Source organism: Mauremys reevesii, linkage group 21, assembly GCF_016161935.1.
Source record: "Mauremys reevesii isolate NIE-2019 linkage group 21, ASM1616193v1, whole genome shotgun sequence".
Lineage (NCBI taxonomy): Eukaryota > Metazoa > Chordata > Testudines > Geoemydidae > Mauremys > Mauremys reevesii.
This window is the reverse complement of record NC_052643.1, coordinates 24,388,466-24,451,404: the sequence shown is the minus strand read 5'-3', so window position 1 is coordinate 24,451,404 and position 62,939 is coordinate 24,388,466. Positions and strand designations below refer to the sequence as shown.

Genomic DNA, 62,939 nt, shown 5'->3' with positions numbered 1-62,939 from the left:
AGCGACATTCGCCCAACATTATGCCATCTTGCAGGATTCTCCGATGGACATCATTCTCGGCCGTACGGTCTTATCCTTGGCGATACTGGCAGCTCCGAAGCCCCAACCTTCCAATTAGGGGCACTGTTTTGGAGCACCCATAGGGACATCACTCGATGAAGAAAAGAGGGTTACTCACCTTGCACTGTAACTGAGGTTCTTCGAGATGTGTGTCCCCATGGGTGCGCCACTAACCACCCTCCTCCTTTGGAGCATAACATTTGTGCTCTGTGGCAGAGAAGGAACTGAGGGTGGTCAGACCTCACAGTGCTATTTATATTACCCACACACACCATAGGGCGGGGGGAGATGTACATGGATGGTCCGATGGGCACTGCTATTGAAGATCTCCGACTCCAGACACAAAGGTGCTGCTGCACCTACAGTGGAGCACCCATGGGGATACATATCTCGAAGAACCTCAGTTACTGTACAAGGGGAATAGCCCTCTCTTTTCAGAACTCCTTGTTTCGGCTTAAGAAATGTGATCTTTTATTCTGTCAGGTTGAAAAATGTTACTGTGTTATCCCAGATTAACCTTTTGTGGGCCTGGCACTGAACATACTTGTGGGCCCCCATGTAGTCATTATGGGCCCCTTCCAAGTGTGGGCCTGGCACCATGGTGCCACTGGTGCCATTGTAAACCTGGTACTGTGTGTAATAATTGACCTCTTTCCCCTTCCTCTCCTCCTTTTTCCTGTGTTGTGTTTTCATCTTCCTTCCCTTACGTTTGCAGTCTCTTCCCTCTCTCTCGTTCCCCATTCCCATCTTCCCATCTTTTCTCCTCCTTCATCTCCTCTCACACATTCTCCTGTTCCGGTGCCTGGACTTGATGACTTCTTGAGCTCCTTTTCCAGTGCTACATTTCTGTGAGTCTACATTTCTAAGATTCCCCCAATGCAAACTCATGCACACTCTTCTTCCACACCCATAAAAATCACACATGGATCCACACAACCTGCTGTCATGACTCTCCCTGCTGCTCACAAAATCACACACACAAACCCTCCTGCCACTTCTCCCCATAACACGAGATCTCTTTCATACATGGACAGTAGGACAGAGTCTCAGCTGGTGGACCTGGTCGTCACTCCATTGAGTTTCAGAGTCTGGTTCAACGGTTCAGGGTCTGCCCCAGAGGCATGCCTGATATTTATTTTATTTATTTATTTATTATTTTGTTATTTATAACAAACTTAAGCATTTAAATAATTCAGAGCCATTGAGTTTTGTGCCCAGCGAGTCTATTGAAAGGCACATGCTACACCTGTCACTCTATTGTCTCCTCTTTCCTCTTAGTGTTAGTTACACTCACCATCGCCTCTTACATTAGCTAGTGAGCTCTTCAGGACAGGGATCATATCTTGGGTTTGTACAAAGCAGAGTCCAGGTGTACACATACAGACTCCCCTCACCCCAATCTGCATCCGTGATTCCATGTATGTTACACACAGATTTCTCCCTCCCCAGTCCGTATATACTAGTCATGCTCACCTCCCTAATGCAAGTAGCTTCCCCTCCTCTACTCTTATAGACTTTAAGGTCAGAAGGGACCATCTTGATCATCTAGTCTGACCTGCACATTACAGGTCACAGAATCTCACCCACCCACTCCTGTAATAGACCCATAACCTCTGGCTGAGTAACTGGAGTTCTCAAATCATGATTTAAAGACTTCAAGTTACAGAGAATCCACCATTTATACTACAGACGCCCCCTGGGTTATGCAAACCTGACTTATGCAAATCTGCACTTACGGGAAAAGTTCTGTAAGCTAGAAATAGTTTTGTTTGTTTGTTTGTTTTGTTTTTTGCGTAACAGTTGGGTATACATTTCCGACTTATGCAAAATTCGAGTTACACAAGGCGTTCTGGAATGGAACGCTTGCGTAAGTGGGGAGCATCTGTAGTTTAAACCAGCAATTGACCCATGACTCATGCTACAGAGGAAGGGGGGAAAAACGGTCTCTGCCAGTCTGTCCCAGGAAAATTCTTTCCCTATCCCAAATATGTTGACAAGTTAGCCCCTGAGCATGTGGGCAAGACCCACCAGCCAGACACCTGGGAAAGAATTCTCTATAGAACTCAGAGCCCTCCCCACCTAGTGTCCCATCACCAGCCATTGGAGATATTTGCTGCTAGCAGTCGCCGATGGACTACATGCCATTCTAGACAGTCTCATCATACCATCCCCTCCATAAATTTATCAAGCTCAGTCTTGAAGCCAGTTAGGTTTTTTGCTCCCACTGCTTCCCTTGGGAGGCTGCTCCAAAACTTCACTCCTCTGATGGTTAGAGATCTTTGTCTAATTTCAAGGCTAATCTTGTTGATGCCCAGTTTTTATCCATTTGTTCTGGCATCCACATTGGTATTTAACTTAAATAACGTTCCCTCTCCCTGGTATTTATCCCTCTGATGTATTTATAGAGAGAGAGCAATCATATCTCCCCTCAGCCATTGTTTGGTTAGGCTAAACAGGCCAAGCTCTTTGAGTCTCCTCTCATAAGGTCGGTTTCTCCATTCCTCAGATCATCCTAGTAGCTACGGGTAGCATAAAATCCCTCCTTTACCTGTAAAGGGTTAAGAAGCTCAAATAACTGGTTGACACCTGACCAAAAGGACCAATAAGGGGAGAAGATACTTTCAAATCTGTGATGGAAGGTTTTTGCTTTAAAGAAAAGAAAGGTAAAAGAAAAAAAACTTCTGGGAAAGCCTACCGGGAAAGTGCTGCCGAAGACCTAGAGCGAGTGAAGGACCCGCCGCCGAAGACTCGGTGCACCGCCCAGTGAGTACAAGCCCCATGTGGTTTTTTACATTTTTTTTTTAGTCATCCCTGCTGGGGCCCCGTCAAAACTTCGAATTGGGCCCCGCACTTCCTAAAGCCGGCCCTGTTTGTGATGCTTGCTCATCCAGCTTGGTCTGCAACCCTTCCCTATGCATTTATTCCCCTTGCTTGGGATGCAGGCTTCAGATAATTTCTGCAACTTTGACTTAAAGTAATTCCCAGTCTCCTCCACATTAAGATCCTTGAGTTCTTCAGTCCAGTCCACGTCCCTCACCAATTCCCTTCTTTTTTTCAAGTTTTCCCTTTTGAAATCAAGGACCCTAATTGCAGATCTATTTTTGTTTGTCCTTCCATTTAGTTTAAACTGAATTAACTCATGATCACTCGAACCAAGGTCGCCCCCTACAACCAGTGATGAGCTTCTAAAATCTTAACAACCGGTTCCCTATAAAAAGTTCTGATTTAAGGGATGTGCCACAGCATGTATTTTTTGTACCAATAAGGTTACCATACGTCCGTATTTTCCTGGGAGGAATTTTTAAGAACTGAAAAGTGATTTAAGAACTGAAAAGCCTGACATGTCTAGGAAAATACAGATGTATGTTAACCCTACCTAAAGTTCTTTTTTAAAAAGATGGGGCTGAACTAGAAATGAGCTCCTTTTCACATGTGTGGGTCCCCGCTACTCCCTGGGGGTCTGCTAGGGTGACCAGATGTCCCAATTTTATAGGGACAGTCTCAATTTTTGGGTCTTTTTCTTATATAGGCTCCTATTCCCCCTCACCCCCGTCCCGATTTTTCACACTTGCTGTCTGGTCACCCTCGGGTGTGCACGTGTGGGTCCCAGCTGCTCCCTGCCCCCCCTCATTGAAACAGGTGTGCAGGGTTACTGCCCTGAGAACTGCAGGGCACCAGTAGACATGGGGCTGGCTGCAGACAGGGGCATGGGGCAGGGCTAGCTGGAGGCAGGGAGTGTGACACGGGCTGGCTGCAACAGGGGCTGGCTGTGGGCAGGTGATGCAGATGGGCTGGCTGCGGGTGACTGAGGGCAGGGGGTGGCTGCTGGCGGCTGTGGGCAGGGGGTGGTTGCGGGTGGCGGCCGCCGGGGTGGCTGCGGGCAGGGGCTGTGGGCAGGGGGTGGCTGCGGGCAGGGGCTGCGGGCAGGGGGTGTGGGCAGGGGCTGGCTGTGGGCAGGTGATGCAGATGGGCTGGCTGCGGGTGACTGAGGGCAGGGGGTGGCTGCGGGCGGCTGTGGGCAGGGGGTGGCTGCGGGCGGCTGTGGGCAGGGGGTGGCTGTGGGCAGGGGGTGTGGGCAGGGGTGGCTGCGGGCAGGAGCTGTGGGCAGGGGCTGCAGGCAGGGGCTGGCTGTGGGCAGGTGATGCAGATGGGCTGGCTGCGGGGGCCTGTGGGCAGGGGGTGGCTGCGGGCGGCTGCGGGCAGGGGGTGGCTGCAGGCAGGGGCTGTGGGCCGGGGGTGGCTGCGGGCAGGGGGTGTGGGCAGGGGGTGGCGGCAGGCAGGGGCTGTGGGCAGGGGGTGGCTGCGGGCAGGGGCTGTGGGCAGAGGGTGGCTGCGGGCAGGGGCTGTGGGCAGGGGGTGGCTGCAGGCAGGGGCTGTGGGCAGGGGGTGGCTGCGGGCAGGGGCTGTGGGCAGGGGGTGGCTGCGGGCAGGGGCTGTCTGTCTGTCTGTCTCCCCTTCTGCCTGCTGAGCTTGCCCCTGGCTCCTGCCTCAGTCTTGGGACCAACTCTGCCCCCAACCCCACTGTGCTCTCGCTGCCAGCTCCTGCCTTGCTTCGGGGACCGATCCGGGCAGCCCCCGGCTAGCCCAGTCCTGCCAGTGCCCCTCATTCCTGACCTGCAGCCCCCTGCCAGCCCAGCCATGTGTCCCTCCTCCCCCCCCAGAAATTAAGGACTAGTGATAGATGAAGGCAACCCCCCCTACAAAAAAACCCACCCAAACAAAAAAAACCCATCCTCCTCAGCGCAGTGAGAAGAGCATTAGACATTACTTTTCTATTGTAACTGGAAGTTTGTGATTTTATCCTCTGTGCACATATTGAAATTTCAAGGATTTTAATTCTAATCCTATTCTGGTAGATATATATAATATAGAGTTTTGTTGTATAATGTTACTATTATGTAGAGCTTGTTACCATGACCAGAAATCTTCGATTTTTGGATGTCAAAGAAATTAAACACTAGTCTTATTTATCAGATTAAGACATTATTTAATAATAAATGTACTTAAGGTCTGGCTTTAGAAAGAGCCATGCACTGAGTGATCAAAAATTGTATAGGGTTATGAAAGACCAAACTACACTCATTTATGGGGGAAAGTTTCATGTAAGTTTCTGCTTGTATTTCTTGGAAGTGGATAGCTGGTCCACAGGATTAAGTTTTCTTGTTTGTCAGAAAGGAAGTATATGGACATACAAAGGCAAAGCACACGGTGACTTCATTCACTTTGCTTAAATCCCTGGCTGGGGGGAAGGTGGAAAGATAAAGCGGATCAAGTGATGGGGAAGGGGGACCAGGGAGAGCAGCAAGCGGCGGGATGGGGGGTGTTTCCAGCACTCCTGCTGTAGTGTCTCATGGGGCCCACAAATAAATTTGGCACCGGGTGCACAAAAGGTTAATCTGGCCCTGATTAGGTACAGTCATTCTACTGCCAGTATTGCCTACCTGACTTCTAGCTTCATTGGTATCAGCACTATCTTTCCTCTTACTGTCCATTCTCCTATCCACTGCTGTTCCTTTCTCCATTGCTGTGTCCTTTCTTACTTGATTTTCTTCCCAGTCAATGTTAGAATCAGGTGTGGAGATTACATGAGCATCTCCCAATCGTCCCCCCAAATTCCTAGTTCAAAGCTCTTTTAACCAGTTGTGCCAACCCTCATGGCAGAAGTCTATTTCCCTCCCTCCTCGGGTAGAGTCCATCCCATGAGAACAGTTCTGTGTCCATCAATGCCTCCCAGTGGTCAAACATCCCAAAGCTGCCCTCATAGCACCACTGCTTGGGCCATCTGTTGATCATCATAATCATACTTCATCTTTGTTCTCCTTTTCTAGGGATCTCCCACTGAAGATCACCTGAGCTGCCATTTTTTTAAGCATCTTCCCTGGCCTGCCATAGTCTCGCTTGACACATTCCAGTGAGAATCTAGCTGTATCATTTCTTCCCACATCATAGGCGCCAACTTCTACAGGCGCCAGTGGATGCTCGACCCCCCTCTGCCCTAGCCCTGCCCTGACTCCACCCCTGCCCCACCCCCTCCCAACCCCATTCCAACCCCTTCCCCAAAGTCCCCGCCCCAACTCTGCCCCCTCCCTGCCCCTATTCGACTCCTTCCCCAAATCTCTGCCCCGGCCCCACTTCTTCCCCGCCTTCTCCCCTGAGCGTGCCACGTTCCCGCTCCTCCCGCCTCCCTCCCAGAACTTGCTACAGCTGTTTGGCGGCAGCAAGTCCTGGGAGGAAGAGAACAGCAGAAACGCGGCGCACTCGGGAGGAGGCAGAGGAGGAAGTGAAGTGAGGCGGGGGGGGGGGCAGGGCGGGAAGCTTGGCTGCCGGTGGGTGCAGAGCACCCACTAATTTTTCCTCATGGGAACTCCAGCCCCAGAGCACCCACAGAGTCAGTGCCTGTGTCCCAAATGAAGGACAATTAGTGGATTCTTTCCTGCTCCCATTAAGCTCCTCTTCAGCCTCAGGTCCACAGACAAGGTCAAGATTCTCCTTCTTCCCTTTTTTAAAGATGGGCACTACATTAGCCTTTTTCCAATCATCCAGGACCTCCCCTGATCACCACGAGTTTTCAAAGATAATGGCTCTGCAATCACATCAGCCAACTCCCTCAGATGCCCAGTGCAGCACAGTATGGGGAGGAGGTGAGCAGCCCTCAGTGGTGAAAGAACAGGTAAAGAACTATTTAGAAAAGCTGGACATTGGTCCAGATCTTAGTTGGCTGATGTGATTGCAGAGCCATTATCTTTGAAAACTCATGGTGATCAGGGGAGGTCCTGGATGATTGGAAAAAGGCTAATGTAGTGCCCATCTTTAAAAAAGGGAAGAAGGAGAATCTGGAGAGCTACAGACCTTACCTCAGTCCCCAGAAAAATCAAGGAGCAGGTCCTCAAGGAATCCATTTTGAAGCACTTGAAGGAGAGGAAGTTGATCAGGAACAGTCAACATGGATTCATCAAGGGCAAGTCATGCCTGACCAACCTGATTGCCAGGGGCAGCGCTAGGTATTTTGCCGCCCCAAGCATGGCAGGCAGGCTGCTTTCGGTGGCTTGCGGGAGGTGGCTTGCGGGAGGTCCCCGGTCCCGCGGATTCAGCAGCATGCCTGCGGGAGGTCTGCCGAAGCCACAGGACCAGCGGACCCTCCGCAGGCATACCGCCGAAGGCAACCTGCCTGCCGCCCTTGTGGCGACCGGCAGAGTGCCCCCCGTGGCTTGCCGCCCCAGGCACACACTTGGTGTGCTGGTGCCTGGAGCTGCCCCTGCTGATTGCCTTCTATGGCTCTGTGGATATGGGGAAAGTGGTGGACGTGATATACCTTGACTTTAGCAAAGCTTTTGATACAGTCTCCCACAGTATTCTTGCCAGCAAGTTAAAGAAGTATGGATTGGATGAATGGATTATAAGGTGGATACAAAGCTGGCTAGATCGTCAAGCGTAATGGGTAGTGATCAACAGCTCGATGTCTAGTTGGCAGCCGGTATCAAGCGGAATACCCCAGCGGTCAGCCCTGGGTCTGGTTTAGTTCAATGTCTTCATTAATGATCTGGATAATGGGATGAATTGCACCCTCAGCAAGTTCGCGGATGACACTAAGCTGGGGGAAGAGGTAGATAAGCTGGACAGTAGGGATAGGGTCCAGAGTAACCTACACAAATTGGAGGATTGGGCCAAAAGAAATCTGATGAGGTTCAACAAGGACAAGTGCAGAGTCTTGCACTTAGGACGGAATAATCCCATTCACTGCTACAGTCTGGGGATTGACTGGCTAAGCAGCAGTTCCACAGAAAAGGACCTGGGGATTCCAGTGGATGAAAAGCTGGATATGAGTCAGCAGTGTGCCCTTGTTGCCAAGGGTAAAGGCATATTGGGCTGCATTAGTAGGAGCATTGCCAGCAGATCGAGGGAAGTGATTATTCCTCTATTTGGCACTGGTGAGGCCACATCTGGAGTATTGCATCCAGTTTTGGGCCCCCCACTATGGAAAGGATGTGAACAAATTGGAGAGAGTCCAGCGGAGGGCAACAAAAATGATTAGGGGGCTGGAGCACATGACTTACGAGGAGAAGCTGAGGGAACTGGGCTTATTTAGTCTGCAGAAGAGAAGAGTGAGGGGGGATTTGATAACAGCCTTCAAAAACCTGAAAGGGGGCGGGGGGTTCCAAAGAGGATGGAGCTCGGCTGTTCTCAGTGGTGGCAGATGACAGAACAAGGAGTAATGGTCTCAAGTTGCAACGGGGGAGGTCTAGGTTGGATATTAGGAAAACCTAAAAGGATTGGTGAAGCACTGGAATGGGTTCCCTAGGGAGGTGGTGGAATCTCCTTCCTTAGAGGTTTTTAAGGTCAGGCTTGACAAAGCCCTGGCTGGGATGATTTAGTTGGGGATTGGTCCTGCTTTGAGCAGGGGGTTGGACTAGATACCTCCTGAGGTCCCTTCCAACCCTGAGATTCTATGATTCTATGATCCCATATCTTCACTCCTGGCAGACAACACACCCGTCTGTTCTCCAGATCAGCTGTCGCCCACTTGCCCTTGAATCCCTTCCCTTTACTTTCTCTCCCCATTCCCCATTGTGCTCTCTGCGCTTCTCCTCTGCCAACCCTCCATTACCCTCAGTGCTGCTCTTGTGGAACTCACTGCTGCAGGAATGGGCAAGACAGGTTCAGAAAGCATTAGGTGTTTGTACAACTAAGACTAGCATCAGCACTCGCTGGGAAGAAATACAAGGGCTTTCAGGTCTTGCGCGATACAGCGTGAACAAAGTGCTGATCAGGGACAGGGAGAAATCACTCACACACCCCCACACCCAAGTAGCAGTAGACCAGATGTATTTTGGGGATTTTTCACATTTTTCTTAAATATCCAATATGTGCCCCTGTGGGAGGCTGGGTATTGGAGTAGATAGAACATTGATTTGTCCCAGTGAAAGAGGAGGAGGGAATAGCAGGATAACCAAACCCCTGAGCAGGAAGTGGGGACAGCAGACTAGCTGAGCCATCGGTTCTTTCCAATAGGACAATTTCTATTATTAGAGCTGCTGTGTTCACAGGGATTCGTATAGAGTCTGAGTGCAGAATTTCAGCAGCCAGCAGGTGGCAGCAAGGTTTAACGCCGCATGAGACATTGTTTAGGAAGAGATGTTGTTAATAATGAGGTTGTTTTTCTTAGGCATGAAGAGCTTCAAGGAAAGCGATTTGTTGATTAGATGGAGGACTTGCTAATCTGACCTTTTGCTGAGAGGATCATGTTAAAATAGGGTTAGGAATCTCCTTAGCTAAAGTCCTTAATTGGAACCAGCACTGATTTCCTTCCCTGTGGGACAAGGCACAAACAGGGGCAAGATGGCAGCATGGTGTATGGGTTGGGGCCTGGCTTGGAAAATCAAATTGCTCAGGGTGAGTAGGAGTCTTTCCCAGGTGGGAACCAGCAACTGCTGCTTAATATGATCTCTAATTAAAACCAAGTTTTTGCCCCTTGTGATCGCAAGGAAAAACATCTACATGTGAATTGACTGTATCCAATTCCCCTGATTTGCCTGAGTCTGCAGACAGACACATCAGCAGCTGCTCAGGTACCTCTATTGCTGCTCAGAACTTTGCCAAGCTACAGCAAAATAAAAACTGTCAGTTTCACTGTTGCTCTTCAGAACCCTGTAGACTGAAGAACTCAAAAACTGAGAGGCTGGGGAGGAAGGGGTGGTAAAATAGGAGAGACACCTACACACATTTTTGGCAGCCAAACAGTGGCAGGAGGGTTAGAATACCAGATACCCACCACCCATCCAAAAGTGTTGCAACCTTCACCAGACATGGATGGAAATGAACCATCCTGAACGTTGTTCCTGTCTGAGTATTTCTATTTCCAGCTCAGCCACTGGCTATGGGGTGACCTTGGACAAGTCACTGCCTGTGATGCACCTCAGGGTAACCAGACTAACCACCACCTGCCCTTAGCATGAGGCAGTATGGTCTGTGCCTCCTGGGAGCAGCTGCCTGAAACCGCCAGTCTCTGCAGCACCAGCACTGGCTTCCAGGCCTCTGCAGGCCTTGTTCGGTCTGCACAAGTAGTGACTGGCACCCACCATCCCCTGAGTCCTCGGAGCATTCCCTACAGTGTCCAGACCCTTATCCACTGAACACTCCCAGAATTACCAGGCCTGGCTGTTCCCAAGGGAGCAGCTTGTGAGATTCAGCTCAGGCCCAGCACTTTGCTTAACACCACAGTACTGAGACATATTTGTAGTCAAAACAAGGATATGCTAATTACCAAAGAGTAGAGCTATAAGTGAGCGAATGAAAATATTGGAAACAAATGGTTACATACAAAACAAAATCATTACATGCGTTCTAGAGACTAAACTTAACAGGCTGATTTTCTGTCTAGAGAAGTTTCTCACCCAGAATTCTGTTCAGAACTTTCAAACAAGCCCGACTGAGACCCCCTTTGTCATGAAGCATAGCCTCAGTGATCTTCTCTGCTCCCCCCTTCAAATATAGTCAGGCAAACTAGGATCTTCCATCTCAGTTCTCGCAGATTGTCTTCCCCCCACTGTTTTGCTCTCTCTGTTAGTTCCTCTCTCCGAAGTTTTTATCATCCTTCATTTGCATTCCGTTCACACTGGTGATGAGAAACCTATTGTGAATTAGACAATACTCAATTTACATGTCAACAGATAGATGAAGAAACATCTCCTGTCTGACAGAAAACCTAGTTTTCACCTCTACTGGTGCCCACTCCCTACAGACTTTAAAAACATATGACACAGGATTGTTACATACCTCTCACAATGATTTTGATGACCAGAGGGACACAGGTTTTATTCAAGACTTCACATGATACTCTTTAGTGAACTAGAAGCAACACACCAAACTCATGCGATGTCTGTGTCCCCGCTGCACTCTCTTGCCAGCTGGCATTAAGAGGTTCTTGGGTCTCACGTCCCTTCACTGTGCCTCAGTGTCCCCATCTGTGAAATGGGGCTGATGCTACTGACTCCCTTTGTAACACACTTTGAGAGCTCCTGGTGAAAAGAGCTGTGTAAGAGCTGGGTGTTTTTATTATTATGAAATCAATTCTGCTTCTGTTCAGTGGAAGCAACTAGACCACCCTCAAGAGATCCCCCTACATCCCATTACGTTCACAAGCCCTTTGAACTAGACACCTTGCCTCACTAAGGAGAGAAGGGAAACCTGGAAGTATGGGAACTGCGTCTCTGAGCCATGAGGCAAGGCCGAGTGAATGAGGCACAGCCGGTATCACTGAGCCCTAAGCACCCAACAAAAACATAAATCACACAAAAAAACTAAAAGTGATGTCTTCAGAGTGGGAGGGTTCAGCCATGCTGGCTGTCTTCATTCTGGGTCTAATATTGCAGCATCCTGGATCCTCGTTTGCTCCTGACTCACAAACCCCAATTCTGTTGTAACGTCCAGTGGCCACATTCCCCTGAGGCACTCCAGAGCCCAGGGCTGTAACGGGGAGAAGAAAATGGTGTGGCTGGGCTGGGAAAGCAGATTCAGGAAAGCTGCAGAGAAGTGGCTGGGCTCTTCTAGCTCAGTTCTCCCAGATCTTTGAGGCTTGCCAGCCTTACAAGAGACAGAGGGGAATTTCCTTGAACATGCTTAGATCACATGTAGAATCCCAGACACAGATTGCAAACTCCCTGGCAACTGAGCTGTGAGGGTCTCTAGTGGGAAAGCAGGACAGTGCCCAAGGCAGCCCCACATTGTGAAGGTCAGGTGAGATGAGTCCAAGCACCAAGAGCAAACAGTATTTAGATTCCCTTTCCTTTCCCCATTCTCACAGTCATAGCAATGGGGGACTGGGCAGGACCTCGAGAGAGGTCATCTAGTCCAGTCCCCTGCACTGAGGCAGGACTAAGTATTATCTAGACCATCCCAGACAGGTGTTTGTCTAACCTGCTCTTAAAAAGCTCCAGTGACAGATTCCACAACCTCCCTAGGTATTTATTCCATTGCCCAACTACCCATATAGTTTAACCTAAATCTCCCTTGCTGCAAGTTAAGACCATGACTTTTTGTCTTGACCTCTGTGGATTAGGAAAACAATTTATCCCCCTCCTCTTTATACCAACCTGTTACATGGTGACTGGTATGTGCCCCTCAATCTTCCCTTCTCCAGTCCAAACAAATCCAATTTTTCAATCTTTTCTTGTAGGTCATGTTTTCTAGACCTCTACTCATTTTTGTTGCTCTCCTCTGGACTGTCTCCAATTTGTCCATGTCTTTCCTGAAGTGTAGTGCCCAGAACTGGACCCAATACTCCACTTGAGGCCTTTTCAGTCCTGAGTAGCGTAGAAGAATTACGTCTCGTGTCTTGCTTACAACACTTCTGCTAATACAATCCAGAATGCTGTTCGCTTTTTTGCAAGAGTGTTACATTGTCAACTCATTTAGTTTGTGATCCACTATAACCCCTGGAGCCTTTTCTGAAGTACTCCCTCCTAGGCAGTCATTGCCCATTTTGTATTTGTGCAATTGATTGTTCCTTCCTAAGTGTAGTATATTGCATTTCTCCTTATTGAATTTCATCCTATTTATTTCTGACCATTTTGCCAGTTTGTCAAGATCATTTTGAATTCTAATCCTGTTGTCCAAAGCTAGGAAACTTGCAACCCCTCCCAGCTTGCTAGTATTTGCAAAATTTATGAGTGTCCATGCTCTGCCATTATCCCATTCTATATGCCATTCCAGCTTAACTGTGAAACATTGATAACTAGTCTCTGAGTAACATTTTCCAGACATTTGTGCACCCAGCTTCTAGTAGGTTCATCTAGGTTGTATTGCCCTAGTTTGTTTATGAGACGGTCATGTAAGGCAGTATCAAAAGCCGTACTAAAGTTGAGCTAACGCACATCTACTGCTTCCCTCCATCCGCAAGGCTTGTTACCCTGTCAAAAAGGGCTACTGGATTGGTTTGACATGATTTATTTCTGACAACTCCATGCTGACTGTTACTTAGCAACTTATTATCTTCTAGGTGCTTACAAATTGATTGTTTGATAATTTGCTCCATTAGCTTTCTGGGTACCAAAGAGAAGTCAACTGTCTATAATTCCCTGAGTTGTCCTTTTTATAGCTAGGTCCGCTATTTGCCCTTTTCCAGTCCTCCCAGCCACCATGAGTTCTGAAAGATAAGTGCTGACAGCTCAGAGAGCTCTTCAGCCAGTTCCTTAAGTATTTTAGGATGTTATTTCATCAGGCCCTGCCAATGTGAAGACATCTAACTTGTCTAAGTAACTTTTTACTTGTTCTTTCCCTATTTTAGCCTCAGATCTTACCCCATTTACACTGACGTTCACTATGTTAGTCATTTGATCACAGCTCTCCTTTTTGGTGAAAACTGAAACAAAAAAGGCATTAAACACTGCAGCCATTGTTGGGTTTTCTGTTATTGTCTTTCCTTCTGTTAGGATATAGGTATTCAGGCCTGTCTGCAAAGGCCTATACTTTAAGAAGGTAGGTGTATTCTTATCACTTAGCTAGTTATAGAGGTATAGAGAATCAAAATCACTGTCTGTGTAATGGCCTTCTCTTACTGTGACAGTCTGAGGCCCTGTTCTTAGGCTGAGGACTTCAGCTAAGCAGCAGGGGCAGCCATAAGTTGGGAAGTGTATGGTCACATCCTCACATCCCAAACCAGTCACACTGAAATAAGGTGCTACTGGGCTGTTAGGAATACAACCCTGTCCTGATATTCCTGTCACCTCCAGAGAAAGGGAAGAGCCTAGAAGATGTAAAAGGAAACTTAGTTTGATAGCATCCTGTCTGGCAAGAACTCACTTATCAATAGCTGGGATGTGAAATCCTGTGATTGTTTCTGGCTGCTGTATAATTAATTTTGTTGGGTGTAAACCAATTAAGGTGGTGGGATATAATTGGTTAAATAACCATGTTACAATATGTTAGGATTGGTTAGTTAAATTTCAGTAAAATGATTGGTTAAGGTATAGCTACAGTGGCAAAGTTCCTCCTCTCCTCTCGTAGGTCCTGCGCTTATTGGCGGATTTCTTCCCTCAGTGGTTTTCCCCTTGGATGAAACCCATAGACTGGATCAACTACTCCTATGTCTGATTAGGAGTAGCAGGGCTAGGGGGGAACCCGGGCCCACCCTCTACTCCAGGTTCCAGCCCAGGGCCCTGTGAATTGCAGCAGTCTCTATAGTGCTACTTGTAACCGCTGCTTGACTGCTACAGCTCCCTGGGCTACTTCCCCATAGCCTCCTTCAAACACCTTCTTTATCCTCACCACAGGATCCTCCTGGTGTCTGATGCTGCTTGATTGTATGGTGTTTTCCTCAATCCTCCAGTAGTACCCCCACTCACTTCTTAGTTCCTTGTGTCTCATGCTCCCAGCTCCTCATGCACACTTCTTTCCTCTGGCAGCTCCTCCTCCCTAGACTGGAGTGAGCTCCCCTTTTTATACCAGGTGCCTTAATTAGCCTGTCCTGATTGGCTGCAGGTGCTCCAATCAATGTAGCGCTCTCCGGTACCTTCTAGAAAGTTCTTAATTGGCCCCAGGTGCCTTGATTAGCCTGTTCTGATTGGCTGCAGGTGCTCCAATCAATGTAGCTCTCTCCGGTGCCTTCTAGAAAGTTCTTAATTGGCCCCAGATGCCTTGATTAGCCTGGAGCAACTGCCATTTTGGTTCCTATGGTACTAGGGATTTGCTTAGCCTGGAGCTAACATACCTGCTCCTCAATACTTTCCTGTAGCCATCCGGCCTTGCTCCATCACAGTACGCAAAACTCAAGTTTTACTATATAGTCTGCAGTCAATCAGGAAGTAACGGGGGGCGGAATGGGAACAGGGACTGGGGTGGGGGAATTGGGATCATGTTTTGCTAAGGGGGCAATGGGAACAGGAACAGGGACACAGGCGAGGCTCTGTGGTGTCAGAGCTGGGAAGGGGGACACTGAGGAAGGAAACTGGAATCATGCTTGCTGGAAGTTCACCCCAATAAACATTGAATTGTTTGCATCTTTGGACTTTGGGTATTGTTGCTCTCTGTTCATTCGAGAAGGACCAGGGAAGTGAGCGGGTGAAGGAATAAGCCCCCTAACACCCTCCTTGTTGAGTAATGGGCCTGCCCTGTCCTGGGCCTTCCTCTGGCTTCGAATGTATTTGTAAAATGTTTTCCTGTTAGCCTGTATGTCCCTACCTAGTTTAATCTCATTTTTGTGGCTTGGCCTTTCTACTTTTGTCCCTACATGTGTATGGTGTTGTTTTTTAACATTCTTATATATAATTTGACTTAGGTTCCACTTTTTGTATGACTCTTTTTTTTTTTTTAGATTCAGGTGACTGAAGATCTCCTGGTTAAACCAGGGTGGTCTCTTACCATGCTTCCTTTCTTATGCATTGGGATCATTTGCTCTTGTGCCCTTAGTGCTGTCTCTCTAAAATACTGCCAATAACCAACCAACCAAACAAACAAAAAAGAAACCTGCCAATGGCCAATAACATTGCACCATTTCCAGAGAAGTAAAATGAAAATCAAATCACACTTGCTGTCCCTTATTTCCCCTCTTATCTGCCAGCCACGCCTCTTCCACTGAGCTGAAAGAATGTAACATTGGCCTGCAAGGTCAAACTGTCCTGGGAAGCGGGGCACTGAGAGCTGGGCTAGGTCCAGGCCAGGGGCGTGTGCTCAGCATAGCTGGTGAGTGACAGGCTGAGTTCTTTCTTACAGCCTGAAAGGCTGTGACTGAGGATGCGGGCCAGTGAGAGGCAGGCCCTTGGATTACAGAAATAGGCAAAGATCAGAGCGGTGTATGATTGTGCTATGGAAACAATGTGCCCTGAGTCGCAAGGGCTGGCATGAAAGCTATAAACACAGCTCCAGTGCTGCCAACCCCAAGCATTCAAAGAGTGGTGTGTCAGGCCCCCAAAAACATAGCTAGGACTAGAAAGCACAAGGTTTTTTTTTAAATAATAAATGTGTGGGTCTTTTTAATGACTGCTGTGTTCTGAGCTCCCATGCTCCATTCAGGTCATGTTTTCAGGCTTTTTTTTCCAGCACCACGAGGGCTAGAAACTTACCATTAAAAAAAAAAAAAAGAGCTGAGATTCTCACCTAATCCCGTGACTCCAAGAGCTGGGGCTTTAATATAAACGCACAAGAACTGACAATGCTGCAACTGTTAGGAAAGCTCCTGAGAAGTGGGTTTTGCGGTGTGGAGCAACGTGGTAATGTCTCCCACTGCCTGGTTGCCTGTTTGCTGCTAGCTGGCTCCTGTGTTTCCGTCAGATGGTGACTGGTCACCCCATTCTATCAATACATCCAGCACGAAAGAGCGCTCAATAGCACGAGATGAGGGAGGGGGATGTACAACATTCTGGGGCCCTGCAGCCTTGTTTAACGTGCCAATGCCTGAATGGTGAGACTCCTGGCTGATGAAACTGTGTGAGCTGCAGATCTTTTTCAGAAGCTTCCGCAAGGCTGTTGGCCTGTCCCGACAGCAGAGGGGATTCAGCATTAACCTGCTCACAGGTAATTAGCATTCAGGCCTGTAGGGGATCCAGAAATGTAACTGTCCAAGGCTGTCAAATGCCTAGTGTGGGGCATGGTGCTGTGCTACTGTTCTCTCAGTCTGCACCTTTAAATGTGAGCTGTGTGCCTGCCTGCAGGCCAGGGCTGGGAGGATTTTTTACAGTGCAAGCGATGCACTGTACATCTGTCTCAGGGAGAGTTTATATTTGTTCTTTGTTTTTCCTCACTCTCACCTGGGGTGGCAGGTGTTTGGCTGGTTGTAGCTGATAGACACAGCACCTACCACAATGAGGCCCTAGCTTCAGAGGCGGATTTAACATGAAACAAATGACAGGGAGGCCCCCCAAAATGCCGGACAAATCTCATCTGACAACAGCAGGGCTCAGGCAGGCAGGCTGCCTGCATGCTGTGGCCAGTGGCCGCATGCCACTCCAGGAAGTGGCTGGCTGCTGGCACGCCTTCGGAAGAGAGAGAGTGTGTGTGTCGCCCCCCGTCCATCCACGTGTTGCTCCCGCCCCGAGCGCCAACTCCGCAGCTCCCATTGGCTGGCAACTGCAGCCAATGGGAGCTGTGGTGGCAGCATCTGTGGGTAGTGGTGCGCAGAGATCCCCTGCCCGTGCCCCTGCCTAGGAGCTGCTGCCAGAGGGGTGTGCTGGTCATTTTGGGAGCCGCACTGCCCAAGTTAAGCGCCAACCCTGACTCCCTCCCACACTCCAACCCCATGGCCCAGCCCAGAACCCAAACCCTGCACCCAAACTCCCACCCAGAGCCTGCACCCCTCACCCCCTCCCACACCCCAATCCCCTGCCCCAGCCCAGAGCCTGCACCCAAACTCCATTCCAGAGCCTGCAACCCTCGCCCCCTCTCACACCCCAATCCCCTGCCCCAGCCCAGAGCCTGCACCCATCCCCATACCCCAACCTCCTGCCGCAGCCCGGCGCCTGCACTCAAAACTCCCTCCCAGAGCCTGCACTCCTCATCCCCTCCTGCACCTCAACCCCCTAGCCCAGCCCAGAGCTTGCACCCAAACTCCCTCCCAGACCCTGACCCTCCTTCCACACCCCAGCCCCCTGCCCCAATCAAGGTACCTCACTTTATTTTCATTTATTTCCTATTACTTATAATATAGGAGGAAGATGAATGAAAAACCGGGGTGGGGGGGAGAAGATAAGAGAATGTTCTTTCTTGGCTGGGTCCCCAGGAGGCCCCCCCCCCCAAATGAAGCTGCGCCTAGGGCACCACTAACTCTAAATCCGCAACTGCCCAGCTTGTTAAAAATTGATAAATTGATAGAATGGGGCTAGGAGCCCAGGAGACCAGAGCAGCAGTTGCACCAGGCCCTGTATTTAGCAGCAAAAAAGGAGTGATTGCTCTGTGCCCTCCTCAAGCAGCACTGAGCTGGGAGCTAGGAATGGGCACTGCTACCCTTTGCCAGAAAAGCTCCTCAAGGATGAAGATGGCAGATGTTCCATCACTCCCCAGCAGGGAGAGCCAAGTTATCCCTGTCTGTGCAGTCATTTGTAGGCGTCTGTAGGGCCACTCTGGATAATCCACAATGTACCAGTGTACGGGTACATCCTTGTTGCTATCACCCAGGATGCCTGCTCTGCCCCCATGCTCCACATCTGCTTTTGCATAATACAACCCCAGCCCAAAGTAGCAAGAGCAGAAGCTTTGGGGTCAGAGCATCCTCAGCCCGCAAGAGGGGAGCCCTTGTGGTCCAGCTTCAGCAGAAATACTTCTCTTCCTAACAGCCTCCCATCACTCCCTCCTCACCCCTGCCAAGCACAGAGTTTAGGATTCTCTCTCAGGCTCCATCGGCGAGGTCTCACCCATGGGCCAAATACTAACCCACATTATGGGCAGCCTCCTCTTGAATGGAGATGCCTCTCCCAGAGACTACAAGTCCCAGCATGCAATGCAGCATGGTTCAAAATGAGGGCCCTAGTGCCAGCCCGTAGAGCTGCTGCTTTGATCATTTCCATCCTACAAGCTTCATGTTTTCAAAAATTTTAAATTTTTAAAAAAGATTTTTTCCCCCTCACCCCCTTTGTGCTACAGGAGAGTGAGGGAAGTGGGGGCACCAAGCCGTTTGGATTTGAATTTCATAAAACAAAAAAAAATTAAAAAACTTGTAATTTTTCCCAAACAAATGCTCATTTTTGGAGTCCATTTTGCTCCCCCCTTACCTCCCCCAAAGTGTTTTTAAACTACCTCTAGGAGACACATTGCTGTGCTCCTACCAAGCAGCATTGTATTAGCGGTCATCTGAACAAAAGGCCATCTCCTTGCAGGAGGGCGCAGCTACAGCAACCAGAACTATGGGGCAAAAACAGGAGCTAGGAAAATGGTTCATACAAAAAGCAGATTTAGGTCAACCAGAGTATTCTGCAAAGTTTTTTGAGATTTTTTGTGACCAAAAGAGTCTAAATATTTCAATTAATTTTTCAATTCAAATTTTATTTCAATTTCATTTTCCAAAGTCTTGCGTTTGACCCAAAACAATTTTTTGTTTTTAATTTTTAGTTTGCTGAAAATTTCAAACATTTTTATTGCAGATCAAAAACCATTATAATTTTAGATTCGATTTTTTTGGTTTGGCCACTGAACTAATAAAAATAAAAAGTAAATCCACTTATTTCCACAGCTCTAACAATGAAAAACGGGGACAGGAGTGTACGTGTTAGGGTCAAAACAAAGGACCCTCAGCAGAGAACTCTGGACAATGCTGAATCACCTGTAGAATCATCCTCTGGTAAGTTGCCCCTGAAGCTGGCAAAGTCTGAACATTGCCCCCTACTGGAACAAATCCACACAACACTGCACATCTTGTCCTGTGTACTTTTTTTTTTTTTTTTTAATTCTTTCCACACCACACAAGTTTTTCTTCCTTCTCTTGGCACTTTTATTTTTTTTTAAAAAACGAGTTAGTCTTTCAGACTTTGCGCTGTACACAGAGATGATTTTTTTCTAATTTTATTTTCTTTCAAGTGTGGTCATGTAGCCACTTTAAAAACAGACAAATAAATAAAAAAAAAACTATTAAATAGCTGCGTTTGGCTTTGGAAATGTGCCATGAGCCTCTAAAACATGCACTCTAGGGGAGGAGTTTGTTTTGTAAATGACAGGTTATTGTTTGTTTGTAATATGCTAAGACTAAAATTCAGTGCAACAGATGCAACTACAGTGCAGGTAAGTTAACTATACAAAAGTTCGTTCTATTGAACAAGCCTTTCGGTACAGTTGCTATAGAAACTATAAGTCTGTATATGTACTTTGTTTACATTGTACAATGTGAATATAGTTCAAGAATATTTACAGTACTTTGCTTGTCAATCAGAAACACTATAACTTAATGTCTACTATTAACACCATTGAACAAATATATATATATATAAATATCTTCCAGTCTATACACAAAGCAGGAAATGTGTGTCTTCATTCAGAGTCTCGTGCTTGCAAGGTAGTGACTGGGCTAGTGTTTGTATTGTCTCATCAGCCAGGTTATTTTGCCCCAAACTGGCTTTTGCAGCCTGTAAACATACCACTCCTGCTTCTCAGATATGCCTTCAACACAAGGGTTGCTTGTGGTGGGAGCAAAGCAAGACTGGATTTCAATTCTGGAGAGTTGGTTTGTTTTTAACAATGAGCCAAGGGGGCAGGTTGCTGCTGACTTTTCAGTAGTGAGGCGTCCCTGCCCACATACACTGCAATTGACCTATAAGGCAAATATTGCCAGACTAAAAAAAAAAACCCAACCCACAGTAGTTTTTAACTCTTTCCCCACCCCCAAAAAACCCAGCCCCCAAACAAAACCCTCACCCCACCCAAACTGTACCCATCTGACTCAGAGGAAATGATTCATTCAGGTGAGGGAAGTATATTTGGCTAGGGACAGGTTCTGAAGGACTGAGAAGCTGCCACTGGAGATTCTAAATCCTGGGAGATGTGGCGGTGACCCCAGAAGACAGGTCCCCCTAGGACTGTCCACGTATCACTACAGCACTACAGCCCTTTCAGAGCTTCTCTTGGGGCCCAGTTCAGGTGTAGCTACTGCTCAGAGTTGTAGAAGAACAGAATGAATCCAATAACATTACAATCCTTGCCCACTTCCCCTCTAGTCTCTGTGGGGTAGAATCCTGCTCCCCCAACCCACTGGGGGTTTGAAAATTTAGACAGTTTGAGACATTAAAAATCTGCTTTTTAAAATACGTAATAAAACAACAGGCTTTTTTCGGTGATGAAAACCCTTGAAAGTATTGACCTTTTAAAAACTTCTCGTTAAAAAACCCGTTGCTTCGTTAATAAGGGAGTTCCCTCCAGCTCACAAAACTGGAGTTGGTTGGTTGGTTGAAAACATTAATTGTTGTTTCTGAACCTATCATCTTTGAAATCCTGGACGTGAAACCAGCTACAATTGTTCCTAGCAAATGTGTGTCAGTATATTGCTGGCCAACCAGGTGGGGGACTCTGGAGACAGAACAAATGCACCCGACCGCCCCACCCCTCAAATCCTTCCTGCCTGGTTTCTGTATAAGCATTAAAACACTCGGGAGAGAAGTTCAGTGGTTGGAGCAGAGGGACGAGCTGCTGGCTTGTTAGACCTGGGAGTCTGCTCCCAAGCTGCGGAACTCATCGGGCGTCTTGTCGCTCTGGCTGGCACCGCCCTGGCGGAACCCGGAGGCAATCTCGTCAAAGGTCCGGCCCCTCGTCTCGGGCACCTTGAAGTAGGTGAAGATGAAGAAGAGGATCAGCAGCACTGTGAAGATGATGAAGACGTATGGGCCGCAGAGTTGCTGAAAAAACAGCCAGGGAAACAGTGAGGTGCCAATGGGCATTGGCACAGGGCTTGCCCGGTGTGGGGTGCTCAGAGGCACCACAAAGCTTGCCAGGCACTAAGTTACAAAGTCTTGAGCAGCACCCACTGCCTCCTTATCTAGTAACTATTTCTAACCAGAGAGTGTCGAACACTCCTGAACCCGACCCCGGGCGAACTTTACAACCCGTCCCTCCCAATGCAGGGCAACAAACGGACCTGCCCCAGCTCTGCCTGTATGATGGAGCTAGGCAGCTTTGTACCTAGAGGGCCATGTACAGAGCTGATCCTGGGGTTAGAAAGGCACCAGCAACAGCCTCAGCTCAGTCTCAGTCGCTTCCTCATGAAGAGGAGCTGCAAACCTGCATTTCCTCCGCCCAAGTAGCCTCATTCAGACCGAAGCCTCCTGCTCTCACAGGGCCCTGAGCAGCTGGGGAACCTGGTCGAACCCATTCGTGTGGAAAGCAGGAGATTCTCCTGGCTGAGCAATACTGAGCTGTTCGGGTTGGGTGTGCCCTTTCAGCAGGGCGGATCCTCACAAGGTGACCTGGCCTGTGTCTTTGTACCATTCACTGCGAGTGAAACTCAGCTCTGGGCATGGAGCCAGCCCCACGGCTGAGGCATCACGGAACCTTTGAGGCACTGGGCTGAGGCAGAGCCGTGCCAGACTCCCGCTGGGGAAAATACACGTGGGTCTTTCTGGTTGGCTGACATAGGAGGAGGCAGCAGGGTGGTGTGATGGGTACTGCTGAGGGCTCTGAAGACCTGGGTGCTAGCTACAAGTCCTTTAGCCTCCCTGGGCCGTACTTTCTCCGCTGTACAACAGGGATAATGATACGGACTTTCCTTTGCACAGGGCTTGCAAGAGATCAATGGATGAGACAATCCTACTTCGCTAGCGTCATCCAACGCGCTGCTGCTCATTCGGTCTTTACAGAAAGCCAGGGAACCAAACTCAGCCAGGCTGTAATAGCTGGACGCACTCTGGAGCTCCCGGGGGGCAGAACCCACTGACACCAGGCTAAGTCTGAACTCTTGGATGCTAATCAGTCTCGGTCTTACTCGCTTACCCCTGCACTGCCCCAGCAGGTGTCTGCATCCATTAGAGCTTCCTTCTCTAACCATTTGCCAGCCTATCTGGCTGCAGAGCGAGATGGGCCCAAGCCCCAATGCAGATGTGGATGCCCAGTCCCAGCCCCTCTCAGGGCAGGGAAATCCTGCGGGTGGCTCACAGCACTCGCAGAGCTGGAGGAGAGGCAGGGCAGGGGAATTACCTCCACATACTGGAAGCCCATGCCCACAATGAAGTTGGAGGTCCAATTGGACAAGCCGGCGACAGCAAAGGCGGCAGGGCGAGGGCCTTGGCTGAACAGTTCTGCCACGATAAACCAAGGGATGGGGCCTGGGCCAATCTCAAAGAAAGCCACAAACCCAAAGATGGCAATGATGCTGACGTAGGACATCCAGGCCATTTGGTCCTAGCACAGGGAAAGAGAAAAGAGCGTTATTTGCTTCAAACCCTGCATCTCTGGTACAACCGTATTCCAGGGGCACCGGAACGGGTGTGAAGGGCAGGGGGCCATGGCCCCACCACTTTTAGGAAGTTTCTGCCACTCCTGCTGTATTCCATTGACAAATGACCTCAAGGCACTTCCAGTGGGCTGGTGATTAACTTTGGTGCTGGGCAAGCCTGGAGGCAGGTGTCTTGTGGGACCAGTGCCTCTGAAGCAATGAGCACTGCCATCCCAGGGACCAGCGTTCTCCAGAACTACGACCCCATGGAGGAAGGGTTTCTCGAAATGACATCAGGGATTCAGGCAGCGCTGATTGGCCAACAATGTGATATCATCCCTGCAAGGTCTCCCTTTCCACCAGCCCTCAGAGTAACCACCCACTGGGGCTGAGGAGTGCTCAGTGTCCCACCCCCTCCTTTCCTTGTGTTACTCAGTGGGTGTCTCCAGGTGGCACCCAATCCCAGAACCGATTACTCTGAACTCGGAGCACTCACTCACCAGCAGCACCAGGGCGATGGTCATGAGCACTGCGCAGCCAGCCATCCCAGCCAGGCCAATGAGGTGCAGAGTCCTGCGCCCGGCTCGCTCCACCACAAAGAGCTGTCAGACACAGGAAGCCAAACACTGTTCAGCACATCTACAGCCAGGGGACAGACCCACGTCCTGCCCCACCAATACCTCTCCCTGGGGAACATGCTCATGCTTTCTAACCAGACTGCAGCCCCACCTTGTGAGTCCAACAAGGGGCAAAGTCAGTCACCCTATAAAAGGCACCCAAGCAACTTAATGTGGTCTAGGTAAAAATTGGCCATGCGATGGCAATGCCAGGGGGCCTAGAATGTGATGGAGCCCAGGGTAGCAGGAAGCAGCTGGTCTGTTGGAGGGGGAGTAGCCGTGCTTCAGCAGGAGTCAGTGGAGATAGGAGGGAGGGCGCCTGCTCTGGGGAGGGAGGAGAGGAGATTGGCTGGATCAGAGTTGAGCACTAAGGACGTTTGCTTTTTATTGCTCTAAGCCACTCTTTAGCCAAGCAGTGTCTAAGGCAGCGGTTCCCAAACTGTGGGTCAGGACCCTGTTTGAATGGGTCGCCAGGGCAGCCATTAGACTTGCTGAGGCCTGTGGCCGGAGCCCAAGCCCCACCACCTGGGGCAGTGGGGTTTGGGCTTCAGCTTCGCCGCCACTGTGCCCCCCCACCCCCACCAGCTGGGGCTCAGGCAGGCTCAGGCTTTGGTCGTGTAGTAATTTGTTGTCAGAAGGGAGCCGCAGTGCAATGAAGTCGGAGAACCCCTGATCTAAGACATTAAGCTGAGAGCCAGAGGCCAATGTTCTAATCTCAATGCTGCTGCTGTTTCATTCCATGGCCTTGGGTAAGTCACTTGTGCCCCGTTTTCAGAGGCACTAATGCCAGTGGGACCTGCAGGGCTCGACACCTCTAACGAGGTTGGCATTAACTACATTGTGCCTCAGTTTCTCCAGCTGTGAAATGGGGGACGTTCCTCAGCACGTTTGGCAAAGTGCTGTGAGATCAATGGAGGAGTGCTAGAGCAGCGTGAAGGATCATCACATTTGGGTATGTGTTTATCTAATGGGGCCTTGCTCACAGCCATATAAACACACCAGCACTGGCCTCTATCCTGCAAGGACTTATGGACAGGCAGAGGGAAGGAAGACTATTCAGCAGACACTCACCGAGACAACCGTGAAAGCTGTGTTCACCACCCCGGAGCCTATGGTGGCGTAGACGGGCTGCTCCACACCCGACTTTTCAAAGATGCTGGTAGAATAGTAGAAGACCTACAACACAAAGCAACATGCCATGAACAAGCTTTGCTGATCCCAGCCTGAGGCATCTCTGAGCATCTACAGGCAGAGCATTACTCCAAACCGCCTGGCCAATGCCATTCATGGGGCAGGGAGGGTGTATATAGAACACCACAGGGCTTGGTTGTGATGTTCAGCACAGCCCTGCAAAGCTGCACCAACGGGAGGCATTGTGGCCAAGTGGGCCTGCCCTGCCCAAGGGTTCCATTCTGAGTGTGACCCTGGCTGTGGCACTGGGGGTGAAGAGCTCACTGCCCTCCCCTCCTGGTACAGCCCTGTGAGAGCCACCCGCGGCCAGTACTCGGCAGCGCTGCACTCACCGCATTGATCCCCGAGAGCTGCTGAGACAGCTGCAGCACAATGGCAATGAGGATCGGCTGTTGATACAAAGGGGAGCGGAAGAGCTCCAGTATCGTGACCTTCTTCTCCCTCATCATCTGCCGGCTCTCTTCCTTCATCTCCTGCAGGTCGCTGCTGACGTCCGTCGTCCCTCTGAGCTTCTTCAGGACTGAGGGGAAGGAGGTGGAGAGGTGAGGAACGCTGAAGGGTGCAGGCCCCGCAGGGCCTTTCCCCAGGCGGGGGCGGCCAACTCACCACTCTTGGCTTTGTTCTCCTCGTTGCGATTGATAAGGAGGAACCGGGGGCTCTCGGGGGCAAAGGGCAGGATGATACATTGCAGCAAGGAAGGGATAAAGGTGAAGCCCAGCAGGAGCGGCCAGAGTGACTCATTCCCCATGATCAAGTCCATCCCAAACACCTGTGGAGAGACAGCGAGTTTAGCCCTTCCTGCAGTCGCGACAGTCACAGTCAGGGCATAAGGCCAGATTCTCTAGTCCAGCGTATCACAGGCCACCCAGCACCTGCACACTAAACCCAACAACCGATGGGCCCTAGTGGGGTCAGCGGCAGGGACTGAACCTGGCATGTCTGGATCTGAAACTGTGCGCCTCTTGCCTGAGCAAAAGGAGCAGGCCTAGGTTGGGAGGCAGCAGCAGATTCAAACCTCATTAGGTAGGCCAGCAGGGAGAGAAAGCCACACTGCGTTAGAGACAATACTGCCCCAGCAGCTCCTGCTCCTCCCGCCTGAGCGATACCATGAATGCAGGAACCATAGACAATCAGACACGGGATAACGCATGTCACATGTGACTGCAGGGCCAGCATGAGAACCTGGGAACTACAGCACCAGCACCACAGCCCTAGGCCTCGATCTCTCGCCCTCCGTGTGTGCAGCCACTAGAGAACATCACAGGCCAAGCCAGCACACTGGGCAGTACCAGACCCCAGTCTCTCTAGAGGAGCCAGACCACACAGGATAATTGAGCATCGTCAGTCCCCATGGATACCACACCTCAAGGAGATGACGTTTACCTCATGAGCACCAAACCTAGATCTGCCCATTATACAGGAGCACCTCAAGAACAGGGCCCCATTGTATTAGATGCTGCACAGACACCCCACAGTGAGCGCACAGTCGAGTCATAGGGACAGTCATTATAACCATTCTACAGGTGAGGAACAAGCAGAGAGAGATTACAAGACTTTCCCAAGTCACAGAGCAACTCACCAGCAGAGCTCAAAACGGAACCCAGAGCTCCTGAATCCCTGGCCCCAGATCACCCTTTGTCGCTCAAAGCACCTCAAACAGCTCCAACCAGTGTTCATAAAAAACTCACTGACTGGTCAATGCAACATTAAAAACAAAGGCAGGAAACCAGATGAATTCTTGAGAAATTGACCATTTGTTAGCATACCAGTGCAGCAGCAGGTGCCTTGGAGAACAACTCACCTGTGCGATGAGGATGCCCACGACTATGCCGAGCTGGTGGAACGTTCCAAGAGCCCCTCTCAGCGCTGTTGGAGACACCTCACCCACATACATGGGCACGAAGCCAGTGGTGAGGCCAGAATACAACCCGACGACGAAGCGGCCCAGGATCAGCATCTCGAAGGAATAAGCCACCTTGGAGAAGCCCATCAGGATGGCTGCCAGGAAAGCGAGACTGTTTGACATCAGCATGGAGTTCCGTCTGGGGAGGCAAAGACAGGGAGGTCAGGGCCAGCGGCAGGGCAGCTGGACCAGTGCTGCATCCAAGGGGCACTGGGATAATCACATCAGCCCAAAGTTTAGTTCTTGGTAGAAAGAAGAGAGGAAGGTTTCCAAAGCCTAATCGTGGAAAGAGAATCAGTGACCCAGGCAACAGGTGCAGAACATGTGAACAAGAAACCAAATGGAATGAAGTCGTCGAAAATGAAACACACAAAGCCGTTTCCAGTGTCCAAGCTGCATGAAATACAAAAAATTTTTTATAAAAAAGGATGGGTGAAAACTCTACTTGGTTTTCAAATACTTTGTTGCAATGATCTGAGGCTGGGGTTGCCAACTTCCTACTCGCACAAAACTGAACACCCTTGCCCTGCCCCTCCCCTGAGGCCCCGCCCATGGCCCACCTCTTCTGAGGGCCCCCCTCCCCGTTGGTGCTTGCACTCCCCACCCTTGCTCACTGGGCTGGCTCAGGGGGCTGGGGTGCAGGGGGTGCGGGAGGGCTCTGGGGTGGGGCCAGAAATGAGTTCAGAGTGCGGGAGGGGGCCCCAAGCTGAGGCAGTGGGTTGGGATATGAGAGGGGGTGAGAGGTTTGGAGTGCAGGAGGGGGATCTGGGCTGAGGGGTGGAGCCAAGGGATCCAAGTATGGGAGGGGGCTCCATGCTGAGGTGGGGAGTTGGGGTGTGGGAGGAGTGTATAGGCTGTGGGCTGGGCCTGTGGGTTATAGGGTGGGGCCAAAAATGAGGGTGCAGGAGGGGGCTCTGGGCTGAGACAGGGGTGCGAGGGCTCTGGCTGGGGGTGCAGACTCTGGGGTGGGGATGGGGATGAGGGGTTTGGAGTGCAGAAGGGGGGATCAGGGCTGGGGCAGGAGTGGGAGCAGGAGGGGGTGCAGGCTCCAGGTGGTGCTTCTCTCAAGCAGCTCCCAGAAGCAGCGGCATGTCCCGCCTCTGGCTCGTATGCTGAGGCACGGCCAGGTGGCTCCGCATGCTGCCCCATCCACAGGCGCTGCCCCTGCAGCTCCCATTAGCCACAGTTCCTGGCCAATGGGAGCTACAGGGGCAGCGCTTGGGTGGAGCACCCTGGCTGCCCCTATGTGTAGGAGATGGAGAGGGGACATGCCGCTGCTTCTGGGAGCCACGCGGAGGCTAGCAGGGAGCCCACCAGCCCCGCTGTTCAGTGCTACCAACTGGACAGTCACTGGCCCAGCCAGTGGTGCTGACCGGAGCCGCCAGGATCGCTTTTCAACTGGGTGTTCAGTGAGAAAACCAGACGCCTGGTCACCTGGTCACCGGCCAGAGCCGCACACCAAACAAGGCCTAATACCAGCGTGGGGTAATGATTAAGCTCATGAGCCTTCACACAAAGTATGAGCAAAATGCTCCAAGTAGCTGTGATGAATGGAGACACTGGGTCTGGTCATGAAGGGAGAGATGAAGTTCTCCTTTGACAGCAAGCGGCAACCTTAGGACCCAAGCACAGTAAGAACATAAGAATGGCCCTACTGGGTCCATCTAGCCCAGTATCTTGTCTTCTGACAGTGGCCAGTGCCAGCTGCTCCAGAGGGAATGAACAGAACAGGGAATGATCCAGTGATCCATCCCGTCGCCCATTCCCAGCTTCTGGCAAACAGGGACACCATCCCTGCCCAGCCTGGCTAACAGCCATGAATTTATCTAGTTCTTTTTGGAACCCTGTTATGGTCTTGGCCTTCACAACATCCTCTGGCAAGGAGTTCCACAGGTTGTGTGTTGTGTGAAGAAATACTTCCTTTTATTTGTTTTAAACCTTCTGCCTATTAATTTCATTTGGTGACCCCTAGTTCTTGTGTTATGAGAAGTATCTACTTTCTCAACGCAGCTTTGTTTGACAGGAGTGTGCACGCAGAGCTGGAGAGGCCAATAGAGAAACTCTATGGGACATGGAGATTGCACACATTTGGCCTGTGTGGGGGGGTTTCTGCACTAAGCAGCCCCGGCTCCAGGTTCCCATCTTCTCAGAAGGCTGAGTGGGGTCGAGCTACCCGAGTGCAGCTTGGTGGTTTTATGGGCAAAGCCATGTCTTAGGACTCGAGAGCTCTGTGCTCTGTTCCTGCCTCTCTGAGGCTGTGGGTAAGTCAATGAACTCTGCTGTCCCTCAGGATCCGCTCTGTAGTGCCCACTGTCTGCCCAGACATTGAGAAGGACGGCCCTTGCTCTGGAGATAGAGGAAAGGGAACAGCCACAGGCAGCTGATACACAAATCATCTCAGTTCACGGTAGGCAGCACAGCTGAGGAGGGACTGAAACACAGCAGAGCAGGAGCCTTGTGGATGAGCTCATGGAGTTGGTACCATGCATGGTGGGGCGTGACGGAAAAGGCAGAGGCGCCTGGGGGGGAGCTGACAGAGGTGAGCAAGCCTGGGAATGCTGGTGCAGTGCGGGGAGGGAGGATGAGGCGGCAGGGGCAGAGTTATGCAGTGACAAGAAGCTTAGATCTGATGAGGAGCCAGTGAAGGGATTTCAAGAGGATTCCGATGTGATGAAATTAACAGACAAGGAAGAGGATTTAAGAGGCTGCCTTTTATGGAGGTGATGGGTGTGCGCGCTTGGGAGGCTAGAGGACAACGGTATGGGAGGCAGGGTGGGGGGGATAATGGTATTGGCCTACCACTTTGGGGAGCTGATTGAGATGTACCCAGATACCAAGGGCCCCCACCAGCCCCAGGATGGAAAGAGCAGTTCCAGCACGCATGGTACTTACCGGCCAAAGCGATTGACGAACAGCCCAACGGAGAAAGAGCCAACCATTCCTCCAACGGAGAATATGGCAACGGAGAGGGACCACAGGGTGGTGAGGGTGCCAGCAGTGATCGGCTCCTCATAGCGAGTTAGCCACGTCTGGTTGTAGAACTCTTCAATCACCTGCACCGGGAGTAGAGGAAAATCCAATCAGTTAGGGACAGACCCAGGTGCACCCTGCTCACAGGCCCCACACAAAGCCTAGAGTCTCACTCCTCACCCATTATCTGCACAGATCCACCCACACTTGGTGCTGTAACTTTCAAGATTTTTCATATTAAGCTCCTGCCCCAACCAGAGACTCCTTAATATAGGATAGTCCTGCTAGAATTAGCTAGATATTTATCTACCTACGGTTCTTATCTGGCTCTCCTCACTGTAGCAGCTGAGGATCTCACAATCCTTAATGTATTTATCCTCACACACCCCTGAGGCAGGGCAGCGCTATTATCTCCATTGATCAGTGGGGAAACTGAGGCACATAATACAAGCAACTTGCCCAAGGTCACACAGGAAGGCTGTGGCAGAGCAGGGAATTGAACTGGAGTCCCCCAAGTCCCAGGCTAATGTCCATAAGCACTCAACCATCCAGCCTCTCTCAAGCTCAGAGATCCCAGACTTGGCAGCCAGACAGGGCTGTCCTTAGGCATATACAACTGCGTAGGGCACACAAAATCAGTTTGGATAACAAAAATGAGGATCTACTTAGCAGACAAATCAGCACAAATAGCATCAACATTCAAGCTCCTGCTATCCAGAAGCTAAATTCATAGAAGGAGCAAATGCCGGGATGGGGTGAAGGAGATACATGAATGTTGTTAAAGGAGATGAGGTGGAGATTGGAGAGGGGGAACTTGATGGAGAGAGTAGAGAGGGAAGGTGACTGAGCAGCTGTTTTGATGAGTAGGGCTGTTGATCCATGGCTCAGCATTGTTAGAGGTTATGGGGTTGGAAGAAACAGCAGGCTCCCAAAGATGGGGCTTTGTGCTCCAGCAGATCAAAGCAAGTTCAATATAACGCGGTTTCACCTATAACGTGGTAAGATTTTTTGGCTCCCAAGGACAGCGTTATATCAGAGTAGAGGTGTATGTAGTAATCTGGAATGATTATTTTATGAAGGCTAAAGAGTACATTTAAAATATAAAATCAGCTTAGAAATACTGATTAAGAAAATGTAAAACAGAAGAGCTGTATCGTGTATTCCATAATATTTAATCTTGTATTCAGCAGGACAGCTGACTTGCCCTTAGTGTAAAGTTATTGCAAATAAATCTCTGACAAACTTCAGGGCAGATCAAAAAACCTGTGACTGACATTTTTTATTCCCAAATTTCATGCTTTTAGGTACCCTCTGCATGTCCAGTCTTCACCATCTGGCATGCAGTGGAAAACATGTGCCATTTTCTTTAGAAAGAAATTGCAGAAAAGTGTTTTTTTCAAATGTCATTTGCTTCATTTGGGTTCAGGGATTTGGCTGGAAGGGGGTGAGCAGGGAGGGGGAGGGAACAGAGGAGGGAGACAGGGGGAGAGGGCGGGGCCTGGGCAGAGCAGGGTGGAGTATGGGCAGGGTCACAGGCAGAAGAGGTGGGCTGGGGAGCTAGCCTCCACAAGCGGCAGCTTCACCCTCTGCCCATGACAGCAGGTAAGAGAGGGTCGGCTCCCACATGCCCAGCCCGTGCTGCAGTGTCCTTAGGCAGGGGCCACATTCACAGAGCCAAATGCGCCAGTGCCGTGGCATTCTGCATGAGGGAGAGGATACAGGGGTCTCTGCCGGGAACTGTGACTCTCTGCCACCGTGAGGTGGCCATGGTATCCTTAGCTGCTTGGTCCCTCCCCTGGGCTGCAAGCCTAGGCTGCCGTCGGGCATAGGGGCACCAGTTTAAGAATACTGTGTAGGGCCCCATAAATCCTAAGGACGGCCCTGCAGCCAGACCCAGGAATATGCCAAAGCCAAGTGCAGTGCTTTCCAAATGGAGCAAATAACTTAGCTCCCTTGTTATCTCCAACACTGAATCGATACCCCAGCCCGTGCTGCATGTCAGATGAGACACATGGCAATTTTCACAAGAGTTGGGGCAGTGAACCTGGCAGCGCCTTTTTGGGTAACTGTCTTCTGCATCTTTAAATTCCCCCTCCCATTTCAACTAGAGATAAGATTCTCCTTGCCATGTTGTGTTACTGGGTGCTGCTACCATGCTCCTCCCCACAAATGGCTGCATCTCAGTGGAGAGTGAAGCGACCACTGCATCCATAGTCTGTACAGATACTATGGTAATGTGTGCCAGTGCAGGAGCCTCAGAGACACAGACCAGACACAATGTGCTGCGATCCTCTGGGAACACACTAGAGCACTGCAAAGTACTATCACGCCCGTTACTTAGATGAACCACTGTGCCTACCCTTGAGCCTACTCTGCTCAGTGACAGAAGCAAGGAGCTCGCCTGGGCTATTAATTTACTGTCCAGGCACTAGGGCTGTCCCTTTCCTCCCATCCCCATGGACACTCTGTTCCCGTTTGGATTTCATCTGCAGTGACAAATGCCACAAATTCCCAAGCCTCACCTACAGGCTACTTCACTTCCCCCTAGACTTGGGCCATATGCCAGGCACACAGCTTGGCTCCTGTCTTCCTCAGTCACAAGCTGCTGCGTCAGAGCTCACCCCCTGTCGGCACGAGGCTGGAGTCTCTTTTGACACCAATGACACTTTTCCTCCACTAGATGGGACTCACCAAACCCATCCCCACAGGTCAGGCTGGCAGCAAGTTGATAACATTCCCATAGCTCACTGGGAGGAAACTGCCTGCAATGAAATGTGGCCAGACAAGTTGTGACTTCACCCTAGTGACGGTCAACAAAACCACAGGACCTCTGAAATTGCCTCCTTGCTGTGCCTGTGGGGAAGGAGAGCCCCCCCCAGGCCAGAGCCAGGCAGGAATGTGAATGCAGAGAAAGGAGATGTTTACTAATGGGAAGGTGAATTGCGCAGGGGTCTGCATGGCAGAATGTGAAATCTCAGGGAGTCTCTTGGGTGGGTAGAGCTGGGACCCTCAGGAGGGGAGAGAAGGGCGAGCTGCCCAACATTTGGCAGAACGTTGATCGATTACATCCCTGATCCTGAGGAGGGTTAAGTGGCGCAGATGGTCACTGTGCTGGGAGAGGGTGGCATGGGCTCTCTAGGTTTGACTAAACACCTTGAGTTGCTTTGCTGGTTCTCTCCATCATTTTATTTTTTAAATGTATGTTTGCTGTACCGAGGCAGGGGCCTTGTTTGCCTGGTTGATTTGATGGAGGGCAAAAACCATGATTTACAAAAAAATTTACAAGTTGATTTCTAACTCTAAATCCTGACAGCCCGGGTGCCCGCTGCCAGTGCCTCTGCGATTACTACTTTTCACAGCTTTCCCCCCCCATCCCCCCCAATCAGTTCCCCTAGGGAGTTTTCCACACTGCAACCGGGAAGAGAAAAACTTTTAAAAAGAGGAAACTGTTTGTGGAGCTACAAAGATTGCCAGCAGGACTCCAAGGCAGGCACGGCCAGTGTAACTACTGGTCATTTTTGAAGTAGGCTAGATTTCAAGTTGCCTGTGTCCTTTTAAAAATCAGACTAAAAACATCAGAAACTGGATTTTATTGCTCTTCTCAGACAGAGGGAAAGAAAACACCCCCCCAAAGGGACCAAATTTGATTCCAATAAGACGACACTGGATCCATCACTGGATTTCAGCCTACAAAAATATTTCTTCTGACAGTGCCATACCAGCTGAAAAACAGGGTTCTAAGGGAAGTACAGGTGCAGATTTATGTGCAAGAGCCTGTTTCATTATCACATGTTCACAATCTCCCCTTCCATGCATATAATTGTACTTATTCATTATGGACCTGATCCAATGCGCCCGTTGACTTCAATGGACTCTGTGTAATTGCAAATAGATTGCAAAAGGCCAGCTCGGAAATAGTTTCCTTCTCTCCCACCTCTGGCAAGGTCTGAGTTCAGGTTCCGTGCTTCACCTCCTGCAGCTGCCAACGTAGCTAATCTGCAAACAGCTTAAGGCATGGGAGGAACGCATGTGCTGTTTCTAGTTCAGAGGGCTGCTCAGATCTGGCAGAAGAGACATTATCAATACTTTGGAGAGAGAATTTAGAGGAAAACTGATGTAATCTGAAATCCCAGTGACCTCTGACCTGCCTCAGACCTTGGGCTATTCCAAACCCTGCTGTCATGTTAGGAGGAAGAGCAGAAGACACCAACTGACTGATCTATTAAAGAGTGTGCCGTGATACTTCACACAAGGCATGGGGAAATGTACTGCAGTGGCAATCCGGCACTCGCTGCTGGGAGGTTGGGGGTGGGTTATGAACTGGTTGAAGTTTGGCAGAAAATAGTGTGGGATGTGGGGGTAGGGAGGGGATGGAGTTTGGTGCAGCAGGCGAGAATGCAAGGGGTGTCCTTGCTGTGTCAAGGAAGGGAAAGGGGGACATGGAGCTTGCTGGGGGAAACAGGGAGGACTGAGCACAGGTACAGCTGGCTGGGAAGGTCTCCCCAGCCCTCACAAACATTTGTGATGGAAAATTTGTTTCTGAAATTTGGGGTGTTTGTAAAGAACCAGATTTTGTATAAAATCAAACTTTTCAGTTGCCAATCTCATCCCCCACAGGATTTCCCCCCCACTGTGATACCCAAAACATTTTCAATAAAAATGGAGTTCCCCCCCCCAATGAGATTTTCTGTTTTGTTAAAAAGCCATTTTCCAAGAAGAAAAATGATTCAATGAGAAATATTCTACCCCGGCCCTCACTGGCGCTGCTTGTGAGAGCAGATCAGCCGCTTTGATTGTGCAACGTCAAGAGCAGAGACCTTCCCCATCATATTTGTCAAATACCTAGTCCAGCCTGTATTGACACTGCCCCCCGCCCCAAGGAATTAAGTAGAAGCTGTTTTAGCAAGGGGGGGGGCAGGAGAGAGAGGAGGGGGATCTTAAAGTGACAGCACAGCAGCTATTCATCCCCCACTGTTTGCCTTGAAGATCTTCTGCAAGGATGGGTTTTTTTGGCTCTCCTCCAGCACAACATAGGTTTTTGGAAGTCTGAGGGCCAGATCCTCTGCTGGGATAAGTCAACATCGCTCCATTTATACCACTGAAGCTACCCCATGAAATCCAGCCAATTACAGCTGGTGGAGCAACACTGGCTTACACTAGCTGAATATCTCACTTAACTGTTCCAGGTATGAAGGGTGTCTGCTGCTGGAGCTCCATCACCACCTGACTGGTTCTCTAGATGTAGATCAGCAGCTTTCTGCTCCACCAGCTATTTTACTCCCTCATCCTCATTTTACTCAGACTATTAGCTACAATACCTGTCATCCCAGGCTGGGTTCCCTCGAGAGCAGGGACAATGCTTAGGTTTGCCCAACCCAAGTCCCCAGGCTGTCCTGAAATCGAGAGGGTCATTTTAAAAAGCAGCAGTTCGTTTAGTCTCCGTTTCTAGCGCTCACCCTACCCTTGCAGGCTGCCTGGTGAGTCAGGTTCTGTAACCAGCTAAGCTTTGCTGCTGCAAGACTGAAGCATGGGGGTGTCTTTATGGGCACAGCAGTGCCAGGAACCCAAATTGCTGCAGCCATTGTCATCTTGACCATTGTTCTATGGTCAAAACAAGCTCATCAGGAGCTTGGGCAACACTGTGTGCAGGGTGTGACACAGGCCAGCAGCTCCCAAGGGTAGCCCAGAGGCTGAAATCTTTGAACACGGCTTGGTGAATAAGGAGCTGGTGGAAGGGGGCGGCCCAAGGGCCCTGCAGCCTAGAGGCCTGTTCACAGGGCCCATTAGTAGGGTTTGAAACCCAAGACCTTCAGCACTGATCTCCACCTCTTGAGCCAACAAAGCAACTCCATTGGTTGGCAGCTGTCATCAGCTATTGCCCTCTAGCAGCCCAGCCCCTGGGGCAGAAGGGTGGGCACGACCCACACTTTGCCAGTCAGTTACATAAGCTTGTGCCATGTTCTGTCCAGGGGGTTCAGCCCCCGTCTCCACAGCCCATTAAACTCTTGGCCAGCAATGATGCTGGGTGTGTCCTGGGGGGGGGTCTGTCCAGGAGGGATTTGCTCATTCACTCCCCAGCCCTCACCAACAACAACGATCATATGCTAGCAGCTCTGGCAACATTCACACCGACTGGCTCCAGATCCCAACCCCAAACTGTCCAACAGCCTGACTGGGTCACTGAGGGGGACTTGGGCTGGCCAGTTTACTGGTACTTTGCACCCCCCCCCGGCTCACAGTGAACAGCATCAAGGCCGGCCGCGAGGAAGAAAAGTGACAAAGTTCCTGCCCCACCACCTCATCCCCGGAGTGCCAAGTGCAATGGAACAGCCTGGCACAAAACACCCCTTCTGTGCCCACCGAAGGGGAGGGCAGTAGAGACCCTGTCCCATGCCTAGGGAAGAGGAGCGAGCCCAGCTGCACCTGGACCCCGTAGGCAGGCACCAGCAAACAGCCAGAGCCAGGCTGCTCACAGGGAAACAGCTACTGAGAGCTCAAGCAGCTGGGAGGCCCCTCAGCAAACTGCTGCTGCTCCACATCCCCCCTCTCCCTGACACAGCCCTGACCTCTCCTCTCCCCCTCCCCAGTGGTCCCCTAGCAACAGGAGATCACTCCCAGCTCCTCCTCCCCCAGCTCCACTTGCCAATCCCCCTCAGCGCTATCTCCCGGGCCCCCAGCATAATCCCTCCCAGCTAGCCTGCCTCCCCACAACCCAGCAGGCCTGTGAAGTCTCCTGCTCCACGATGCCCCCTCATGACTGAGCTGAGCCCAGCTAGCGGGGCTGGTCAAGGCTGGCTATACAGGGGAGTGGCTGGGACACTGGCTCTGCAGATAATTTTATAGGGTCAGGACACAAAGAAACCCAGGAGGGTAATTAATGTTCATGGGTTTGGTTAAATCCTGCTTCCCTTCTTTCCCGCAGGACAGCATTTAACCCCCAAATGCATCATTTAAATCAAAACCAGCCAAACTCTCTTCATAAGGAATGTATTACTCAGACTTCCACTGGCCCTTTGTGCACGCCTCCATGGGATTATGCATGGCCTGGTGGGGACCCCCCCCCCCACAAAGTAGCATGGACGGCCTATGGGGAATGCTCCCAATATAACCTCCCTGTACGCCCTGCCAAGGCCCTGGGTAACCTACTGGGGATTCACTTCTCAAATGCATCCCTTTTTGTGTAAGGGCTTTTACTTTATCGTCACAGCGTCAAACAACCACCCCATCAGCTGCCAGGCTCACCAATGACCTGGAAGAAAACAAAACCGCCACCAATAGTTTGCAGATGATAAATGGACAAGTGATAAATAATGAAGAGGACAGGTCACTTACCAAGCAATCTAGAATCAGCTGGGTGCAAGCCAAATATGTATTTTAATCTGGCTAAATGCAAACATCTGCATCCAGGAACAAAGAATGCAGGCCCTACTTACAGGATGGGGAATTCTATCCCGAGAAGCAATAACTCAGATTTGGAGGTTATGGGGAATAAACCACTGTGGGGGAGGGGGATTTCTGCCGAGAGCCCAGGTTTCTACAGTCCAGCCTAGGCTTCCTCACACCCTCCCCCTGTGCAGAGTACCAGATATGATTATTTCTAACAGTCGGGCTGCAGGTGCCCTTGGGCTGGAAGGAGCAAAGGCCTCCTGGGGGCAGGGCAGGATAGGATAGTGGCCAAACTTTATTGCTTAGGGTCTCTTCACTGCAGCTGTAAGCCCGAGCTCTTACCAGTCACGGCCATGCACAACAGCAGCAGTGGATTTAGTAACAGCCCCCCCCCTGGACTGGTGAAGCATGGAGAGAGGAAGGCAGTGCAGGCCCCACCTTAGTCCTGCTGCTGGCATGTCCTTGCATGCTCCCCCCCTCCCCAAGGCACACAGAGACATGCCAGCAGCAGGACTAAGGTGGGGCCTGCACTGCCTTCCTCTCTCCATGCTTCACCAGTCCAGGAAGCGGTCCCTGCGGGGTGTGTGTCCATGTGTTGCTCCCCCCACACACCCCCAGCGCCAACTCCGCAGCGCCCATTGACTGGGAACTGTGGGCAATGGGAGCTGTGGGGGTGGCCCCTGTGGGCAGCTGCACACAGAGATCCCCTGTCCCCCCCACCTAGGAGCTGCTGCCAGAGGGGTGCGCTGGTTGGTTTGGGAGCCGCACTGCCCAAGGTAAGCCACCCCCTGACCCCTCCTGCACCCCAACCCGGCATCAAACTTCCACCTAGAGCCCACACCTCTCACCCCCTCCCACACCACAACCCCAGCCCAAAGCCTGCACCCTGCATCCAAGCTTGCTCCCAGAGCCTGACCCCTGCACCCCGTCTTGCATCCCCTCCCCCATCAAGGTACTTCACTTTATTTTCATTTACTTCTTACTACTTACAAGATAGGAGGAGGAGGAGGAGGAAGAAAAAAAATGAAACAGGGGGAGAGGAGAGAATGTTCTTTTTCTTGGTTAGGTCCTGGAGGGCCCCCCAAAATGAAGCTGTGCACAGGGTCCCACTAACTCTAAATATGCCACAACAGCCTTTCAGCGCAGGCATGTTGGCTGGGCTGCAGGGCTGGGTTAGAGCCCAGGTTCCATGTCCACTCTGGCTGGTAATCTGCCCTCTTTGCAATAAGCCCTCCAGAGCTTTCCCACAATTCCTCTCATGTGCCCAGCAGGACAAACAAGTTCTCCAAGAATCAGAGCAGCTCAGCTTGCTGCAGCCTGGAGAACCATGGGGTGCACCCCCAAGTCCTAGCGACACGAGGGATTGCAGCACCAGTGAGGACTCAGTAACTCACGTAGGGCTTTGCAGCAGGGCTACTCTGGATATCTCCTTCGCAGACATGCCCTCCCTCTACTGTGGCTCTGCAGGACAGGGGAGGCTGCTCCTCTGCTCTCAGTGGGGATGGATCTGCAGCCAACACCACCACAGACTCTCAGTGCTCTTGGTGAACACTGAGCATCCTGGGCTGCCACTGACTTCACTGGCTCTTCAGCATCTCACTGGATTAAACCCTTCATGCAGAATCACTCTGTTTAGCTGCATCACTGAATAGTAATTCTAGCATTCAGCCAGCGCTTTTGCCTCTTCAGAGAATTGTGCAAACGCTAGCTCTGCTCTTGCAAGACTGTAGCCTACCCCTTGGTGTCAAAGGGGTTAACCCCCCCAAAACTAGTTTCCTGGCTCACAACTGTACTTTGCATGTCGCAATGAAAAACATTCTTGCAGTCTCCTAATTAGCTAGATAATCCATTTTCACCTCAAATGAATATGGATCAAGTCATTACAAATTTCAATACTGTTTTAAAAACTTTCTAATCTTTGTAAAGGAGCTTTTTTTTTTTTAACCTCTTTGAGCTGTTTCAGAGTAACAGGGCCTTGTTTGTAATTCAAATGGTGCCACTGCACAGCTGGCCTGCTGATCCCTCCTGCAATAGGTTTAATATTCCTGCAGCACAAATTCTACCTCTGCATTGTTAATTATTTGGGATTGTACACAGATGCTTTGATGTTTTAATTCTCTCCATGGCCCTGGAATGCCTGGTCCTTTTCAAGCTGACCGGCAGTCACTTCAAGGCTTGTCTTTGGTCTGCCTTAGGGCAGTGGGTGTGATCATCAGGGTGGGGGTGGATTGTCCTTCATGTTGGGGCCCTGAAAACAGTCTGGCATCTGGGAGAAACATGTTGGAGCTTTTTCTAAAAGTTTCTTGAATCTCCAGCGTGCACATTAGATACCAGAATGAAACAGTGATAGGTAGGATTGTCAAAGTCACCTAAGCGAATTAGGTCCCAGCTCCTGTTGACTGTCAATAGGGCTTTGTCACTGGGCACACAAAGGTGTCAGAACCCCACCCCACTCTTGGGTGATGATCCACTCAGGGCAGAACCCCATCCTGGTTTCTTTGGCATTACTCCCCCCCCCCTCACTTCAGGGCACTCTCCCCCTAGTCTCCCTATCTGTCTCCTAGGCATCTTCTCCCAGGCTCCAGTCCCCAACACTTGTAGCGTCCTGCACTGGGGAATACAAGTAACCCTGCTGAAACTATTAGGAGTTAGCTGTATTCTGCTAGGAGATCATTAGGTACCTTAGTGCTGCACTTCCCAACTGATTCCACCCTCACTCACCCCAGTAAGAATCAGCAGTGACTCCAGTGAATTAATGGAACTCCATTAGAAGTGTAAGTGAAAGCCCAGTATTTCCGACACTGGTATTGGCTACCCTGCCCCTGCAAGCTAGGAAGGGAGGTTGGGCAGCCCTCAAGGACAGCAGGTTAAATGGAATCAGGCTTTAGAGCTGGGGTAGTCTGGTTTTTGTTAAGGTCCAGACTCCAGAGAAACGTTTTTCACACCTCAATAACCGTAAGTTATCAATTAAGATTTTGGGGTCCATTCAAAAGCATCTGGTGGTCTGGATTTGACTCGGGCTCTGCCTATTGACTACGATCCCTTTTCACAGGGAGTCTCTTCCCACCCTGGTTGCAGTAGTCTCAGCATGAGGATGCAGATCTGGGGTATGACTCAGCTGGCCAAACACTCAGACAGCTGATCTAAAAGGGCAGGCAGGGAGGCAGCAGACAAGAAGGAACACTGAGGAGGGTAAGAGCCGCCAATAAAGTGTATGTAATCCCCATTATCAGCACCTGTGCAGCTGGAGAGATCAGGTTCCCTGTGGGCGGAACCAAAGGCTGTCAAAACTTCCCCTGCTTCAGAGCAGGGAAGCTTGTCTTTATCCCAGCCCAAAGGCACCACACCAGCAGGACCTATAATCTAGGCAATGCTCAGTGGCGTCCAGACCTGCTCTGAGCCGGCACTAAAACTCCTGAATCCCATCTACATTACAGGCTCCTCCATCACTGTCCCCAGCGGAGGTGGGAGGGTCCCAAAATCCAAATGTGAAATTGAACAGCCCCTTAGCCCGAGCACCATGAGCAGAGGCGATGGGGGTGGGGGGGAGGAGAGATGTGTAGAGTCACTTGCTCCTGCAGATTTGCTGCCTGGTTTGTACTGAGCATGCTCAGTAATGCTGCTGAAGCCAGCTGCCCTCTCCCGCTCCCCCTAGCCACAGGCATGGGTCCTCTCTGCCCACGAGCCAGAGTCAGCTGGCATGGACTGGCCACGGGTGTCTAACTGCAATGTAAACATACCCTTAGAAAAGGGTCCCAAATCCAAGTGCTGAGTCTGAACTAATTTGGGAATGCTCAGATCTGCATTGCTGGGGCCTCTCTCATTAGTCATGAGGAAAGGTCAGTTTATGTAATAACTTCCCCAGAATTCTTTAACAAAACAGTAAACAAAGAGGAAACTTTAATGCTCCTGAGAACAGCCAAATAACTGCTTAATAAATCTCATTAGAGTCAGTAAGCTGCTTAACAGGATGTGCTATTTTAGCTGAGCTTGGAGTGGGGAGGTGTGGTGGGTAGTGTTTTCATGTGTGGAGTTGTTTTAGAGTGTGCAAGTATTCACATATTGTGTTGCAGCATGCAAGTGTTGTGTTACAATGATGGATGTGTTACTCTGCGTGTACGCACCTGCGTGGCAGTTTGTTTCCACGTGTGGTGCCGTTTGAGAGGTGTCATGTTGTGGAGTGTGCAATGGATGCATGCTGTGTGGGTGTGTGCTTTGTGTAGGTCTGCCGGTGTGAGGATGCACTGCAAAGCACAAATAGGGGGCAGTACTTAGACCAAGCCTTTCACCCTTACCTTCTGCGGGGCGTTGATGACTCCAGTATTATAGCCAAACTGCAGGGAGCCCAGCACTGCTCCTCCCACCGCCAGCATCAAGCGAGCTGTCATCTGCTTCAAGAGAAACAACATGCAATCAAGTTGGGAAATGCTCCTCTCTCCAATGCAGGACTGTGAGGGCAGCCCTCCATCCAGGGCACCCACCTGGCTCCTGACCTGAACCATTTTAGGATCCAGTACTCTAGATCTCAACCAAACAGCAGCTGTGCACATACAAGACTTGTACACCCGTCCCTGTCCCCTTCCCATCCACAATGAGCCAGGAGAATTAGGGCTCATCTTTTCCCGGCTCCCAGCATATCCACTACTGAGCAAGAGGCTGAGCAGAGCAGTCCTTCCCCAGCTTTCTCCCTACACAGAAAAGTAGCTCCTCGCGGAGAGGCTTGCAGATCAGGGCATGGTGTAGCTCTTTGTGAATTAAAAATCCAAAGTCCACCCATGCAAGCTCAGAAGTTGCAGTGGAGTTGCACTGATTTACATGAAAAGCCAGGTTTGGCCCACTGAGTTAATAGCCCATAAGGTTATCCCTTGTTAGCATTTCATTACTTGTTCCATCAATGCATTTATCGATTAAATCCACCCATTTTAATCTGGGCGTGCAGGGCAAGGTCTCTGTGCAGCTAACCAGTATCGCCAGGAGTTCCGTGACAGCCCTTTGTGCAGCTGCGGCACAAGAGATGATGATGCACATTGTCGATGAAGGCCTGACGACTAGGTTCAGCGGTGGCCTACAAGAACTGCATCACGCCACTGAAAATGTCAGCGCTTGGCTACACTATGTACATGCTAAATAAATAGTGATACGGTATTGACCTCCATGGAGTTACTCTGGCTTTAAGCAAGTGTAGGTAAGATAAGAATCAGGTATTGGCGTTCACTAGTTTAAATCTCCGCAGAGCTGAGCGCCACAAATCTACTTTGACATTGCACCCCATCATGCTTTACAGAAATATGCTTATTAGTGTAAATATGACATAACGGGAATATGTTTTATGCTAGACATGCCATGTAACATATCTTCGCAAAGGTTATGATTTACTGAGTGTGTTTATCCTATTTGTATGAATGTATCATTCTTGTATCTGAAACTAGGAATATAAAATGCAACTCTGAGGCCCTATTGTAGTTATGCAAAGTATGGGCCATTAATGGTTAATGGAAGCCATCAAGATTCCAAACAACCAAGACAATTGGTTGTAAATGGCTGTTTACTTGTAAGTCTTCCTGTGTGTGCTGGCAAGTGGGTAATGAAGTCTTAGGCTTTGGCTACACTTGCATTTCAAAGCGCTGCCGCGGCAGCGCTCCCGCGGCAGCGCTTTGAAGCGCTAAGTGTAGTCAAAGCCCCAGCGCTGGGAGAAAACTCTCCCAGCGCTGTCCGTACTCCAGCTCCCTGTGGGGAATAACGGACAGCGCTGGGAGCCGCGCTCCCAGCGCTGGGGCTTTGACTACACTGGCGCTTTGTAGCGCCGCAATTTGCAGCGCTGCAGAGGGTGTGTTTTCACACCCTGCTGCAGCGCTGCAAATTTGCAAGTGTAGCCAAGCCCTTACAGTGACATGCGACCATGTCACCTGAACTGGAATTCATCCTTAACCTGGTGCTTTTCCATTTAGAAGGACGGGGTGGGAACCCAGAGAGGGACAAAGGATTCCTGCCTTGTGCCAAAGCTATATAAGGGGGTGGAACCGAACAAAGGAGGCGGCAGTCAGAAGAAATCCCCTAGCTACCACCTGAGCTGGAACAAGGGCTGTACCGGGGGAAGGATTGGGCCCAGACCAGAAGGAGGCTAGTCTGTCAAAGAAGCTTATTGGAACATCTGAGGGTGAGATTTACCTGCATTTAGTTTCCTACTATATTAGGTGTTGACTTGCGTGTTTTATTTTATTTGGTAATTTACTTTGTTCTGTCTGTTATGACTTGGAACTACATATATCCTACTTTTTGTATTTAATAAAATCACTTTTTACTTATTAACCCAGAGTCTGTATTAACACCTGGAGGGGGCAAACAGCTGTTCAAGCTTTATACAGGGTAAAATGGATTTATTTGGGGTTGGATACCCAGCTCCCAATGGGGTTCAGAGTGCTGGAGACAGGCACACTTCTTAAGCAGTTTTCAGTTAAGCCTGCAGCTTGTGGGGGACGTGGTTCAGACCTGGGTCTGTGTTTGCAGCAGGCAAGCGTGTCTGGCTCAAACAAGGCAAGGGACTGAAGTCCCAAGCTGCTAGGGGTAGGGAGTGTCAGCACTGGCTGGTAACTGGACACCTCCATGAATGGCCCATTTATCCAGGTGGGAAAGTCACCAGCAGCTCAGCCTGGTGGCTGTACCCAGAAAACTGGATCCACTTTTCACAGGCTGGGCTGATCAGCTTTGGAATAGCCATGTGAAAGTAAAGCCCCTTTGATTGTTTCACACCAGCTCTCGGAAGCAATGCTGGTTTTGGTGGAGGCAGAGTTTGCTGAAACAGCAGTGCAGATTTGCCAAATCTCAGTGTGCCTTTGTTAGAGATCCCAAACCTTTAACCTGGGCCATGTGCACCTGACTGGGGGTAGTGGGGCGATGATCCAGCTCCACCCCAACCCCTTTGTTGTACAGAGCCAGGACCCAGAGCCCGGTCACATGGGAAGATTCATTCTGAGAGTCACAATTAACTGCAATTACTTCTCTGCTCAGGAAGGACTTGCAGGGGTCAGACCACGACTGAGCCCTGTGCACAAGCCATCGCTGTTCCTCTGTCTTAACCACAGACACTCTGCTCTACAGCATCTACCAATCTTGGCTCCCCAGACACTAGCACATGCCCCCTGCCTGCTTACATCACCCTGCTGTCCTGGAATGATCCCTCTGGGCCCTTACTCATGTCAAAATCCTCCTTTAAACTGCCTCCTTCATTAACCCCTCCACAGAGGGGTTCAGCAAGCCACATAGCTCAGGTCCCTCATCCTTTCCCCTCGGCAGCCCGGCTTCAGGAGCCCTTTCCTGTGCAGCTCTTGGCTTAGCCACCTGCCTGGTCTCTGTCCTGGACTCTGCATCTCTCCTCGCAGCTCAGTTGGAAGCAAAGCCTCCTTCCCTGGCCAGGTCCCCTTCGTTTCCCCACCCTCTGTTCGGAAAGGGATGTGCTGAACCCACTTTTTAATTACCTGACTTATTACCAGTGGCTGATTTCACTGGGTAGCAAGTATGAGCCTGGATAGCCAATGAGGTTACCCAGCAACAGCTAACGTGAGGCCTCAATTAAGTAATGAGATCTGCATCCACCAGCAAACGGGCAGGATGGAGCATGAGAGGCAGCTTATGTGACATTTTTGAATGGTAGCTCAGCATTTTGAGCTTTCCCAGAACCTCCCCCACAACAGGTAAAAATGCAAGTCTCCAGTCCTCCCTTGTCTAATCAAATGGGCGCACTCCTGTCAATTCTGGAGTAGGGGGCTGTGCTGGTTTTATGAAATCCAAACACAACAGCAATGTTCCCACTGGCATAGTGCAAAAATGAATGGCAACAGACCTGCTCTAGTTCAGTCACAAGTGGTCATCCAATCGCTGTATGAAGTTCTCTGGCCTGTATTACACAGGAGGCCCAACTAGGTTATCCTAACAGTCCCTTCTAGCTGTATGATCTGTGAGCCTATGTAAAGGGAAACTGACAAGGCAGAGTGAAATGCAAAAGGTAAACAAAAGGTGTGAATGAATGGTGAAAAGTATGTTCCAGGCCACTCACCAGTAGCTTTGCACTGCTCAGATGACAGAGCAGCACAGAGTGGCTGGAGTATACCAGCACATCTGGCCCTGCATCTGGAGGCTGCTCTCAGTTGTGATGCAACAGATGGGGAGACAGCTTCCCCTGGATTTCAAAGGGGCTTAGGGCTAAGGAAGGAAACACTGCATGATTGTTGCAGAGCGCCAAGCACCATTTTTTGGGCACAGGGCCAGTTTCTCCAACTGTATAAAGGAGCCAGGCTCTGGGTGCGAGTGGCCAGCCGAGAATTCCCCTGACAGCAGGGGTATCAGCTAGTGTAAAGATATCAGAGCTGGGTTCTGTGCCAATTACTCTTCCCCCAGCCTGGCACAAGGGGCACATCAAAGAGTAATTCAGTGGGGAGGGACAGGACTGAGTTCCACCCTGCTACTCCAGTCTACAGCTGATATAAGGTCCATATGCTGCTGGCATAATTAGCGCAGGCCCTAGGCTGCTCTAACTCATACAGGAGCCAATGCAGGCTGGCTTTCAAAAATCAAGGAGCAGAAGCTGGCATCAAGGGGACCAGTACAAGTTCTAAGGCACACAAGTCCACAAGACTGCCCCACTGGGGATGTCTGTTTGCACAGGGGTGAATTTCACCCTGTGGAAGTATTGGTAATGGTTACTGTATCCCTTCCAGTTAAGGGATGCCAGGCTCTACAGCCTGACACCATAAGGACCAGAGATACTGGGCCCTGTGAGAAGTGAATAGCTCTGGATACAGCTAGCCCTCAAGCCCAGATGATCAGAGCTCCCCAGGAGCCATCGCCTGCAGCCCAAGCCCATCTCCCCAAACATACTGAGGGACAAGGACATACACCCAAAGGGCTGGGGGGGCGGGGGCGAGAAATGAAGAGGACACTGGGCCGACATAGGAAGTCAACCTTTGGGGGCTCTGGACAAAGGTCTCACTTGAGTTGGGTCACCAGCTGCCTGCAGCCCTGCACCAGAGACTAACGAGGAATGGGTGGCACATGTGAGTACACGCACACACCATTCGTGATGCATGGGGCAAGTGTAGAGTGGGATTCAGGCGGAAACAGCGGTTTTCAGAAAGGTTTACAATGATTCCTTTGGCTGCTCACTTTGTTCCCGTTTCTCACGGGCGCTTTGCTGAGCTTATGTAGAAAGGGGCCACATCCTGTCTGCACAGGTTCAGAGGGGAAGAAATCCTCTTCCCCAGCAATACATGCTCCCCCTTCCCGCCTCGCACTCCCAAGTGCCAGGCATGGCATCCAGCCACCACGCCTGCTGACACTCCATGCTCCTGCAGCACGTACAGCCAGCGCTAGTGCTACTCCCTGAAGGGCACGATACCAACGTAACCCGAGAATCCCAGCAGGCAGAGGCTGAGCAGCCACGGTGTTACCCGCTGCCTCCCTGCTAACAAGAGACCATTGAACAGGAGGCTGTGTGCGCGTGACTGCGTTTACTGTCTACTATGTAAAACTCCCCTTTAAAGAAGGCACAAGGTGGGGGCCCATTGAGGGTGCAGCTGTATTGACCACAAGTTCCAGTAAGGATCTGGTCTCATTATACTGGGTAATGCACAAACCACCACGTGCTCCCACCCACACTGAACTATCATGTGGTAGGATGGCTCTGGGCCTGGCCTTGCCCCCTGGCTAGCTTTGTACTGCCTTGCTCATTGCCAGTCAAAAAATCACTGTGGGTATCACCCAAAAAACCTGGCACATGTCATCATGAAACTACTTGCCATGCACATCATATAGCTGGGAGCCTGGCTGGCACCCTGGTCCCTCTGTGGGCCTGGCACCAATGGGAGTTTGGACATTGACTTAAATGCAAGTAGGACCAAGCCCTACAGTGGATGGGGCCAAATTGGGCTAATCAAAAGAAATAAGCCATTCCCACTGGCCAGCCCCACAGCATTTCAGCCTTTTTTGGCCATAACTTGGTTTTAACACAGCTCTTAGACACACTCATTTGTCCCGTGTGCATGAAGCCTCTGACTCCAGTCCTGAAAGCTGCTCCCTGTGGATTGATCGTAGTGGTCCCTGCCAGCCTTAGCTGTATGGCAAGATCAGGGCCTGTCCTTTTACAACCTGTGGCAGGTTTGGAAGAAGCAGAAAACCTGGGTTGCGCTGTATGCCTCAGACAGGCCTGGAGGTGGCTGGACAGCTGTGGAGCAGCCCCCTCTGTGCCAGCTCCTTCTCCTCAGTGATTCAATCCAACTCCCAGTTAATCCAATGGGAATCTTTCCCAGCAAATAGGCACTTGATGGAGCTGGACCAGACTGGTGCTGCAGAGCCTGACACTTCTCAGCAGCTCTCAAGGCAGCACTGAACGAAGCCCGATCCCCGGAGTGTGGGTCAGTATCAGCACAGCACACAGTGGATCTGCAGCACAGCAAGGCTAACTCGCCCAAGGTCACAGGAAGCAAGTGGCAGGATGTCAATGAGTGGCCTCCTCCCACATGTCCCACTGGCCTCAGGGCAGGCTCGAGGGTGCTGCTCGCCCTCTGGAAGCCCTCAGTGACCAAAGGGCTTTGTGACCAAAAATACCCCTCCTTGGGCCAGGTTTAACATCAAATCATCTGAACACAAGAAAAGAGCTCCATGTCCCAAATTCAAGTCTACAAAAGTTTCTCTTCCAACTCCAGCCTTCCTGCCCAGGGCCATTCCCGCTTTGGCAGGCCACGGCCAGGCCAGACTTTTCTTTCTTACAGCTGCGGCATCTGCCTTCCCTGGCTTCCAGGCTCAAATCTATCCCTGGTCAAGGGTCTCCTGCAGGAGCTGCTGACTGCCTTCCACAGCCTCCTCTAGTTCTCGCTCTTAAGATTGCATCATCCCCTTTCCCTTTCTGCAGTTTCCTGCTGCTCCTTATAGGGTAATCACCTGACCCCTGGCACAGGTGTGCCTTCTTCCTAACTAGGATTGGCTAGGCAGGGTCAAGCCATCCTGTTACACAAACCAGGAACAGATCCCTGAAGTTACGACTCCCTTTCCCATACTCTGTCCAACAGGCAGCACTCCTTTCTGCACAGCTGATTTCCCTGCCTTCCCAAGGCTATTTTGCATAAATCGCTGACACACCATGACCACACAGGACAACTTCCCCCTACGAAAGCTACAGTGCGTCATCACTGTGGACATGAAAAGCAGCTTGTGTTTGAACATCACCTAACACCACTGTTATAAAATGATTGTTGTTTAAAAGGCCAGTAGTCACAGCCTTATGTAAAGCACACAAATCATCCCCTGTCCCCTTAAAGACAGGTCCAAGAGCAGACTCCACTCCCCTGCTATCATGGAATCAACTCCTACCAAACAAAAGATTTTCCTTCTGCTCAGTGCTGGAGCAGAGCAGTTCACACCAGCCTGAAAGTCTAAGAATATTTCTAATTAGTCATCATGCTTTTGCACACCTTGAATGACCAGGCAACAATAAATGGATCTGCAGAATATTGTACCATGAAGCATTACGTCAATAAGATTGCACCACACTGTTTGCATAAAACTAATTATTTGTACAGTCAGCTTTTATGGAAGGAGACTGTAGCATAGGTCCTTGAGGGGTTTGGATGTCTGGTACAGTCAGGTACTGTACCTGTTCTCACAAAAACTTTACCTCTCATTTAAAAGGAATTTGATCTATACACACTACTATAAATTCACCATTCAATGTGCTTTCTCCGATTACATTTGGAATCGCACTGATCTGTGTTCTCCTCAGCCAGATGTGCCTTTCCTCTTGTTTAAATTATCAGTGGCTGAACATCTAACAGTCATCTTACACCATGGCCAAGATTTTCAAAAGTGATTAGCTATTTTAGAGCACCATAAAGGGGCATAGTTTATAGAATGTGTGCTCAGCACTTTGAAAATCAGGTCCCCTTTAAGGTATTTCAAGATGGGCATCCAAAAAATCACTAGCCACTTTTTTAATTGGGCCATAGCCTAAATAAATAATTTTTACATACCGCATGTATTAACATCTTCAATTGTTAAACCTGAAAATTTTAAAGATCAATTTACTCGTCACTATGTATGTTATGATTTTACTTTTTGGATTTCTATCTTCTTGGATAGTGAAAATTATCCAGTGTCACTTTTGATTAGAGACAGTTTCCATTTAATTCTGTTCTCGGGTTTTTGTGCAGGATTTTGCAACAGTTTAGGTTGCAGTCAAGGCAGAAGAATATTTGCACTTTTTAAAACTTTTCATTAGAATTAAAAACCCCTACAAGACACTAAACCATTTCTATTGGTTGCCTCTTATGGAAGTCTTGTAGAAGTGAATAGAAAAATTAACTTTTCTACAGGGTTTTTTGAAAAAACATTATATAGATCAAATAAAATGATCTTTCTTATAGAATTTTAAAGGATGGTTCTAAACTCATATGAAGAGGATTTTGTGCTTTATTAAATTCTGCAGATATTGAAACTAATTGTTATAGAACCAAATTAAGTTTCTACCTACAATTCTATTGTTTTTGTCCCCAGGAAATTCTTATAGCATTTCCTATAACAGAAACTTCAATAAATTTTACAAAACCTAAACTTGGGGTTAAATTTGATCTGTATCTCTTTAAAAGGTTTAATGTTCAGATCAGGCACCCTAAAGGTTATAAGTTTAGCCAAATCTTACCCAGACATCTGGAGTCTGCAAGATTGGGAATGAAATTCCATAAGCACAGCCTCTCCCATGGTATTTTGCCACTTCCTTGAAGGGGGAAGGATAGCTCAGTGGCTTGAGCATTGGCCTGTTAAACTCAGGGTTGAGAGTTCAATCCTTGAGGGGGCCATTTAAGGATCTGGGGCAAAAATCAGTACTTGGTCCTGCTAGTGAAGGCAGGGGGCTGGACTCAATGACCTTTCAAGGTCCCTTCCAGTTCTAGGAGACAGGATATCTCCATTATTTCTTCCTGCTTCATGGACTAGGCTGAACCAGGAAGTGTAGAGACTCCCAAAGAATGTACTTTTAAAGGTGTTATTTGTAGCCATTGACTCTCATAAAAGGTTCAGTTAGGGCTAAAATTAGTTGAGAGTCTGAATGGACTTGTTTTATCCCAACTAGATCATCCATTATCTCAAACTTAGAGCCACCCAACAAAATCATCCACCACTGAGGGCTTGGCTACACTTACAAATTTGCAGCGCTGCAGCAGGGTGTGAAAACACACCCTCTGCAGCGCTGCAAATTGCGGCGCTACAAAGCGCCAGTGTAGTCAAAGCCCCAGCGCTGGTAGCCACGCTCCCAGCGCTGTCCGTTATTCCCCACAGGGAGGTGGAGTACGGACAGCGCTGGGAGAGTTTTCTCCCAGCGCTGGCGCTTTGACTACACTTGCATTTCAAAGTGCTGCCGCGGCAGCACTTTGAAATGCAAGTGTAGCCAAAGCCTGAGTTAAGACTTAAGTTTGTCTAGTTGATAAACAGGAGTATCCACAGCTGATTGTCTTTCTCTACTGTGGTTTTTATTTGCTTCACTTGTCTTCCCCCTCCATCCTTTTACCTATTTATTCCTCACAACTTCATTTCAAACGGCTCAGCCTACAATTAAGACAATTAAGTAAGGAATTCCTTAGTCCTGGAAGGGAATTACAGGAGTTTCCACCTTTGAAATAACTGAGGATAAAAAGTGTAATGCAATCTGCTACATAACATGACCCAGTCAGTTGCAGCATATCCTGTAACATGATAGAAAAGTATCAGGGCTCTGTCTGAAGGCTACCGGTAGCAGGGCTTGAGGGAAGAGGAAGGTTACAACAGTTTGCAAGCAAAGCTGTGGGCCCTGCCTGGCATCAGAAGGTGCTGCACAATCCCAGCTGTACAAGGGAGGGTGCATCAGTCAGATATTCACTGGTTTAGTATTATCATGCCTGGTGCTTTGTAAAGAGAGAATAAGCCTTGGTCTTGTGACATACATTAGAAATACAGTCTGAGCTGCAACCCCCTACTTGGGTACATAATCCTTCCTCCCAAGTGGTCCCTCAAGTTCCTGCAAGTCAGGGTTGCATGGTCCTGTCCAGATCATGCTAGCTGAGGAAGGTTTCATTGTCAAAGTTTCCATGTTCAGGATGTGACCCAGGGACCTCCGCCCCCTCTCTCTGCCCAGACAGCATGGGACATTAACAGAGCAATGGCCTGGATTGATTAGAGAGAGCTGGGCGGGCCGGAATGCAGTGACTTGCAGCAAGCCAAGGTAAATGACAGAGGCGGGCGGAAGAAAGGCAGCCTGGGGGCGCCCCCAGCCCCCCTATTGCAGGCAGCTGCGGACGCAGGCTCGCGGCCCGGCCCGGCCCCGCGCTGGGTGCCCCTTAGCCCGCTCCGAGGGGCTCGTCCCCGGCCGCCAATGGGGAGCGAGCTCCGTCGAGGCCCCGCCCCGGCGGGCGGGGCTCGCGCTCCCCTTTGCCCTGCACGGCAGGAGCTGGCGCGATACCTCCGCCCCCTCCCCCGCACGCCGGGGACATGCCGGCAGCTCCCCGCCTAATGGAGGCGGGCGGGCGGGACGCGCCGCGGGCAGCCCCGGTATTGTGCGAGCCCAGCGCGGGGAAATCCCACCCGTACCCGGGAGACAGAGCCACCCCCGGCCCGGGCAGCACGGGGCGCCCCCAAGTCAGCCAGCCAGCCGGGCCCGGCTGGAGGGGGGCAGCGGGTAACGGGCTTCCCTGCCTGCCTCCCCCGGGGGGGGGGGCGCTTAGCGGGTGCTTGGCCAGAGCTCTGGGCTCTACTCGCCCCCAGGCCCCTTATGATTAAACTGTCTCGACTGGAAACAGCTTGACACCCGCCTCCACCCCCCACCCCACAGAGAGACTAGGAAACAGCCTCTCAACACGGAGCGGATTGGGATCAGCCTCAGTGTTTATTGTAGGTGAACCAGCCCCTTGTGCCCCTTTGGGGCTTCTATAGGGAAACGCAACCTACTGCGGATTGACACCACCGAGACCCAGATCAGAATCTGGCGCGGGGTGTTGGATTTCTGTGGTCCCTCAGTCCCAGCCCCTCGCCTCCTCCAGGCTCTGCCTGTGAGGTGCTCCTGGCTGTCACGTCCCAGAGCTCCGGTTCCAAACCCACAGCTCGGGAGCCCAGGGACGCTCCGCTCCCAGCCAGCTCCCCTCCCCGCCAGCAGCACTCCTGGAAATGCGCAGCGAACTAAATACAGTAACGCGCTGATCCCAAAACACATTCCGCAGCTAGGGAGAAAGGAGGGAATCTGGAGACAGTGTTGCACAAAAGCTGTACAAGCATCTTGACCCAGAAAAACACCAGACTGCCGGAACAGCATTGCTGCTCCTGGGCCCCCACTGCATTGTCACAAGACCGGCTATTTTAAAAGAGATCGTAGGAGAGGGTAGGAGCCTGCTGGACTGAACCCCACGCCCGGGAATCTGGAATCCCCTTTCATTGCACATTGTGGCCGACCGCCTAGTATGCAACTTGAATTCATTGATTGCCAGTTGACTCGTTACCTAATGTGATTGTAAGCGCTAGTCTACACATTTATCTTCACCCAGGAGCTGCCAGTGTAACTAACATCATTATTTTAAATCAATTTGGTTAAACTGGTTCAACCCTTTGTGGACACTCTTAATTCAATTTAACCTAGTCATACATTGATTTGGTTTAAATTAGCAAGAAATCAATTTAAACTAAATCATGTAAGCCAGGTTTATACCAAAAGAGGCTACAGAGGGGTTCGCATGGATACTCAACATTTAACTATACACCGTTATAAACTCGCCTGGTCCAGCTCCCAGCCCCAGACATAGTACAAATGTCCGCTCCACGGCCATGGTTTAGCAGCTGTAATCTGGGGTAGCACCACCCAAATCAGTTATACCAGAGCAACGCAACAGGATGAGCCTGTGAAATGGAAGGTCACCAGGGAAGATGTGAGCAACTGGGGAACGAGTTACTCATTCAGAGGATTCGAGACCCACAGGAAGTCGGATCAGAAAAGCCCAATTTCGAGTCTCAGTCTGAATCTTGTTGCTGGAGTTGAGCAGGGATGGGATTTTTCCTGTTTTTTGCTTTGGATCCCTCACCCTTTTCTTTATTATAAAATCTACTCCTTTTACCACTAGCACCAATGTAATCACAACACACCAACACTCGTGATATTACATCCCCCATGTGATCAAAAAAGTCAAACAAGCTGACTGCTGTGGATTGGAGCGGGGGAGGAGGGGGAAAGAAAAACAAGAACTACAGGGTTAATTAATCCGTTTAGTGTTTAAGATCAGCACTGGATGGTACTAGGTATGGTCCAAGCACAGAACAAAGAGGTAGTTGTCCCTGCCCTGAAGATTTTACCTAGAGGGCTCTTCCATCAAGCAAATAAAAACCAAGGGGAAAAAAATCCTTTAACACAGTCCAGCAAATGCACCAAAGAGAGGGAAAGTCAAGTTTGTGTGGGGATTAGATTATAGGAGATTTGAACCCTGATGCCAGGCCCAACTCAAGGGAAGAGTTATTAGAAATACGCACATACTGTTTTTCCCCGTCAGGCCTTACTGTGATTGTATAATCTGTAAGAAGGTATCCTCGGTAGAGACCACATTTCATTTTAGAGACCAACAGTAACTTTTTTTATCTGAATCAGTTTTAATCTGAAAAGCCTTGAAGCCTTTTAATTCGGAGTCTTTAAACATGGAATGAAATCCTAGCCCTAGTGAAAAATCGATGGGATATTTGCCATGGACCTCAATGTCTCTGGGATTAGATCCCCGCTCTAGTTCAAACACAAATTCCACCAGGTGAAATTCTCCGGCCAGACTAGATGATCATAATGGTCGGACCCGTGAAGTAATGAAACCAACTAATGACCTATCGATCAGGACTGTTAACCCCACATGTTCAAAAGTACTGAGTCAGGCCCCACGTAGCTTAAAAATCATGAGGTTCCCCCAATAAGAGATTTGGGGGGGGGTATTTGCCTTCTAGTTTCTAAACCTTTAGAGGGCACCTGGGCTCATTCCCAGACTTTTTTCCCTTACAAACAGTGCTCGGAAAAACATGTAAAAGGGAAGTGCAGATTCTCATTGAAACCCTCGATTCCCGGAGGTAGGGCTTGGAAAAAAACCCTACAAGTATCAAGAAAACAAATCCCCGCGGGCTGGCAACACCGCAAGCCTGCCAGCATTCTCTCGGCCCCGACTACCTGGAAAAGCGGGGGGAGTTTTCTGCGAACGCGGGACATCGAGCCCCGTCCTGACTCGTAAGGCTACAGCCATTCGCCGCTGTGCCAATCTGAGCTTTGGGGTCCCCAGTGCCCGGTGTCTGCCAGGCCAGGCTGGCAGCGGGCACACAGAAGGACCGAGGTATTTTAAGCAGCTGACCACAGACTAGCTACAGGGCGCGGACATCCTTCCCACCAAGCTTCAACAAAAAGTTTGAACGACCCCCAGTCCATCCTCAAAGGCTCCGGAGCGGAACCCCGTCCTAAGCTGCAAACTGGCCCTTTTAACCCACACCTCGGACATGGCTTGATTCACTTGCGCCTGGGACCCCAGCAGGGAATCACTACTGGGCACCTCAGTCACTGGTCTGGGGATTAATTTGTTTGTTTAGTTATTTTAAAACACACGATCGCCGATTCAGGCTGAAAATTTTCCACTCCGCACGCTGCTCAGTACTGCCCCCCCGGTACCAGCGCCCTTGCCCGGCAATGAAGGAGGGCGAGTCCCAGGAGGGAGCCGCGGGTCCCATCGCTGCCAGCGGGGCACTGGCTAAGGGAGCCAAAAGCAGCTGGCAGCTCAAGCCCACAAGGCGGGGGAAGGTCATTTTTATTTCCCTGTTTTAAAACAGCCGCCCAGGCCTCGCCCCCCGGGAGCCCCAGCCACTGGGGGTGCTCCATGGGGGGAGGGGGGGAAGAGAATTCTAGTGGTTTCCGGCCCGAATGACATCGAGGCCTCTCCCAGGCCGGGGGCCAAGCTGATGGCCGCCGGGAATGTGATGTATGTACCCGGCAGCCCTGGGCGAGCGCAGCCCAGCCACCCTGCCCCACGCACTGCCGTGCAATGGGGCTCGGCCGGGGAGCCCGCCCAGGGCTGCAGGCAAGGGGATGCTTGGAGCAGAAAGAGCCTGGAAAGCAGAGACCTCTCCCAGCCCGCTCGCCCCTCCCCCAAGTCCCGCTTCCCTCCAAAACAGCCATGTACACGCTCCCCCCACCCCCGCCGGAAGGTCCCGGAGCCGGGGCAGCCTCCCCGGGCCCGCCGGCCGCACGTTCACCTTGCTGCCCGACTCCATGGTGCTGCGCCCGCGCGCTCCCGCCGAAGGCAGCTACGCCGCGCCGAGCCCAGCCGGCCACGCTACCGCCGGAGCCCCGGGCGCCGAGCCGCGCGTCCTGTGCGCGCCGCGAGCCGACGCGAGTCCCCGGGCGCGCTGCTGCCTCTGCCGCGCGCCACGCTCCGAACGCGCCGAACAAAACCTAGCCCTGCCGCGGCTCATTGACCCGGCTTAAGTGTGTGTCGCGAGCGCCCTCCTGATTGGCTGGGCCGTGAGGGGCACGGGGGTGTGTCGAGGGTGTGTAGTTGGCTGGCCGGAGAGGGCGGGGAACGGGGTCGTGAGTGGCTGGCCCGGCCGTCCGTCATGGCACCCCCCACGCTGGCTCCGCACGGCAGGGGGCGGGGGAGCGGATTTTGTTCTCATTTCTACTGACTGAGCCGCTCCCTGGCTCTCTGCCCCCCGCGCTGAGGCCTCAGGAGTTCGCTGCAGAGGCGAGCTGGAAACAGGAGGGCAGCGTTGCAGTCCCTGAAGCTGTCTCCTTGGCGTGCAGAATCCTCCTGGCTGGGTCCTTCCCCAGCCTTTCACTGGTGCTGCCGAGGGAGCCCTGCTTGGCATTTCTCTGATGGACCAGCAGCCTTAGAGAATCTTCCGGCCTGGCCAGAGACAGAGACAGAGATTTAAAGGTGCTACGCTCCTCCCATGGACACTCTCTCACACATACACACGCCACAACCACCTCATTTATAAAAGGGTCCGGGGGAAAGGAACAGGGCCTGCAATTCATTCCTTGCTCGGTACCAAACTCCTCCCTTTGCCATTCACTCAGCCTGTGGCGATGTTGTGCTGGGGCAGAGAGGGGGAGGATAGCATTGCCAGCTTTAAACGGTGTTTTCACACTAGAGTTTCTCCTGTTGTGTTTTCATCCCTCGGTGGCTTCGCTGTTGTGCATTTTCGGGCGCTCGCTGCACCTGCTGAGTTTAAAGATGGAGCTGGCCCCCCTGCTGAAAGGAGGTTTTTGCTCCGTCTGCTGGAGGCTCTCACACAGGACACTGACTCTATTCCACACTTCACGCAATGAAAACAAAACATATTTTCCCCACCCCCTTGCTCCGGCTCCCTTCCCCAGCAGAGGGAAAAGAACGGAGTAAAATCACCCCTTACTGAATAACAATCAGTCTTGCCAGGGCCGCAGGTTAAATACTAATATAAGGAAGAGAGAGACAGCCAAGGAGCTCTTGGGCATGTAGTTTTGATTGGCATTTAGAAATCTGCTACAGTCGGCCCTGTGCGTGACTAGGATCACTGAGTAAACATGAGGAATGAATTTTAATTTCCTGTGGAAATGTTTTAGCTCTGTAAAAAGTTAATACTAGCAAATCGATAAACACCAGGACAAAACGAAGTGATGGCATCAATGCACTTTCTTATCACTGTAAAGCATTAAAAAAACAAACCAATAAGAAACAACAGGAACCTGCATCTACTATAGTTGTGACCACGGATAAAGGTGGCAGTGAATTGCCAGATCTCATCAGATCCTGTCTCTGACAGCAGCCAGCACCAGATGAAGGGGCAATAAACACCATAGTGGGCAATTTCTGCCTAATCCTAACCCCTGTCATACAAACAATTGTAGGCCTGTAGCACAAGGCTTTATCCTTTTTAAACACCGTGTGAGTTTTTAAACCTCCCTAATATAATCAGGCGACATTCTACTACCCCATCATCCCTTTCAGTGGAGAGAGATCATCTCCCCCATCTGTTCCCCGCTGGATTGCTTACTACATGCTGAACCTGTACATCCGGGCAGAGAAGACTAAAATCCAGAATTTCCAGTTCCCAGGAATTTTTGTCATTTTGAAATTTTGTTTCAGGTGGATTCATGCAGAAAACAGATTTTTCTAAACTTCTCAGAACTGAGGATTCCAAAAATTTCATTTAGGAAACATGGAAACGTTGTTTCCAAAACACTTTTCATCTCAGAACCCCAGTAACTAAGTGATCTTGACATGATTGATGTCAGTATAGAAGACATAAAACTGACAAGAATCATGTCAATTTCTCTCCAAGAGATTCCAGGATCGGGGCAGCCCTGTCATGCAGACTGCCCCAGCATTGTGGACCCCAGAGCTTCCAAATTCCCTGGCCAGCTGGCTCCCCACTCTGCCAGGCTCCCGCATCCTGGGGGAGAAAGACCACATGGTGGAGCTGCCCCAGAGCAGACGACCATGGGGTCCCCAGCCCTGGGGCTGACTGCATGGTGGTAGTCTGGGAGCCATGGATCCTTGAAAGCCCTGAGGTCTCCAGCAGACCACTAGGTGCCCTGGCTCAGAATAGGGTGACCAGATATCCCGATTTTATAGGGAGAGTCCCGATTTTCGGGTCCTTTTCTTATATAGGATCCTATTACCTCCCACACCCATCCCGATTTTTCACACTTGCTGTCTGGTCACCCTAGCTCAGAACCCGGCAGATTTCCATCCAAACTCTGCCTGTGGGTTGACTAAATATTTTTGTAAAATAATTCAGGTTTGACAAATCAGCATTTTCTAATGAAAATTTCTGACCGCTTCTGTGCAGGAGCCTGTTACTCTCCATGCTAATCAACCAGATCTTTGCCATTGTCTGCAATGGGTGTAGGCTCAGCCCCTTGGACTGCCTTCTATCTGATCCAGTCACATGAGACGCAGACTCTGCAATATCTGCCTTTTGCATCTGGGCATCTTGATCCAGATTACTTTAAAATCTTGGGCCAGCAAATCTTTGTGAAACACGAGGAAGAGAGGGAGGGAGAGGAGACCTTTTCACAGTGTATATGTGACAGGATGCATGTTCACTGACTCCTCCCTGTCTTCAACAATCCATGGACCTGCCTGTCTCTTGCATAGACATAGAAGTTGAGGGTGTGGAGTATTGATCTGGGGATCTGGCACAAAGAGATGACAATCTTTGTTTGTTTCCTTGGGAAACCCTGCATTTCTTCCCTTTAAAGGAAGGTGGTAGGAGATAATCTTAGTAGGGAAAATCATGGAGAAGTGCAGATGGAGGGAAACTTATTGGGGCTTTGTAAATACAGAGGCAATAATCCCCCTTTGTGCTGAGTAAGGCTGGTCCATCAGTGTTTACAGGGGGATTTAAGGGATATTTGCTAGTCCAATCCTTTGAGTGGGTGGGTAGACAAGCTATTAATAATTATGTAGAATGGATACGTTTCTAACTGTTAGTCCAAGTGTGCAGAGACACCATCCAATTTTTTCAGTGTCAGTTGGTATATGTGCAATATGGGAGGGATTCGATATTCCATTCGACAAAACAAAATCTGGCCTTTTCCCTCTCCCTTTGGATTCAGTGCTGCTGAAAGGTGTTAGCCTGGCAGTGCTGGAAACCGGACTCCTCTGTCCACACAACAGGGACAGGAGCACTGCAAGCTTGTCTCACAATGCCATCCCCGCCCACCCTTGTTCTGAGCTGGAAGGGTCGCTATTGTAGGTGAGAGGAGGTTTCCATGGTTCACTCGTTTTGACCTTTCTGCTGAGATCGGTAACAAGAGGACCAATTTCTATGACACAGATCCTCCAGACGAGCTACCTTTCTAAGGAGCTATGCTTAAAGAAGTCAAGTCAGCAAAACACTTACGCATGTGCTGAATACAGATGGAGCAGTGTGGGCTAATGGCTCGAGTAATGGACTAGGATATAGGGGAGCCAGGTGCTATTCTGGCCTCTGCTACTAGCCTGCTGGGGGACCTAGGCAAGTCATCTAACCTCTCCATGCCTCAGTTTCCCCACAATGATATCGACTTCCTTTGTATAGCACTTTGAGCTCTGCTGATGAAAAGAGGCATTATTATTATTAAGCTCATGCTCAGAGTTAAACACATGCATATGTGGTTTGATAAACTGGGGCCATAAAAACTTCAGATTTCAGCCTCTAAAGTTGAACTATGAATCTGGGTCATTTTTCAGTCACTGACCTAGAAGTGGAAGTCTCAGTTTGCCAGTAGCAGTCCTGTGATCCACCCAGTTGCCCTGAGCCTGACCATCTCTAATGAATTACCAGCTAACGTTTATATAGTACACTGCTTATAAAGATATTCGCCGGACAGGACCCAGCAGAGAAGGGGGCTTTGGTCACCAGGTATATATTCCTCTTGCAGACAGACTGGTTATTCATGCTCCCATGTAGTGACTCAGCGGATGCAAACATATGTAAATAAGAAAGAATGAACCACTAACTCTTATCAGAATGTGCCAGGATTCATCATCTAGTGAGCAATATGTAAACTCAAAGGGATATATATGGAAATCTGACATTGGCACGTCTTGCCCAAAAGAGGACTGGTCACATGACTGACAGTCAGGCTTTCTATAGATTGATCTCTACCAGCATTCCAGGAAGTTGGCTTCATTCTATTTCCATAGAAGCAACACTTGGGCATTGCAAAACAAAGTAAGTCTCTGGCTGTATATTCCAGACACACCTGACACTTTCCACTTCCCTCTGCCATAACAGTATTCCCACTCACAGTCCTTCCTGCCTGTTAACAAATATTTTGAAATGGAATGAGAGAACAAATATCTTGTGAAAGTTTTTATGACATTATATTCTTAGTAATGCTGGTGAGCACTCAGCCACCTTTCACCTGGCCAGAGCTCCAGGAAGACATTCACTAAACAATTCTCCCTTGAAAGGTAGACAAGGCAATTTAGTACTGGTGAAAGAGATCAGATTGACAACCTGGTAACTGACACTGTTCATGCACAGAGGGTTTGTAGGCTTGAAGTGATTGCCAACAAACTTGAGGGAATGAACATGCTTGCAGCTGCTAGTCTGGACACTGACTTTGATTCACTCGCATTAGAACAGGATCACAAACTCTAGTCTGAACATACCCAGAAAAAGAAAAAAAAACGTGGCAGTAAAGCTTCCCCTGCCTGAATCCTGATCTGGACCCAACTCCTCTATGAAGATAGGCACTTCCACCTCTGCAGTACAGCCAATCCACCAGGGCTGGAACAAAACCCATCTACTTATTTATATAGTCCCCTGAATAGCCATTACTAGTATAGACTGAATTAGAACCAGTGACTCTCAGGTGAATCCCATTACCAACCCCTCAATTCACACCCCTTCTAATAAATAGTTTGTTTAAAACAAATATGTTTTCTTTTAATGAATAGATCTGACCGCTATTAAGTGCTTGTCTCTTTGGATAAACTTGTTTAAAGCTATAGTCAGATGCTTAATTCTATTTGAGCTGATATTTGTCCAGTACTGTGTCCAGTTTTGGGCCCCACACTGCAAGAAGGATGTGGAAAAATTGGAAAGAGTCCAGCGGAGGGCAACAAAAATGATTAGGGGGCTGGAGCACATGATTTATGAGGAGAGGCTGAGGGAACTGGGCTTGTTTATGTAAGGGCACTGTTGCCCCCTTACTAACATTCAGTGGGGGGTTTGGTTGCTAGCTCCCAGCACCAAAAAGGGAGGGGTCGATGGGAAATCAGGAGCCTGAGACTGACAGTCTCCAGGAACAATGTGGAGAGGCCAATGCTCCAGGATAGCCTGATTGACAGGGTGGGCAGGCTAATCAAGGAGGCAGGAGGCCAGGGGGGTCCCTTCCTCCATGTGAGCTGGAATTATCTGAGTGAGATGGAGTGGGGCCGAGCTAAGAAGAGAGCAGGGGCCCAAGCTAAGCTGATGGGAGCAGAGCTGCAGCCCCAAAGCCAGAGCACAGCCCAGAGAGAGCAGACCTGCCCTGGGAGCAGAGCTGCAGCAACCAGAGCTAGAGGGAGCAGCCCAGGAAGCAGGTGAGAGCTGAGAGCAGAGTCACAGAAGCAGCCTGCAGAGCAGACCTGCCCTGGGAGCAGGGCTGTAACAACTGGAGCCAGAGAGGCCAGAGAAGCAGCCCAGGGAGCTGAAGGCAGAGCAGCAGCAGCAGCTGTGCTGAGGCAGTGTGGAGCGGGGGCTGGAGCAGTCCGGAGCTGGGTGCGGTGAGCAGCTGGGGAGAGCGAGGGGGACCCTGGGCAGTGGGCCCAGCGCAGGGAGATGCCTCAGCCAAGAGGCTCTGCAGGCCAGACTTGGAGGGGGATCATAACCCTGACAGGGCGGGGATGACACTGGGGAGAAGGGTCCTGCCACCCAGAGCCTGAGAGTGTGTGGCCACTGCCAGAGCAAGTGTCCAACCCGCAGCGTCCCTGCTGCACAGCCAGGGCCTGAGACGGAGGCCTAGGACCTACAAGGAGCTGGCTGTGAACTGCCCTGACATCCCAGAGACACTGTTTGTGATGGTCCCTGCCACAGAGCGGGGTGATGTGTTTTCCTTTAACCTTTCCCATTTTTCCTTATTCTTTTTTAAAAATTAATCCTTAATTAAATAACTTGTATTTGCTTTAAATTGTATGATGTGATCAGTGGGTCAAAGAGGTGTGGAGTGCAAAGAGGGTACCCCGGAATGGGGACACCCTAGTCCCTGTCCTCGGTGACCACAGCAGGGTGGGGGGGTCGAGCACCCCAGGAATCCTGGGCCCAGCCTTGTTGGGGTTACGAGGACTCTGCCAGACAGGAGAGTGGAAGGGGTGTCCTCAAGGGCAGGGATGCCTCTGGGTAAAGGAAGTGGGAGCGAGGACTCAGATCCTTTCCCTAGCCCACTTCACCGGGGTAGTGCAGAAGCCAGGAAAGTTCCCCACAATAACGAGACCATTCCCCCGCTTACATTTAGTCTGCAGAAGAGAAGAATGAGGGGGGATTTGATAGCTGCTTTCAACTACCTGAAAGGGGGTTCCAAAGAGGATGGATCTAGACTGTTCTTAGTGGAGGCAGCTGACAGAACAAGGAGTAATGTTGCAGTGGGGGAGGTTTAGGTTGGATATTAGGAAAAACTTTTTCACTAGGAGGGTGGTGAAGCACTGGAATGGGTTATCTAGGGAGGTGGTGGAATCTCCTTCCTTAGAGGTTTTTAAGGTCAGGCTTGACAAAGCCCTGGCTGGGATGATTTAGTTGGAAATTGGTCCTGCTTTGAGCAGGGGGTTGGACTAGATGACCTCCTGAAGTCCCTTCCAACCCTGAGATTCTATTATTCTATTCTATGATTCTATGATACAAAGCCTAGCAGAGACTTGTGGTGGCAGTCTTCACAGACCAAGTCAGCTTCCAGACTGCTGCACTGGATAGCACAGTATGGGGAGCAGGTGAGCAGCCCTCAATGGTAAAAGAACAGGTTAAGGACTATTTAGAAAAGCTGGCCATGCACAGGTCCATGGGGCTGGATGCAATGCATCCGAGGGTGCTGAGGGAGTTGGCTGATGTGATTGTAGAGCCTTTGGCCATTGTCTTTTAAAACTCGTGGCAATTGGGGGAGGTCCCAGATGATTGGAAAAAGGCAAATATAGTTCCCATCTTTAAAAAAGGGAAGAATGAGAATCCAGGGAACTACAGCCTCACCTCAGTCCCCAGAAAAATCATAGAGTAGGACCTCAAGGAAACCATTCTGAAGCACTTAGAGGAGAGGAAGGTGATCAGGAACAGTCAACATGGATTTACCACGGACAAGTCATGCCTGACCAACCTGATTACCTTCTATGATGAGATAACCGGCTCCGTGGATATGGGGAAAGCAGTGGATGTGATATAAGTTGACTTGAGCAAAGCTTTTGATATGGTCTCCCACAGTATTCTTGCCAGCAAGTTAAAGAAGTATGGATTGGATGAATGGACT

At 50.3% G+C, this 62,939-nt stretch overlaps 1 protein-coding gene and 1 long non-coding RNA gene across 5 annotated transcripts; both read right to left on the bottom strand.

The window, feature by feature from the left end:
• Positions 1-8,710: 8,710 nt before the first annotated feature.
• On the bottom strand, positions 8,711-14,384 carry LOC120387978. Of its 3 annotated transcripts, XR_005590465.1 has the most exons (4): positions 14,323-14,382; positions 12,150-12,359; positions 10,834-11,523; positions 8,711-10,687 (listed from the first exon to the last, which is right to left on the bottom strand). It is a non-coding gene; the product is annotated as an uncharacterized LOC120387978 (long non-coding RNA). The 3 variants fall into 3 exon arrangements; XR_005590466.1 differs by lacking the exon at positions 10,834-11,523; XR_005590464.1 differs by lacking the exons at positions 10,834-11,523; positions 12,150-12,359 and having other exon boundaries at positions 14,323-14,384.
• A 5,314-nt stretch (positions 14,385-19,698) lies between these two features.
• On the bottom strand, positions 19,699-55,421 carry SLC2A1 (solute carrier family 2 member 1). 2 transcript variants are annotated; one of them, XM_039509126.1, is made up of 10 exons: positions 55,229-55,421; positions 41,257-41,352; positions 29,498-29,658; positions 26,504-26,744; positions 25,309-25,471; positions 25,035-25,222; positions 24,583-24,687; positions 23,395-23,496; positions 22,657-22,860; positions 19,699-21,362 (listed from the first exon to the last, which is right to left on the bottom strand). In XM_039509126.1, the coding sequence occupies exons 1-10, from the start codon at positions 55,244-55,246 to the stop codon at positions 21,165-21,167; spliced, it is 1,476 nt and encodes a 491-aa protein (XP_039365060.1). In that variant the 5' UTR covers positions 55,247-55,421; the 3' UTR covers positions 19,699-21,164. The 2 variants fall into 2 exon arrangements, with proteins under 2 accessions (XP_039365060.1, XP_039365062.1); XM_039509128.1 differs by having other exon boundaries at positions 41,257-41,349.
• Positions 55,422-62,939: the final 7,518 nt, after the last annotated feature.

Bases quoted from the DNA above. Each gene is read 5' to 3' on its own strand.
- SLC2A1 (XM_039509126.1), bottom strand. The intron at 26,745-29,497 runs GTAAGTACCATG...TTGCCTCCCCAG, and splicing joins TTCGTCAATCGCTTTGGCCG to ACGGAACTCCATGCTGATGT. The intron at 23,497-24,582 runs GTGAGTGTCTGC...TGTGTCTGACAG, and splicing joins CAGCTTTCACGGTTGTCTCG to CTCTTTGTGGTGGAGCGAGC.